The sequence below is a fragment of the Pinus tabuliformis genome, chromosome 3_1, assembly GCF_031772625.1.
Source record: "Pinus tabuliformis cultivar Carrire ecotype Pingquan chromosome 3_1, CPIR1, whole genome shotgun sequence".
Taxonomy (NCBI): Eukaryota; Viridiplantae; Streptophyta; class Pinopsida; order Pinales; family Pinaceae; genus Pinus; species Pinus tabuliformis.
This window is the reverse complement of record NC_142301.1, coordinates 566,264,230-566,336,318: the sequence shown is the minus strand read 5'-3', so window position 1 is coordinate 566,336,318 and position 72,089 is coordinate 566,264,230.

Here is a 72,089-nt window from a genome sequence, read left to right as displayed (position 1 = left end):
TGACATCTGCAATAAATGTAAAAAGTGGATTACTTGACCAAAATAAACACTTTAGTGAAAACAAAAACATAACAAGAGCATACAGGTTACCATACTGAATTATGCATAGTAACGCTTGAGGTACAACCCGTTACGAGGTTGCACTAGTGGAATTCCGTCATAATCCATTAACTTGTACGCTCCTTTTGCTAACACTCGCTTAACAATATAGGGGCCCATCCATAAAGACTTAAATTTACCTGCTCCCAATTTATTGGATTCTTGGTCATAAAGCAAGACCAAGTCACCTTCTGAGAAGACACGGGGTTTGACATTTTTGTCGAACTGCGCTTTGACTCGTTTCTTATGGGCTTCGTTAGCCAAAGTGGCATCACGATGGGTTTCATCCAATTGGATTAGTTCCAAGAAACGAGCTTCTTCTTTTGAAGTTCCAGGGAGGAGATCAATTGCGAGTTTGAGAGACGAGACTTCGCACTGGATTGGTAAGACTGCTTCTAGGCCATATACCAGTTGGAAAGGTGTAAACCCGATTGCATTCCTTACCGATGTTCGGTAAGCCCACAAAGCTGAGTACAAGATTAGGTGCCATCTTCTTTTGTGAACTCCAATCATCCTTTGCAGCATGCGTTTCAGGACCTTGTTGATTGCTTCAACTTATCCGTTGGCTTGCGGATAATATGGAGTAGAGCTGTCGTGAGACAACCCTAGTTTGGCAGCTAATTCGATCATCATGTGGTTGCGAAAATGCAATCCATGATCTGTGACTATAGCTTGTGGTATGCCGAATCTGGTGACTACATGATTGAAAAAGAAGAGGGCAACTGTTTCACCAGTATTATCTAATGTAGGCATCGCCTCGACCCATTTGGTAAAATAGTCAACTGCGACTATGATATACCCATGCCCCCCGGTCAAGGTGGGGTTATATGTCATGAAATCGATGCCCCATTTGGTGAATAGCTTGACAAAAACTATTGGCTGCAGAGGTGTGGGTGGTCTTCTGGTTTTGCTATCGAAAATTTGACAAGCATGGCAACTTCTGACTGCGTTTATGAAATCTTTAAACATTGTTGGCCAGAAGTATCCTGCTCGTAAGATTTTTTGCGCTGTAGCATAACCAGATTGATGCCCCCCCACACGTGCCTGAATGGAAATCATTCAGGACTTTTTCGGCCTCCTCATGCGTGAGGCACCTTCTCAGAACTGTATCGATACCGCGACGATAAAGCGTATCACTGACGATCATGTAGTCTTTTGCTTGATATCGAATACGTTTTTGTTCGGAGCGGGAGGTATTTGGCCTATATTTTTGGGTTTGGAGATAAATTATTATATCTCCATACCACTCATTGCTTGAAGATATCAGAAACAAACTTTCGTCCACGATTGTTTCTTTGGATGTTTCATCGTTGGACGACGATGGGAGATCGCATAATAATTCTGCGAAAACCAGAGCTTTCTTTGACTTGGATTTTACAAATTCCAGATCAAACTCTTGTAGGATTGCTATCCATTTTGAATATTTTCCCCCCAGCAACTGTCGCGACAATATATAAGTCATGGGGTTGCAATCTAACAGAATGGTAGTTTTTCGAAAGAGGACATAGTGTCGAAATCTCTGTATCGCTTGAACAGCTGCAGGTGCTAGCTTTTCAACATAAGAATATTTTCTTTCTGTATCATTTAAGTTTTTACTTAAATAATATATAGGATGTTCGATTCCGTCGTCTTCTTGAACTAAAACCATTGCGATGGTCTTATCCGCTGCAGCCAGATACAGGTTAAATTATTTTTGATAATCAGGAGCGTACATTAATGATGCTTTCATTAGGGATTCTTTTAAAGCATCAAAGGAAGCTTGCGCAACCTGATCCCAGACAAAGGGTACTTCCTTTTTCAAAAGATGCGTATAACCTTTAGCAAGTTCAGCAAACCTCCTTAGAAAGTTTTCTTTCCCTTGGAGTTTCTGAATCTGAAGAAAATTCGAAGGTGGAGACAAATTTATGATTGCCTGAACCTTACATGGGTCGAGACGAATCCCGTCCTTTGAGACTACGAAGCCAAGTAAACGACCAGAACTGACGCAAAATACACATTTGTGTGGATTGAGTCATATCTTGTAGTGTCGACAACGTAGAAATATCGCTCTTAAATGTTGCGGATGATCAGTCCGCTTTCGTGAATGAGCTGGAAGGTCGTCGAGGTATGGTTGAACGATGTTTTTGATGTCATGGAAGGCATAATTTATTGCCCTCTGAAACGTCGCCCTTGCGTTCTTTAAACCAAAGGGTAATTTTCGATATGCGAATGTGCCCCATGGACAAATAAATGTAGTTTTTGACTGGTCCTGTGGGCGGATATTTATTTGATTATACCCGGAGAATCCATCCATGAATGAAAAGATTTCGCATCTGGCGCATTCATCAATTATCTGGTCGATGAAGGGTGTAGGGTAGTTGTCTTTTGGACAAGCTTGATTTACATCCCTATAATCAACACACACTCTAATTGTTCCTTGTTTTTTCATAACATGGACAATATTCGATACCCAATTGGTTAGAGGAACCGGGTAAATGAAACCAGCATGGAGAAGTTTCTCAACTTCTGCCTTAATGGCAGCGGCTTTCTTGGGGTGCACTTGCCGTAGCCGTTGTCGTACTGATTTGACATCTGGATACATCTTAATTTCATGTTCAACGATACTCGAGTCAATGCCTGGCATTTCACTATATGACCAGGCAAAGACATCTCTGAATTCGCGAAAAAGAGCGTCACATATTTCCAGTTCTGAAGGAGAACAACATTTGCCAACATAAATATTCTCTACAACATCTGTTTTGGTCGAGATATTTATGGCGATAGTCTCTTCAATGTTGGACAAGTTTCGCTCGGAATCCACCGTGTTTACAGTATTTGATAGAAAATCAAAAACTGAAGGATGATAAAGGTCATCAAGAATATCTTCTCCACAATCTGGATGAAGGGAACTATGGTGGGAATCATTCCATGGTGCTCCTTCAATTACCATTGATTGAACAATTCCTTCGTTGGTGTCATGCACTCTCGACCAAGGATCTGAAGGGGTGCCATATTCCTTAGACCTATCTATCCAAACACTCGATGAGTGTTGATTTGGGTTCGCCATCCAGGCTAGGAACATTGATTGCTACAATATTTCCGTTGGGCTCGGAGGCAAAACCATTGCATGATCCATGTCGATATCGTTTTCTGAGATCTTTTTAGAAGATATCATATTGCAGGTTCCTACCGACGCTACTTCCGCCAGATGGATTGGAGGTGGAAGGGTGAAAGTTCCCATTAATATAGGATCTTTTAGTAGGCCTACTCCGCTATTTTGAAGCGAATGGGGGCTTCCATGGATCATAGGAATGCTTCCTATAACTTGAGAACCATTGGGGAGGAAGTTTTGTTGATCGACGATTGTAATCCCTCCTTGGAAGGGAAATGAAATCTTCCTAAAATAGGTCGACACAACGGCAGCCATAGCATATATCCATGGTCTTCCTAGTAGGATGTTGTAATCGAGATTTCCATCGATTACTTCAACATCTATTTCTACTGTTTTCCCTCCTAGTTCAACCTTTAAGTTACTTAGAATACCATATGGGGTATATGTCCTTCCGTCGAATGCTTTTAATGTCGTCGAAGATCGCGACAAGGTTGGAGATCCTAAAGTTTTCCAGCAACCCATCGACATAATTCATGTAGATGCCCCCTCATCAATAATTGTTCGATGAACAGTTTTGTTGAGGGCTTTCACTTGAACAAGGAAAGCTAGTTGAGCTGGTAATTGAGGATCGTATCCTTTATGATCGAAGGATACAAGATTGGAATCCTTTGGGTCTATCCCACCAATGGCTGATAATAAAGCCTGCTTTTGGGATGGGCAATTTTGTAGTACTTCAAGAGTCGACATAGCGGATGGCGATTGGGCCAAATCTTCCACTATATTATAATGCTGTGCTACTCTAGCGCCGGGATTAAAAGTTGACTTGTGTACTACTCCCTTTGGCGGTTTTATTGTCAATTCAGAAATGATGGGCGGCGCAACTTCTGTCGAAGTTGTTGTCGAACTACTAGGCTGATCTTTATCCTTGTTGTTTAACAGCTATGGATTCCCATAATCTTTGTTCCGTGTCGATATCAAAGCATCATCTTGCTATTTTGAAACCGACAACATTAGCACTTGATACCGGGAAGCATCTTCACTCTCAACCAGATTTGTTCCTAGATTTGGAAACGGATCAGTTAACACTGAGGAGGTTTTTGAATTCTTGAAGAATTTTTTAAGCTCAGCTCTGTGTGGACAATCTGCGGTTCAATGATCCTCATCACATATAAAGCATGGATTTTTTGGTTTCCTATTTCCAGGAGGGTTTGCAGAAGATTTTTCAGGTGATGATTCTTCCTGTTTCTTCTTCTTCCCTTTGCCTTTCTTCTTGCCCCCTGGTTGATTGGCTTCTTTGCCTTTATCTGTCGATACGGCATTTACTTCCGAGGCAAGAAGTTCATCTTTTGCATTTTGACCTGAAATCTTACGGGCCTTTTTGGATGTAGCCTTTGTCGATTTCGTGTCTGTTGCGCCAATCACGCCATCGCCGGCATGAGAGTCATTGTTTGATTTAGGAGGAGGAGGAACTGAGAATTCTGGTCTAGGGGCGTCAGGTATTTTATCGTAGAGTGTGTGAGACTGAGTGTAAATCAAGTCCAAATATTGCACACAAGCGATAACTTGCTCTTCTGTTACGACTCCCCCCTTTGCCACATCTTCCGTGATGGAAGGTAGTAATGACTTGATAAACCATTTAGCTAAGAGCTGATCGGGAACATACATTTTTACCATTCTACGATGACGTCGCCACTCATGTATATGATCAGATATGTGAGTGGCCGTCGTCTGTTTGAAGTTGGTAAGGAGTTCCATTCCCATTTCGTACCTTATTGGTAATTGAAAATGGGTTAAAAAGGTTGTGGCTAAGGTACTGAAGTTGTCGAATGAAGCTCTAGGCAATTCGATGTACCATTTTTCCGCCAGACCAGTTAACGTCCTCTAAAAAAGGCGAAGCCTTATCGAATCATCATTTAGGGTGTTTGATGAACACCACAGATGAAAGGTCATCACATGATTCGACGGATCTTCACCCAAATTTCCATTAAATTTAGGAATATCTGATGGAAGTTTATGCGGAATCGCTGGCCACCAAGGGGCGTAAGCGATTGGATCGTTTGTTAACCGATTTAAATCAGGTAACTCTAAAGTTGCCACAAAGGGTAACTGCTGATTCAGGTTAGGTGAAGCATACCCAGGATAAAATGGGATTGCCTGAGCAGTTGGTCTTTGCATACCGGCATAATGCATTTGATGCTGGTAACTTTGGTATGGTTGGTGGGCATGACCATTGTAAAATGGTTGATTTTGACCGTTTTGAATATACGGCTGTCCACTATTTGGAAAGATTTGTTGCTCAGAACCTTGGTATACTTGTTGGAATTGTGGTTGTTGGTATTGTACTAGCCATGGTTGTGAATCCATGTGCTGTTGCCCGATACTAACAGTTTGACCAAGATGAGGGGTAATTGTACCCATCTGAACCTCTGTCATTCCACCAGTTGGCGATTGTGGTTGAGTCGCAGGGTCAAGGGGCTGTTGCATTACAACCTGAGAAACCTGAGGTTGGCATACAACAGGCAGCGCTTGAACTTGTGACACCGTCACAGTAGCTGGCGTAGTTGGTATATTTGACATAGGTAAGCATTGTTGCATCGAGTATACAACTCTTGGTTGTTAAGGTAGTATTGGTACCCAACCGTTAGAAGTAATTCCAACATAAATCGAATTTTGTTGTGAACTCCCGTATGGTTGTCCCCCTGGAGGGGATAACGAAAGGGTATACTGGCCCCCATACGGTGGTAATCCAGAACTCAAGGGAATGGTTTGCCCTTGAGGGCCGGACTGCCTAAATTGACCTCCAAATGGATCGATTTGTTGAGACTCAACATAAGAGTTTCCTGATATTATTCCGGATGAACAAACAGGAACAGACCATACTGTCGAAATGGCCCCTGAGTGGCCTCCTTCTAGCGATTGAGAGCTAGTTGGGACAGATGGTATACCGGCGAACATTGTTGGAGTGATAGTAGGGGGTTCTGCCGTCGCTGTGTCAGACGACATAGTCCTAGATGTTGACGGTTGTTCAGACATTTCTAGTCTATCCAAAAGATTACCTAGCGATTCTACAGGAGCTTCCACTGGTGGTAGACTAACTTCTGATGAAGAAGGATACAGAGTGATCCCGACTCCAAATTGCGATGGAGTACTAGTTGGAGGATCTTCCACAATCTCTTCTATGGCAATCGGACCAGGTGGAAGGGGTAGACCGTCAGGTCTGTAGAATATTTCTGGTGCCGAAGAAGGTATGGAATCGGCAGCGACAGATGTTTGAGGAGCAAGACTCTTCGAACCGGTTGTAAATGGAACTGGTTCGGTAACACAAGTGTTTACCCTCAGACTAGGATCAATACTACTGTCCTTCTGTGGCTGCTGAACTTCTTCTGTAGAGGCAGGGATTCCAGAAATGTTTGGAGTAACCGGAGTCTCTGATGTTGTTGGAACACTTGTTCTAACTTTAACAGGAGATTTGGAACCGGTTAAATGAGTTTGCTTTGTCCATACTAGCTTCGATTCCAGAGACAAAGACGGTTGACTCGTAAGCCTCTGCGAACGACGGGGTTTCAATTGACTTTATTCCATGATTGCGGATTACTCGATCAACTAAAAATAAAGGGGAAGTATGTTTCTGAATTAAATGAATTTTAGACACTTTGACACAACTTGTTTTTTCAATTTTTAAGAGTCAAGAAAAAACAAAAGATGACTCTAGTCTCCTTCGATTTTTAAAGAGTCTGAAGTGACAAGTGCTCAGATGGACCTTTTCCGTTAAAGAGTCTGAAAAGGAACGAAAGGGACTACTCTGGAAATCTAGGTAGAGGGATTACCAAACCAATCGCAAAACTGCAGAATACTTTTTATGGTACGACAGTCAATCTTCCCGAATGTTGTGTTCAGTGCATTGCGATCGATAGGGCGGCAGACACGGCTTCCTATGGATAAAGGATTAAGCCTATTGGGGTCTCCCAAAATATACTCGACGGTACATGGGAGCACAAGTCCGTACTGGCACTTATCGTCTCAAAGTGGAGGAATCACCCAACCATCAGTGAGAACAACAGTTACCAGGCTTTACGACGCCGGAATATGTCTCTAGCCTAGACTTCTAAATGTTGTGCATTAAGTTCCAATGCGTTGTTAGATTCATTGAATTTATTTTATAGTTGATCTTGTTTATGAAGTTTTCCTTTCAGGTTCACCGCGAGATGTAGATGTAATTCCTAAAATGCAATCTGAGATGATAAACAATCTTTTTATCTTCTTTGTGCGATGAAAATCCTAGCTACTAAGGAAAGAAAGACAGAATCTTTTCACAAAGAGCAAAGAGCACACTCTAAATGCACTTTCCTAAATCAAACCAATCAGACTGTCTATATGCAAATGCACATGCATGTATTTGTTTTCGACTTTCTTAGTATATGAATGATAAGAAGAAAGTTGATGCACAAATATAAATTTCTTTTCAAGCGACAAATATTAACAAGTTTCTTTTCGAAATCAAAAATGGAGACGATCACAACACCTTACGATTTTGAAATGAATACTTGTTTTCGACACTAGAAAAATTACAAATTCAGACCAAAAACAATAGTAACAGGATAATCGACCATCAACAACAATCAAACTCTTTCCTATGATTGAAATCGACACTTGCGACAGTTTCAAATCAAAGGACGACAGTACGATTATGCTACTTTTGCAAAGGAGAACTGAAAATGACTCAACAAACACACAAAAACATTTACAGTTATTTTGTACAAAGGAGGTGGAATAACAGCAAGGAAAAGGGGTTTCAAACAGACATATACTTATCACAGGTAGCAAAATTTAGGAATAGAACTGGAAAGAATGAATCACAGAAACCAACACTGCTCAAAGCTTAGTCTGATCAGCGCACCTGTAACACAGGGAATTTGAAATGCAGCGCACCTTCTCCACTCGGGAAGTGCGCTGAAGTTTAGATTCTCAGAATAGTACCTACGCTGGGCTAGAAACGAGACTTTGCTTGGGTTCCGAGTCACAGTTTGCAATTCAGTTCATGGGTTTTGGCCGAGCAAAAGGTAATCAGTAATGCAACAATCAGGGGTAGATCTAAGGAGGATCTAAGAGCTATCACAAGGGAAATCAGAGAGTTTGTTAATTAGTTGTTTAAATCATAAAAAGATCCCGTAGATGGACTGAAGTAGCATTTATCTACTTTGCATTTGCTCTGGCAAATGCAGTTCGAATGCTACCTCTAAGTTTATGAAATAGACAACAAGGAAGATAAACAAACAAACTAATTCGTCCCCAGTGGAGTCGCCATTTTGTTACAGGGTAAAGTGTCTACTCAGAACTGCTTATCCCACTAAGGTGTGACAGCTGCCTTAGAAACAAATAGAGTAAAGCTACTTTCATTTTTCCTTTATGAATTATAGATAGAGAGGAACAAAAAGACCAACCTCTGTCTTGCGCTAATCTCCTGATTTGATTCCTCTCTTCCTTGATAGTCTTTCGCTATTTGTTCCTTTGCACGCCCAATTTCACAAAGTACCTGTAAGATCACAGTAGCATAGCACTATACAAAGACATGGATCTATAATCATAAACAATCTAGGATCAGATGTAAATTGACCATACAAATGCAGCAAACATCAATGATACAAGAGTATGGAGGAAAACTTGAATAGCTTTTATTGATAAACAAGAAAGAGCCAAGAGGAGTTACAAACAGTTGTTCTGACCCAGCATCATCCTCTCAGCGAGGAAGCCCCTCTTCACCTCATACAAAGCTTATATCACCCAACAATCTGATGTTTGTCTCAAGAAACCAACAACAATTCCTTACAATATGCAAAATTCCAGCCTCCGGATCTCTGGGATGAGGGATCCATATATATATATCTGTAATGGAGATGAGTCAGCTTATGATTTGATTAGTTTCTTCCCTCTGATAGTTCTTGCTTCCACTTGGAGATTGATGATCTCTTACTCATCCTTGGTCGAATTTAGAGAGGCAAGTGTCACAGGAGAAGTTCCTGGAAGCTTCCATTGCCTCTCCACCTCGCGGAATGACACTTCCATTTGTCATTTCTCACCCATCGCACCCCATAGAAGGGATTTTTGAAATTCAACGCACCCACACAGTGTACTTAGGTGAGATGCAACGCACTTGGCCAGTGGAGCAGCTGAAATGATCCTGTTTTGACCAATTCTGAACAGTTTTTCATGGAGAACTTCTCGAAGAAGCTGTAATCTGTTGACCTTGTTCCTTTAGGGGTTAGAACAACACTTTTAGGGACTTAGGAGCCATTGGTTTATGGACATTTCATGCTTGGTTTTGTAGTGCCAAAAAATGTCTATAACAGTCAGAAACAAAGATTCATACACGATGGTTTCTTCGGATGTTTCATCGTTGGACGACGATGGGAGATCGCATAGTAATTCCACGAAAACGAGGGATTTCTTTGATTTGGATTTTACAAATTCCATATCAAACTTTTGAAGAATTGCTATCCATTTTGAATATTTTCCGCCCAGCAACTGTTGCGACAATATATAATTCATGGGTTGCAATCTGATAAAATGGTAGTTTTTCGAAAGAGGACATAGTGTCGAAATCTCTGTATCGCTTGAACAGCTGCGAGAGCCAGCTTTTCAAAATGGGAATACTTGCTTTATGTATCATTTAAGTTCCTACTCAAATAATATATAGGATTTTCAATTCCGTTGTTTTCATGAACTAAAACCATTGCGATGGTTGTATCTCCTGCAGCCAGATACAGGTTAAAGTCTTTTTTATAATCAACAGTGTACATTAATGATGCTTTCATTAGGGATTCTTTTAAAGAATCAAAGGAAACTTGCACGACTTGATCCCAGACTAAGGGTACTTCTTTTTTCAATAGACATGTATAACCTTTAGCAAGTTTGGCATAATTTGGAATGAACCTCCTCAGAAAGTTTGCTTTCCCTTGGAGTTTCTGAATCTGAAGCAAATTTGAAGGTGGAGGCAGATTTATGATTGCCTGAACCTTACATGGGTCGAGACGGATCCCATCCTTCGAGACTACAAAGCCAAGAAAACAACCAGAATTGACACAAAACACACATTTGTGTGGATTGAGTCATATCTTGTAGTGTCGACAATGTAGAAATATCGCTCTCAAATGCTGCGGATGATCAGTCTGCTTTCGCGAATGAGCTGGAAGGTCGTCGAGATATGGTTGAACGATGTTTTTGATGTTATGGAAGGCATAATTCATTTCCCTGGAACTGTTGCCTCTGCGTTCTCTAAACCAATGGGTAATTTGCGATATGCAAATGTGCCCCACAAACAAATAAATGCAGTCTTTGACTGGTCCTGTGGGAGGATATTTATTTGATTATACCCAGAGAATCCATCCATAAATGAAAAGACTTCACATCGAGCACATTCATAAATTATCTGGTGAATAAAGGGTGTAGGGTGGTTGTCTTTTGGACAAGCTTGATTTACATCCCTATAATCGACGCACACTCTAATCGTTCCTTATTTTTTCATCACAAGAACAATGTTCGATACCCAATCGGTTAGAGGAACCGGGTAAATAAAACTAGCATGGAGAAGTTTCTCAACTTCTGCCTTGATGGCAGCGGCTTTCTTGGGGTGCACCTGCCGTAGCCTTTGTCGTACTGGTTTGACATCTGGATACATCTTTATTTCATGTTCAACTATACTCGAGTCAATGCCTGACATTTCATCATATGACCAAGCAAAGACATCTCTGAATTCGCGAAAAAGAGCATTATATATTTCTAGTTTTGAAGGAGAACAACATTTTCCAACATAAATATTCTCTACAACATCGGTTTTGGTCAAGATATTTATGGCGATAGTCTCTTCAATATTGGACAATTTTTGCTCGGAATCCACCATGTTTACAGTATCTGATAGGAAATCAAAAACTGAAGGATGATGAAGGTCATCAAGAGTATCTTCTTGACAATCCGGAAGATGGGAACGATGGTGGTAATCTTCCCTTGGCGCCCCTTCAATTATCATTGACTGAACAATTCCTTCGGTGGTGCAATGCACTTGCGACCAAGGATCTGAAGGGGTGCCATATTCCTTAGACCTATCTATCCAAACTCTTGATGAGCGTTGATTCGGGTCTACCTCCCATGCCGAAAACATTGATTGCTACAATATTCCTATTGGGCTTGGAGGCAATACCTGCAGATGATCCATGTTAATATCATTTTCTGAGATCTTTTGAATCGAAGATATCATATTGCAGGTTCCTACCATCACCACTTCCGCCAGATTGATTGGAGGCGGGAGGGCAAAAGTCCCCATTAATATAGGGTCTTTTAGTAGGCCTACTCCGATATTTTGAAGCGAATGGGGGCTTCCATGGATCATTGGAATGCTTCCCGTAAGTTGGGAACTATTGGGGAGAAATGTTTGTTGGTCGAGGATTGTAATTCCTCCTTGGAAAGGAAATGCAATCCTCCTAAAGTATGTCAACACGATCGCAGCCATAGCATATATCCAGGGCCTGCCCAGTAGGATGTTGTAATCGAGGTTTCCGTCGATTACTTCAATATCTATTTCTACTGTTTTTCCCCCCAAGTTCAACTTGCAAGTTACCTAGAATACCATATGGGGTATATGTTCGTCCATCAAATGCTTTTAATGTCATCGAAGATCGTGACAAGGTTGGAGATCCTAAATTTTTCCAGCAACTCATCGACATAATACATCTAGATTCTCCCTCATCAATAATCGTTCGATGAATGGTTTTGTTGAGGGCTTTCACCTGAATTAGGAAAGCTAGTTGAGCTGGTAACTGAGGATCATATCCTTTGTGATTAAAGGACACAAGATTAGAATCCTTTGGGTCTATCCCACCTATAGCTGATAATAAAGCCTGCTTTTAGAATGGGCAGTTTTGTAGTACCTCAAGTGTTGACATAGCGGATGGCGATTGTGCCAGATCTTCCACTATATTATAATGCTGTGCTGCTCTGGCACAAGGATTAAATGTCGACTTGTGTACTACTCCCTTTGGTGGTTTTATTGTTAGCTCTGGAATGATGTTACGCAACTTCTGTCAAAGTTGTTGTCGAACTACTAGGTTGATCTTTATCCTTGTTGTTCGACAGCTGTGGATTCCCATAATCTTTATTCCTTGTCGATATCAAAGCATCATTTTGCTATTTCGAAACCGACAACATCAGTACTTGGGACGGGGAAGCATTTTCACTAGCAACCAGATTTGTTCCTGGATTTGGAAATGGATCAGTCAATACCACCGAGGTTTTTGAATTCTTGAAGATTTTTCTAAGCTCAGCTTTATATGGACAATCTCTTATCCAATGATCCTCATCACATATAAGACATGGACGATTTGGTTTCTTATCTCCAGAAGGGTTTGCAGAAGATTTTTCAGGTTATGATTCCTCCTGTTTCTTCTTCTTCCCTTTGGTTTTCTTCTTGCCTCCTGGTTGCTTGGTTTCTTTGCCTTTGTCCGTTGAGATGGCATTTACTTCCCAAGCGAGAAGTTCTTCTTTTGAATTTTGACTAGAAATCCTACGAGCCTTTTTAGATGTAGCCTTTGTCGTTTTCGTGTCTGTCGTACCAATCATGCCATCGCCAGCATGAGAGTCATTGTTCGATTTAGGAGGAGGAGGGACAGAAAATTTCGATCTGGGAGCGTCAGGGATTTTATCGTAGAGTGTGCCAGACTGAGTATAAATCAAGTCTAAATATTGTGCACGAGCAATAACTTGCTCTTCAGTGACGACTCCACCTTTTGCCACATCTTCTATAATGGAAGGTAATAATGACTTAATAAACCATTCAGCTAAAAGTTGATCAGGAACATACATTTTTACCATTCTACGACGATGTCACCACTCATGAATATGATCGGATATGTGAGTGGCCATTGTTTGCTTGAAATTGGTAAGAAGTTTTGTTCCCGTTTCGTACCTTATTGGTAACTGAAAATGGGTTAAAATGGTTGTGGCTAGGGTACTGAAGTTGTCAAACGAAGCTCTAGGTAACTCGATATACCATTTTGCTGCCGGACCAGTTAACTTCCTTTGAAAAAGGCAAAGCCTAATCGAATCATCGTTTAGGGTGTTTGATGAACACCACAGATGAAATGTCATCACATGATTCGACGGGTCTTCACCCAGATTTCCATTAAATTTAGGAATATCTGACGGACGTTTATGCGGAATCGCTGACCACCAAGGGGTGTAAGCAATTGGATCATTTGTTAGCCGATTTAGATCTGGTAACTCTAAAGTTACCATGAAGGGTAACTGTTGATTTAGGTTTGGCGAAGCATACCCAGGATAGGATGGAATTGCCTGAGCAGTTGGTCTTTGCATACTAGCATAATGCATTTGATGCTGGTAACTTTGGTAAGGTTGATGGGCATAACCATTGTAGAATGGTTGATTTTGACCATTTTGAATATACAACTGCCCATTATTTGCAAAGATTTGTTGCTCAGATCCTTGGTATACTTGTTGGAATTGCGGTTGTTGGTATTGCACCAGCCATGGTTGTGAAGCCATGTGCTGTTGTCCAATACTGGCCGTTTGACCAAGATGAGGGGTAATTGTACCTGTTTGGGCCTATGTCGTTCCACTAGTTAGTGATTGTGGTTGAGTTGCAGGGACAAGAGGCTGTTGCATTATAACCTGAGAAACCTGAGGTTGGCATACAATAGGCAACACTTGTACTTGCGACACCGTCACAATAGCCGGCGTAGTTGGTATATTAGACATAGGTAAACATTGTTGCATCGAATATAAAACTCTTGGTTTTTGAGGCAGTATTGGCACCCAACCGCTAGATGTAATTCCAGCATAACCTGAATTTTGTTGTGAACTCTCGTATGGTTGTCCTCCTGGAGGAGACAATGAAAGAGTATATTTCCCCCCATACGACGGTAATCTGGTACTCAAAGGAATTGTTTGTCCTTGAAGACGAGACTGCCAAAATTGACACCCTGAAGGATCAATTTGCTAAGACTCAGCATAAGAGTTCCCGGATACTATTCCGGATGAACAAACAGGAACGGACCATACTATCAAAATAGCCCCTGAGTGGGCCCCTTCTAGCGATTTAGAGCTAGTTGGGACAGATGGTATGCCGTCGAACATTGTTGGATTGATAGTAGGAAGTTCTGCCATTGCTATGTCAGATGACACAGTCCTAGATGTCGACGGTTATTCAGAAATTTCTAGTCTATCCAAAAGATTTCCTAGCGATTCAACAGGAGCTTCCGATAATGGTAGACTAATTTCTAATGAAGAAGGATATAGGGTGATCCCAACTCCAAATTGCGATGGAGTACTGGATGGAGGATCCTCCACAATCTCTTCTATATCAATCAGACCAGGTGGAAGAGGTAGACCGTCAGGTCCGTAAAATATTTCTGGTGCCGAAGAAGGTATAGAATCTGCAGTGATAGATGTTTGGGGAATAACACCTTCCAAATCAGTTGTAGATGGAGTTGGTTCAGTAATAAAAGTGTTTACTTTCACATTAGGATCAGTTCTACTGTCCTTTGGTGGCTGCTGAACTTCTTTTGTAAAGGCAGGGATACCAGAAATGTTTGGAGTAACTGAAGTTTCTGATGGTGTTGGAAGACTTGTTCTAACTTTACCAGGGGATTTGGACACGGTTAAACGAGTTCTCTTTGTCTGTAACAGTTTGGATTCTAGAGATAAAGACGGTTGACTCGTAAGCCTCTGCGAATGACGGGGTTTCAATTGACTTTCTTCCATGATTGCGGATTACTCGATCAACTAAAAATCAAGGGGAAATATGTTTCTGAATTAAATGAATTTTTGGCGCTTTGACACAACTTGTTTTTTCAATTTTTAAGAGTCGAGAAAAAAAAAGATGACTCTAGTCGCCTTCAATTTTTAATGAGCTTGAAGTGACAAGTGCTCAGATGGACCTTTTCCTTTAAGGAGTCTGAAAAGGAATGAAAGAGACTGCTCTGGGAATCTAGACAGAGGGATTACCAAACCAATCGCAAAACTGCAGAATACTTTTTATGGTATGGCAGTCAATCCTCCCGAAGGCTGTGTTCAGTGCATTATGATCGATAGGGCGGCAGACACGGCTTCCTACGGATAAAGGATAAAGCCTATTGTGGTCTCCCAATATATACTCGACGGTACGTGGGAACACAAGTCCGTACTCGCACTTATTGTCTCAAAGTGGAGGAATCACCCAACCATCAATGAAAACAACAGTTACCAGGCTTTACGATGCCAGAATACGTCTCTAGCCTAGACTTCTAAATGTTGTGCGTTAGGTTCCAAAGCGTTTTTAGATTCATTAAATTTATTTTACAGTTGATCTTGCTTAAGAAATTTGCCTTTCAGGTTCACCACGTGATGTAGATGTACAATTCCTAAAATTCAATCCAAGATGATAAACCATCGTTTAATCTCCCTTTTGCAATGAAAATCCTAGCTACTAAGGAAAGAGAGATGATATTCTTTCAACATAGAGCAGAGAGCACACACTATATGCACTGTCCTAATTCAAACCAACAAACAGTCTAAATGCAAATGCACATGCATGTATTTGTTGTCAGCCTTCTTAACGTGTGAATGATAAAAACAAAGCTAAGTGCAAATTTGAATTATTTTTCAAAGCGACATTACTAATAAGTTTCTTTTCAAGACAAAATGAAGACAATGACGACACTTTGCGATTTGGAATTTGAAAACTTGCCTTTGACACTTGAAAAACTACTAATTCAAATCAAATACAAGAGTAATAGTGTAATCGACTATCAAGAACAATCGGATTCTCTTCTATGACTGAAAACGACACTTGCGACACTTTCAAATCAAGAAATGACAGTTCAATTACGCTACTTCTTTGTAAAGAGAACTGAAAATGGATCACAATACATAAAAAAATTTACAGTTCATTGCACAATGGAGGCAAAATAATGGCAAGGAAGGGGGTTTCAACAGAGGTATACTGACTACAGACAGCAAAACTCCTGAATAGAGCTGAAAAGAGTGAACACAAAAACCAAAATCTAAGAGCAGAAGAGGCCTTGTCTGATCAGCACACTTGTAACACAGGGAAAGTGAGATGCAGCGCACCTACTACACTCGGGAAGTGCGATGCATCCAGAATCCAAAGAAGAGACAGTGCGATGGTCTAGGGACGAGACTTCAACTGGGTTCTAGGTCACAGTTTGCAGCTCAGTTCAGGGATTTAGGCCGAGCAAGTGTTAATCAGTAAATAAATCACAGGGGTAGATCTAACGAGGTTACTAGAGCCACCACAAGGGAAATTAGAGAGCTTGTAAATCGATTGTTCAGTTCATAAAAAAAACTCGGAGATAGACTGAAGCAGCATTGATCTACTTTGCACTTGCATAGAAAATGCAGTTCGAAGGCTAGCTGGCTTGACTTCAGGCTCCGTCTGTAAGTTTATAAAGTAAACAAATGTAGACAAACAAACAATATATTTTCTCCCCAGCGGAGTCGCCATTTTTTTATCGGGAAATATAGTGTCTATGCAGAACTGCTCGTCCCACTAAGGCTGGTAGCTACCTTAGAAACAAACAAACTAAAACTACTTTCGTTTTCCTTTATGAGAAATAGATAAGATGGGAATAAAGGAGACCAACCTCTGTCTTGCGCTTGGTTCCTTTCTTGATTCCTCTCCCTTTTGATAGATCTTTTCCACTCGCTTCCTCGTCTACCCAGCTTCAAAGAGCACCTGTAGCATCAAAGCAGCATAACACTATCCAAGAACATAGATCTATTATCATAAGAAATATAGGACCAGATATATATTGACCACACAAATGCATATATCATCAATCATATAAGAATGTGGAGGAAAACTTGAATAGCTTTATTAATAATCAAGAATAGCAAAGAGGATTACAACCAATTGTTCTGACCCAGCATAATCCTCTCAGCAAGAAAGCCCTTCTTCACCTCATGAAAAGCTTAGATCACCCAACACTATGATGTTGCACCAAGAAACCAGCAACACTTCCTTACAAGATACAAAATTCCATCCCCCTGGATCTCTGGGATGAGGGATCCATATATAGATGTTTGCAAGGGGGGTGAGGCAGCTTTTGAGATTTGATTAGTGTCCTCTCTCTGATAGTTCTTGATTCCACTTGGAGATTGATGATCTCTTACTCATCCCTAGGCGAATGCAGAGAGGCAAGCGTCACAGGAGAAGTTTCTGGAAGATTCCATGATCCTCCACCTTGTAGATTGACCCTGCCATTTGTCCACTCTCGCCCATCGCACCCCATAGAAGGGATTTTCAGTATGCATCGCACCTCCTGTGTGTATTTAGGTGGGATGCAGTGAACTTTGACCATGGAGCAGGTGAGATGGTCCAGTTTTGACCAGTTCTGAGTAGTTTTTCATGGAGAACTTCTGGGAGAAGATGTAATCAGTTGACCTTGTTCTTTTAGAGGTTGGAACAACAATTTTAGGGAATTAAGAGCCCTTGGTTTATGGACATTTATCATTGGGGTTTCAGTGCCCAAAAATGTCTATAACAATAAGGAGGGATAGCACTTCCGGTTCCTTTAACGAGCTGGAGAGGCCAATTGCTCGGAAATCTTTTCATATTTTATGAGTCAGTTGAAAAGAGCTTAAAGGAGACTCATTTTTTGAGGAACGAGTGATAAATTCGGGTAGCAGCTGATTCCAGGTAAGGTTTGGCATTTTCCAATCATGGCAGTGTCACAAGTATGGCTAACAGGATCACTCTTCGTAGCTGTTCCTCAAAAAGGGTAAACAATCAAATGGAGATGAATGATCGGCCAATAAAGAGTGGAGGTGATTATGAGAACATGACCAAGGCTTCAAAGCCTGATGATAATACATTCATGAGGGTTATTTACCAGAAAATGGTTCATTTTTTAATGAGCTTAAACTCTAGGGGAACATTTGCTCATTGCTTATGTTTATTTTTTAACGAGCTTGAATTTTGCGTTAAAACTGCTCGATATAATGGTCATTGATTATCTTGATTTTACCATTGACGACTTTGTTCTTTCAAAGGTTGCACTGCATGCTCAATTGCTTCATCAAACTAGTTAGAAACGAAAAATATATGTTTGAAAAATGAGTTAAAACACTAATATTTTACTTGAATTACGTGAAAAGTAATTTAAAAGTGATTTTTACTTCTCATTTTACCATTTCATTTGAACTTTGGTTTGTTGGAGCTTTGGAGGTGCTTTCCCCCTTGATTTTCACTAGCTGATTCCGGGAGATTCTGTGGACGATTCTCAGCGTCGTATGGACCAGGTAGGAGCTAAACCTGAGCCCTTTAGTTTCCTCCTTTCCTTTTTGAATTCTGAGCATGTTTTGTAGTTTTTCTGAGCCCCTGGGGTTTGAAAAACTTGCCCTGGCTACATCGCACATCTTCTATATCGAAAGGTACGATGCATGCTGGCTTGGCCATTGGCCAGTCAACATGCATCCCACCTAGAACACTGCTGGGGGTGCGATGGGCGCAAATAGGGAAATTTATGCACAGTTTTTCATGGAAATTTTTGCATGTTTTTCACCAAATCACGATCTTGACTCTTCTCTTGTTTTTTTTAGAGATTGATTGGAGAAAAATTCCTATTACATGGTGATAACGTGAGCATGAAGAAGAGGACATGCTTTCTTTACATGATCCGGTTACGGTAAATGCATTGCGGAACTGTGGCATGTTCAAGTTTTTTCGCATCTCTTGCATGAGGCAACAAATCAACCTGTTGCAATATTTTCTCGATGCATGGGATCCTACCACCCAGGTGTTCCAGATTAGGAGTAAGTCCATCCCCTTAACTGTCGTGGACATCTATTTTTTGACCATCTTATCGAGGTGGGGTGCCCCTATCTCATTATCAAGTTTGGTATGTGGGGGTGAATCTATGAGAGATTACATTCACAGGTATTGCAGAGAGGGATCTCAGCTGAGTAAGGACAGCAAGATCAATATTTGAGATGTCACTGACAGGTCCCTAAGGACCATTCTTTTCACTTTTGCTAGACTGGCTGGTAGTGCGGCACTTCATGTGGCCAACAGGTCTTATATGCAGTACGCCTTGGGATGCCTTGAACCAAAGGTGTTCAATTGGTGTGATGCAGTACTCTTTGTGATGAAAGAACAACTGACCAAGGTGAAAAATGGAATATTGAAGAACTTCGGATATGGTTCTATCTTGACATCTTTCGCCTTGGAAAAGATCCCCCTGATGCAGCCGCAGTATGTTTCACTTGGTTTACGTCCACCGACTGAGCCACGGATGTAGAGATCGGTCGACCTTATGGCCAGACATGCTGGTCAGTCCCAGGTTTGATTTTCTGATACCTTTTTTGATTGGTTCAATCATCAGGAGATTGTTTTTTCCGAGTATCCATATGCTGGTATGGATTTCTGGGGTGATCTGGATTTGGTACTGCTAGCTGGTGAGCAGTGGGGTGTCATCGGTAAATTCTTTGACCATATCTCTGTTTATCATTTCTCTTTATAATGTTATTTTGCTTTTTTCTATTAGGACTAATCAAAACTCATGTGCCCATGCAGATGTTGGACCAGTTCGGCCAATAGTACGCCTGAGAGTGCCAGTTGCCGCTCCAGCAAGAAAGCCCTTCTTCACCCATAGACGTTTGTAAGGTACTTTATGCCCATCAACCTTACCAAAGTTACCAGCATCAAATGCATTATGCATGTATGCAAAGACCAACTTCTCAGGCCATTCCATCCTATCTTGGGTATGCTTCGCCAAACCTGAATCAACAGTTACCCTTCATGGCAACTTTAGAGTTACCAGATCTAAATCGGCTAACGAACGATCCAATTTCTTACGCCCCTTGGTGGCCAGTGATTCCACATAAATTTCCGTCAGATATTCCTATATTTAATGGCAATTTGGGTGAAGACCCATCGAATCATGTGATGATATTTCATCTGTGTTGTTCATCAAACACCCTGAATGATGATTCGATTAGGCTTCGCCTTTTTTAGAGGACGTTAACTAGTCTGACAACAAAATGGTATATCGAGTTACACAGAGCTTCGTTTGACAACTTCAGTACCCTAGCCACAACCTTTTTAACCCATTTTCAGTTACCGATAAGGTACGAAATGGGAACAAAACTTCTTACCAATTTCAAGCAAACAAGGACCAGTCACATATCCGATCATATTCATGAGTGGCGACATCGTCATAGAATGGTAAAAACGTATGTTCCTGATCAACTTTTAGCTGAATGGTTTATTAAGTCATTATTACCTTCCATTACGGAAGATGTGGCAAAAGGAGGAGTCATCACTGAAGAGAAAGTTATTGCTCGTGCACAATATTTAGACTTGATTTATACTCAGTCTGGCATGCTCTACGATAAAATCCCTGACGCTCCCAGACCGGAATTTTACGTCCCTCCTCTTCCTAAATTGAACAATGACTCTCATGCTGGCGATGGCGTGATTGGTACGATGGACACGAAATCGACAAAGGCTACATCTAAAAAGGCTCATAATATTTCTAGTCAAAATGCAAAAGAAGAACTTCTCACCTCGGAAGTAAATGTTGTCTCAATGAATAAAGGCAAAGAAACCAATCAACCAGGAGGCAAGAAGAAAAACAAAGGGAAGAATAAGAAACAGGAGGAATCATCACTTGAAAAATCTTCTCCAAACCCTTTTGGAGATAAGAAACCAAATCGTCCATGTCTTATTTGTGATGAGGATCATTGGACAAGAGATTGTCCATACAAAGCTGAGCTTAGAAAATTCTTCAAGAATTCAAAAACCTCGGCGGTATTGACTGATCTGTTTCCAAATCCAGGAACAAATTTGGTTGCTAGTGAAAATGCTTCCCCGTCCCAAGTGTTGATGTTTTCGGTTTCGAAACAACAAAATGATGCTTTGATATCGACAAGGAATAACGATTACGGGAATCCACAGTTGTCGAACAACAAGGATAAAGATCAACCTAGTAGTTCGACAACAACTTCGACAGAAGTTGCGCCACCCATAATTTTAGAGCTAACAATAAAACCGCTAAAGGGAGTAGTACAAAAGTCGACATTTAATCCCCATGCCAGAGCAGCACAGCATTATAATATAGTGGAAGATCTGGCCCAATCGCCATTTGCTATGTCAACACTTGAAGTACTGCAAAATTGCCCTTCTGGAAAGCAAGCTTTATTATCAGCAATAGGTGGGATTGACCCAAAGGATTCTAATCTTGTGTCCTTTAATCACAAAGGATATGATCCTCAGTTACCAGCTCAACTAGCTTTCCTCATTCAAGTGAAAGCCCTCAACAAAACTGTTCATAGAACAATTATTGATGAGGGGGCATCTACATGTATTATGTCGATGAGTTGCTGGAAAACTTTAGGATCTCCAACCTTGTCGCGATCTTCGACGACATTAAAAGCATTTGATGGACGAAAATATACCCCATATGGGATTATATGTAACTTTCAAGTTGAACTGGGGGGAAAAATAGTAGAAATAGATGTTGAAGTAATCGACGGAAACCTCGATTACAACATCCTACTGGGCAGGCCCTGGATATATGCTATGGCTGCGGTCGGGTCAACATACTTTAGGAAGATTGCATTTCCTTTCCAAGGAGGAATTACAATCGTCGACCAACAAACATTTCTCCCCAATAGTTCCCAAGTTACGGGAAGCATTCCAATGATACATGGAAGCCCCCATTCGCTTCAAAATATCGGAGTAGGCCTACTAAAAGACCCTATATTAATGGGGACTTTTGCCCTCCCGCCTCCAATGAATCTGGCGGAAGTGGCGACGGTAGGAACCTGCAATGTGATATCTTCGATTCAAGAGATCTCAGAAAATGATATTAACATGGATCATCTGTAGGTATTTCCTCCAAGCCCAATAGAAATATTGTAGCAATCAATGTTTTCGGCATGGGAGGCAAACCCGAATCAACGCTCATCAAGCGTTTGGATAGATAGGTCTAAGGAATATGGCACCCCTTCAGATCCTTGGTTGCAAGTGCATTACACCGACGAAGGAATTGTTCAGTCAATGATAATTGAAGGGGCGCCATGGGAAGATTACCACCATCATTCCCATCTTCCGTATTGTCAAGAAGATACTCCTGATGACCTTCATCATCCTTAAATTTTTTATTTCCTATCAAATACTGTAAACACGATGGATTCCGAGCGAAACTTGTCCAATATTGAAGAGACTATCGCCGTAAATATCTCGACCAAAACGGATGTTGTAGAGAATATTTATGTTGGCAAATGTTGTTCTCCTTCAGAACTTGAAATATATAACGCTCTTTTACGCAAATTCAGAGATGTCTTTGCTTGGTCATATGAAGAAATGCCAGGCATTGACTCGAGTATAGTTGAACACGAAATAAAGATGTATCTAGATGTCAAACCAATACGACAACGGCTACGGCAGGTGCACCCCAAGAAATTCGCTGCCATCAAGGCAGAAGTTGAGAAACTTCTCCATGCTGGTTTTATTTACCCGGTTCCTCTAACCGACTGGATATCAAACATTGTTCGTGTGATGAAAAAACAAGGAACGATTACAGTGTGTGTCGATTATAGGGATGTAAATCAAGCTTGTCCAAAAGACAACTACCCTACACCCTTTATTGACCAGATAATTGATGAATGCGCTAGATGTGAAATCTTTTCATTTATGGATGGATTCTCCAGGTATAATCAAATAAATATCCACCCACAGGACCAGTCAAAGATTGCATTTATTTGTCCGTGGGGCACATTTGCATATCACAAATTACCCTTTGGTTTAAAGAACGTGGGGGAAACATTTCAAAGGGAAATGAATTATGCCTTCCATGACATCAAAAACATCGTTCAACCATATCTCGATGACCTTCCAGCTCATTCGCGAAAGCGGACTGATCATCTGCAGCATTTGAGAGCGATATTTCTACGTTGCCGACACTACAAGATATGACTCAATCCACACAAATGTGTGTTCTGTGTCAGTTCTGGTCATTTTCTTGGCTTTGTAGTCTCGAAGGACAAGATCTGTCTCGACCCATGTAAGGTTCAGGCAATCATAAATCTGCCTCCACCTTCAAATTTGCTTCAGATTCAGAAACTCCAAGGGAAAGCAAACTTTTTGAGGAGGTTCATTCCAAATTATGCCGAACTTGCTAAAGGTTATACACGTCTATTGAAAAAAGAAGTACCCTTCATCTGGGATCAGGTCGTGTAAGCTTCCTTTGATGCTTTAAAAGAATCCTAATGAAAGAATCATTAATGTACGCTCCTGATTATCAAAAAGAATTTAACCTGTATTTGGCTGCATCTGATACAACCATCGCAATGGTTTTAGTTCAAGAAGACAATGGAATTGAACATCCTATATATTATCTAAGTAGGAACTTAAATGATACAGAAAGCAAGTATTCTTATGTTGAAAAGCTAGCTCTCGCAGCTGTTCAAGCAATATAGATATTTCGACACTATGTCCTCTTTCGAAAAACTACCATTTTATCAGATTGCAACCCCATGACTTATATATTGTCACGATAGTTGCTGGGGGGCAAATATTCAAAATGGATAGCAATTCTTCAAGAGATTGATCTAGAATTCGTAAAATCCAAATCAAAGAAATCCCTAGTTTTTGCGGAATTACTATGCGATCTCCCATCGTCGTCCAACAATGAAACATCTGAAGAAACCATCGTGGATGAATCTTTGTTTCTGATATCTTCAAGAAATCCGTGGTGTGGAGATATAATCATCTATCTCCAAACCCAAAAATATAGGTCTAATACCTCTCGCTTGGAACAAAAACGTATTTGATACCAATCAAAAGACTACATGATCGTCGGTGACACACTTTACCGTCGTGCTGTCGATACAGTTCTGAGGAGGTGCCTCACCCATGAGGAGGCTGAAAAGGTCCTGAATGATTGCCATTCAGGCGCGTGTGGGGGGCATCAATCTGGTTATGCTAAGGTGCAAAAATTTTACGAGTAGGATACTTGTGGCCAACAATGTTCAAAGATTGCATAACCACAATCAGAATTGCATAACCGATAGTTGTTGTCGAGCCATTTGCCAAATGGTGCATTGGTTTCATGACATGTAACCCCACTTCGACCGAGGGGCATGGGTATATCATGGTCATAGTAGACTATTTTACCAAATGGGCTGAGGCGATGCCTACATTAGATAACACTGGTGAAACAACTGCCCTTTTCTTTTTCAATCATGTAGTCGCCAGATTCGACGTTCCACAGGCTATAGTCACAGATCATGAAATGCATCTTCGCAATCACATGACGGTCGAATTGGCTACCAAATTAGGGTTTTCCCACCACAGCTCTACTCTGTATTACCTGCAGGCCAATGGACAAGTTGAAGCAATCAACAAAGTCCTGAAGCAGATGCTGCAAAGGATGATTGGAGTCCACAAAAGGAGTTGGCACCTGATCCTATACTCAGCCTTGTGGGCATACCGAACATCAGTAAGTAATGCAACCAGGTTTACACCCTTTCAACTGGTGTATGGCCCAGAAGCAATCCTACCAGTTCAGTGTGAAATCTCTTCTCTCAAACTCGCAGTTGACCTTCTCCCCGGAACTTCAGAAGAGGAGGCTCGTTTCTTGGAACTAATCCAATTGGATGAAACCTGTCGTGATGCCACTTTGGCTAACGAAGCCCATAAGAAACGAGTCAAGGCGCAGTTCGACAAGATTGTCAAACCCCGTGTCTTCTCAGAAGGTGACTTGGTCTTACTTTACGACCAGGAATCCGATAAATTGGGAGCAGGTAAGTTCAAGTCTTTGTGGATAGGCCCCTATATTGTTAAGCGTGTGTTAGCAAAAGGAACCTATGAGTTAATGGATTATGATGGGATTCCACTAGCGCAACCCCGTAACAGGTTGTAGCTTAAGCGTTACTATGCATGATTCAGTGTGGTAACCCATATGCTTTTGTTACATTTTTATTTTTGCTAAGAGTAATTGTTTTGGTCAAGTAATCCACTTTTTACATTTGTCGCAGATTTCGAACCTATTGGAATCTTTTGTTGGATATGTCGACAGAGTGAGTCGTAGTTCGTGGGACCTATCTTCTTCGGCCTGGGCCATTTTTGATCCAAGCAGCGAGTTAGTAAGTTTCAGAGGGGTATGTATTGGTCGATCAACAAATAACATCACTGAATATAACGCGTTGATAGAACTTCTCTCTGATGCCATCACACATGGCATAAGCCAACTTTTCGTCAGGCTAGACTCACAGCTCGTCATACTACAACTCACTGGTATCTACTCCGTCCGAAATCCAGCTATCTATTGCATGTTCCTAAGGGTCAAGATTTTGGAAAGGCAATTTGATTTTATTCAATATCAACATATTTCCAGAAACTTAAACACATTAACAGACTCATTTGCAAATTATGTGTTAGATAGACATTTGCAACATTTATAAAAAGAAGCATTTCATCAGTATTTGAATCAGGATCATGTAGCTTAACCAAAATAAAACTCCGAAAATAAAAAATATATATATATATATATATATAACTGTTTATGGTTTACACATAATGTTCTGTAACCAAGACAAAATTGGTCAAATGACCCAAAAATCAAAACGGTAGGGGGCACCCTAGTCTAATGATGCTGGTGATAACAAGTCATTGCCTGCAATCATGCGTAAAAGCCTAGTCCACTGACTCGGCATGCCAGTAGTATGTCGCTACAACCTCAGGGGCAGCTCGTCAGTCCTCACATCTGGAATACCAAGAGTGAGGCCTTTCACCTGATCCTGCAATGCTGAAAGAGTCTTGGCCAAATCAAAGTCTCGAAGGATAGCCCTTCCCACACCGTCTCCTACTGGAGCGGCAGCTGGCACTCTCAGGCGTACTACTGGCCGAACTGGTCCAACATCTACATGAACACATGAGTTTTGACTAGTCCTGATAGAAGAAAGCACAAGAACATTATAAAAGAAACGATAAACATAGATATGGTCAGAGAATTTACCGATGAAACCCCACTGCTCGCTAGCCGGCAGTACCAAATCCGGATCACCCCCGAAATCCATACCAGCATATGGATACTCGGAAAAAACCATCTCCTAACGGTTGAAGCACTTGAAACAGGTATCAGAAAAGGAAACCTGGGACTGACCAGCATGTCTGGCCATAAGGTCGACCCATCTCTGCATCTGTGGCTCAGTCAGTGGAAGTAAACCAAGTGAAACATACTGCGGCTGCATCAGTGGGATCTTTTCAAAGGCGAAATCTGTCAAGATAGAACCATATCCGAAGTTCTTCAATCTTCCATTTTTCACCTTGGCCAGTTTTTCTTTCATCATAGAGAGTACTGCATCACACCAGTTGAACACCTTTGGTTCAGGGCATTCCAAGGCGTACTGCATATAACACCTGTTGGCCACGTGAAGTGCCACACTACCAGCCAGTCTAGCAAAAGTGAACCGAATGGTCCTCAGGGACCTATCAGTGACATCTCGGATATTGATCTTTCTGTCCTTACTCGGCTGATATCCCTCTCTGCAATACCTGTGAATGTAATCTCTCACAGATTCACCCCCACGGGTCGAACCTGATAATGAGATAGGGGCACCCCGCCTCGATAAGTCGGTCAAAAAATAGATGTCCATGACAGTCAAGGGGATAGACTTGCCCCTAATCTGGAACACCTGGGTGGTAGGATCCCATGCATCGAGAAAATATTGGAACAGGTTGATTTGTTGCCTCATGCAAGAGATGCGGAAAAACTTGAACAGGCCACAGTTCCGCAGTGCATTTACTGTAACTGGATCATGTAAAGCAAGCATGTCCTCTTCCTCATGCTCACATTCTCACCATGTAACAGGCATTTTGCTCCAATCAATCTCTGAAACAAACAAGGGAAGAGTCAAGACCCTGATTTGGTGAAAAAAAGGCAAAAATTTCCATGAAAAATTGTGCATAAATTGCCCTCTTTGCGCCCATCGCACCCCCAGCAGTGTTCTAGGTGGGATGCATGTTGACTGGCCAATGGCCAAGCCAGCATGCATTGCACCTTTCAATATAGAAGAGGTGCGATGGAGCCAGGGCGAGTTTTTCAAACCCCAGAGGCTCAGAAAAACTACAAAACATGGTCAGAATTCAAAAAAGGAAAGGATGAAAATAAAGAGCTCAGGTTTAGCTCCTACCTGGTCCAGACGGCGCCGAGAATCGTCCACAGAATCTCCCGGAATCAGCTAGTGAAAATCAAGGGGGAAGCACCTCCAAAGCTCCAACAAACCAAAGTTCAAATGAAATGGTAAAATGAGAGGTAAAAAGCACCTTTAAATTACTTTTCACGTAATCCAAGTAAAATATTAGTGTTTTAACTCATTTTCCAAACATATATTGTTCGTTTCTAACTAGTTTGATGAAGTAATTGAGCAGGCAGTACAACCTTTGAAAGAACAAAGTTGTCAATGGTAAAATCAAGATAATCAACGACCACTAGATCGAGCAGTTTTAACATGGAATTCAAGCTCGTTAAAAAATAAACATAAGAAATGAGAAAATGTTCCCCCAGAGTTTAAGCTCATTAAAAAATGAACCATTTTCCGGTAAATAACCTTCGTGAATGTATTATCATAAGCATTTGAAGCCTTGGTCATGTTCGCATCATCACCGCCACTCTGTATTGGCCGATCATTCAACTCCATTTGATTGTTTACCCTTTTTGAGGAACAACTGCGAAGAGTGATCCTGTTAGCCATCCTTGTGACACTGCCATGATTGGAAAATTCCAAACCTTACCTGGAATCAGCTGCTACCCAAATTTATCAATCGTTCCTAAAAAAATGAGTCTCCTTTAAGCTCTTTTCAACTAACTCATAAAATATGAAAAGATTGCCGAGCAATTGGCCTCTCCAGCTTGTTAAAGGGACCGGAAGTGCTATCCCTCCTTTAGATTTTAATCTTTTTGGACTTGAGGGATCATTACGCAAAAAGATCGAGTGCTTGTTTTGTTCGGCTCGTTAAAAGTACCGAAAATTCATCCCTTTTGTATTGTTTTATACTTTTTCGGACTCAAGGGATTATATGATGAAAAAGGATTATTGGAGTTTCCTTTACGTCCCTTTTTCAGAGTCTCTAAAATTGAAAAGGACCAAGTTATCCTTGTCGTTAAACTCGTTAAAAACTGAATAGTGACAAACTTGTCCATATAGACAAGAACGAGTTTCACTATCGCTAGGCTCGTTAAAACATAGCGATGGGTTTGCCCGAAGGGAAAATTATAGAACAAGCATATGTTATCCTCCTCAAGCTTGACAAAAATAAAGAGGTACTAGTCAGCAATGAGTGGGGAAAAATTGGGAAGAAAACTTGAAGAAACTTTATTGGTAGCAAGTAGCTCTTGAACATGACACTTTCACTCCACATCCGAGTCAGGTTGGGTTGTTCCGTTCACTGGTCATATCACCATGGGTCCATCACACCATCCATATTTGGGGTTAACGCTACCAATCCATCATGTTAGTGTCGCCGATATGTTCAAGAGAAGTCGCTGAGAGAATTCATCTGTGTCTCATCCACTGCAATACATTTATGCTCCATTCTTTCATGACCACCACCCTAAACCTTATATCGCCAGATCGTTTTCACCTCCATTAAAATCATTTGCTCCGTTCCGTGTCATTGATGTGGGATTCACTAAGGCCCTCCTATGATGGATCGCTTCTTGTTGACATCAACTCATTATCCAAGAAGTCGATCTAGGAACAACCCTTTCAGTACTTTGAAACTTGCATGCCTCAATGGCAAGTTTCTCACTTCTAGTGACAGGTTTACATCAATGGCCTTCGACCGAAAGACTTTGCATGGTGTTCGATGCCAAGTCCATTATTCACACCATGTAAATTTTACTGTAGTACCTTGATGGTCATCATCATTATCGGTGATTCCTCTCGCGCCTGTTAACAGCTTACATCATCGGCTGGTAATCAGGCGATGTCTTTCCATGTTCGACACGAAAACATCTCTCACATGGATCGACTTGTACTTTGAGTGAAGAACGAATGAGATTGAAGACCCCGGATCTAGTTTCATCCATCTAGGCTGTGATATATATTCAAGAAAATAAAGACATCAAATGTACATCATTACTGCACAGATAATCATCCAGTCCAAGGGATGATGGCTCTACCAGGATCATCAGTCTACACTCAGACGATTGTCTGTCTTATGTACATGAAAATGAATTTATAAAGCTAAGCATGGGAATGCCTGCCTTAGCTAGATCATGAAAATATTATCAAGATAATGTATTGTATTGTATCTTATTACAGGTCGCCTTCCAGTGCGAAAAAACTTCAGATCCTCATGATAAAGCATTTCACCTGACATCAACATATTAACGACCTCATGCTTTAGGGGGAAACTGTTATAGACACTTTTGGGCACTGCAACCCCAATCATAAATGTCCATAAACCAAGGGCTCTTAAGTCCTTAAAAGTTTTGTTCCAACCTCTGAAAGAACAAGGTCAACTGATTACATCTTCTCCCAGAAGTTCTCCATGAAAAACTACTCAGAACTGGTCAAAACTGGACCATCTCACCTGCTCCATGGTCAAAGTGCGCTAAATCCCACCTAAATACACACGGGAGGTGCGATGCATACTAAAAGGCCCTTCTATGGGGTGTGATGGGCGAGAGTGGACAAATGGCAGGGTCAATTTGTGAGATGGAAGATCATGGAATCTTCCAGAAACTTCTCCTGTGACACTTGCCTCTCTGCATTCGCCCAGGGATGAGTAAGAGATCATCAATCTCCAAGTGAAATCAAGAACTATCAGAGAGAGAACACTAATCAGATCTCAAAATTTGACTCACCCCCTTGCAAACATCTATATGTGGATCCCTCATCCAAGAGATCCGGAGGCTGGAATTTTGTATCTTGTAAGGAAGTGTTGTTGGTTTCTCGGTGTAACATCATAGTGTTGGGTGATATAAGCTTTTCATGAGGTGAAGAAGGGCTTTATTGCTGAGAGGATGATGCTGGGTCAGAACAATTGGTTGTAATCCTCTTTGCTATTCTTGAATATTAATAAAGATATTCAAGTTTTCCTCCACATTCTTGTATGATTGATGATATATGCATATGTGTGGTCAATATATATCTGGTCCTATATTGTTTATGATAATAGAACTATGTTCTTGGATAATGTTATGCTGCTTTGATTCTAAAGGTGTTCTTTGAAGCTGGGTAGATGAGGAAGCGAGTGGCAAAGATCTATCAGAAGGGAGAGGAATCAAGTAAGGAACCAAGCGCAAGACAGAGGTTGGTCTCCTTTATTCCCCTCTTATCTATTTCTCATAAAGGAAAACGAAAGTGGTTTTAGTTTGTTTGTTTCTAAGGTAGCTACCAGCCTTAGTGGGACTAGCAGCTCTGCATAGACACTAGATTTCCCGATAACAAAATGGCGACTCCACTAGGGAATAAAAAGCACTTTTAAATTAATTTTCACGTAATTCAAGTAAAATATTAGTGTTTTAACTCATTTTCAAACATATATTTTTCGTTTCTAACTAGTTTGATGAAGCAATTGAGTAGGCAGGACAACCTTTGAAAGAAAAAAGATGTCAATGGTAAAATCAAGATAATCAATGGCCATTATATCGAGCAGTTTTAACGTGGAATTCAAGCTCGTTAAAAAATAAACATAAGAAATGAGCAAATGTTCCCCCAGAGTTTAAGCTCATTAAAAAATGAACAATTTTCCTGTAAATAACCTTCGTGAATGTATTATCATCAGCCTTTAAAGCCTTGGTCATGTTCTCATCATCACCTCCACTCTGTATTGGCCGATCTTTCACCTCCATTTGATTGTTTACCCTTTTTGAGGAACAACTGCAAAGAGTGATCCTGTTAGCCATCCTTGTGACGCTGCCGTGATTGGAAAATTCCAAACCTTACCTAGAATCAGATTCTACCCGAATTTATCACTGGTTCCTCAAAAAACGAGTCTCCTTTAAGCTCTTTTCAACTGACTCGTAAAATGTGAAAAGATTGTCGAGCAATTGGCCTCTCCAGCTCGTTAAACGGACCAGAAGTGCTATCCCTCCTTGAGATTTTAATCTTTTTGGACTTGAGGGATAATTACACAAAAAGATCGAGCGGTTGTTTTGTTCCGCTCGTTAAAATTACCGAAAATTCATCCCTTTTGTATTGTTTTATACTTTTTCGGACTTAAGGGATTATATGATGAAAAAAGATTATTGGAGTTTTCTTTACGTCCCTTTTTCAGACTCTCTAAAATTGAAAAGGACCGAGTTATCTTTATCGTTAAACTCATTAAAACCGAATAGCGACAAATTTGTCCATACAGATAAGAACGAGTTTCACTATCACTAGGCTCGTTAAAACATAGTGATGGGTTTGCCTGAAGGGCAAATTATAGAACAAGCATATGTTATCCTCCTCAAGCTTGACAAAAATAAAGAGTGATGCAGGAGTATCTAGACCCAGCTAGCAATGTGATGGAATGGTCACATGTTGTGGTGAAATTCATTGACTGTTTGGACGAATTCGATTCTATTGAGGAGGATAAACTTCTCAAGTAGTTTGTTATTGTAATAAATGAGAATTGTATTATTTTAGATTAGTGATAAGATTGTTTGTATAGGTGTGTTGAGAAGCTAGGAAATAGCAGATTTCTATTACTATTCCTAGAAATAGAAGATTGCATTGATGGAAGAATGAGTTAACAAAAAAAGATGTTGATAAGAGCGAGAGAGGTGTGTGAGGTTTTTTTGGGTAGAATGAGTAGAGATTAGGATAGTTTTGGTGTGGAGCGAAAGCTCATATTAGAGGAAGACTGTATAGGTTAAAAATAAAACAGAGTTATTCTACGTACGACCAGAAAAGGCGGAACTCTGTTTGTTACTCTGATATGAATAAAATTAGTGTTTGTATATATGATGAATTCGTGAGAATGGATGTATTTGCTTTCCTGTGTGTAAAAATCACTTGAAGTGCGCTTGATCCGTGGTTTTAGTTAACCTTTCAGAAATCAGTGTTTAATGCAACCTGTTATTGTCGAAGTTTGTAATTGAAAGAAGTCTTAACACAACGTAATGACATAAATATTAGCAATATGTTAGTTGTGATGGCAAATTGATTTGAATTATATCGGGTCGGTGCTGTGGCGAAATCGACAGTTTGTCATTCTACCACTCCGACTTCTGATTTGTGAATCGTGTTGAATGTCCGATTTTGGAGCGGAGTTAAATTAATCCACAATTCAGTTCAGAATTGCATCGGGTCCAGAAGTCCAAATTGGCATTGTAGATTAGTGATGAATCAATTAACATTCATTTTTGGCAATCTCCGATTCCAATTTGGATCGGATCGAAACTTTGGAGTGGAGGAAAGGGCGAGACTTTGTTTCATTCTTTGAATGCAATTATGGTTTGCATGCATCGAATGAAAAATGGTGGAATATGAGTATTGTATGATTGTGAAATCGAAGGAATGGGGAAACCCTGTGTTTTCATTTCAACAGTAAGAATTCTGGGTTTAAATAAATTCTGGCATTGTTGAATTTGCGTGTTGCGACAGTCATTAACACAGAGAATCGGTGTAATCATCTGTTGGAGATTTGAAACAAATTTAAGAGTTATATCAATCGACTTTGTTGATGTATCGGTCTTGTGTATAGCCACCGGTTCGGATTAGAGAGATATTGTCATATCGCAACGTATGACAATAGAATACGGAAGGAAGATGTTATGAAATTTGGTCATCGGTAAGATCGGGTCCATATAATTCTTTGCATCGGATCGGAATTATTCCGTATCACAATTCATTACAATGGGAGCTGGACGCGATATGTATTAAATTTGTTTGAATTAAGATCGGATCTGAGGTGGTATCATATCACTGATGGGAAGGCGACTTTGAATCGCAACGAATTTCTGATTTCTGATTGAATATCACATCGGAATTGTGGGTTCTGTTGGTTCATTTGTGGGTTTCATTATGGTCCAGTGCAGCTACTACATCAAATCCTGAAGGTGATTAAAGCATTTGAAAGAAAATGTGATGAATTCAAAAAGTCTGCAGAATCCGACAATTAGCGTGGGAAATTCCATTTACCTCGACAGTTTTTGTTAGATCTGAATAAGGTGGAAAGCGCATTATAAATTTGCAGAGATCATAAGGTATGTTAGATTCTGGGTATTGATTAAGAGAAATTTTCATATTACTATGATTTGCCCAGATGGAAATTTTAATGGAGTTAGAAAGTGTGGAGTTGCAGTGCTCAACGCAGAGTTGTATGTTAAAGCCATGGAAATTTGCCAGGTACTGAAAATTTTATTTGGGCATTTACTGAGATGCACTCTATATGCATTAGATCCTTGTGATTCTGGTATCGCAGGGGTGGATCTGCGTCATTTTTTGTATCAGAACTTGGCTCTATTGAAATTGAATAAGTTTGTTTTTCTGAATGAAGTTTAGTACCAGATTATAGCAGTGAAGAAATCCATTCAAAACACAGGTGACAGCATAAGAAAGAATGAAGACTGCAGCAATCTAGACTAAGAGAAGTTGTGAGAAAAGAACCAAATGCGTTCTTAAAAGGTAGAATAAGGAAAGTCCTTAGAATTGGTAGTGAATCTGTAGAATTCAACAAGAGATTGGATAGAGGGCAATTGAAGTGTTCTCGAAAGAGAAAGTGAGAGATTGCAGAAGCCTAGAGGGAGAAAAGGTGTTGCTCAAGAGAAGATTCCAGGTAGGGGATCCTGCTTACCAAAAGACTGAGTGAGGAGAGCTTAGTGAGGTAAGAATGTAGCAAGAAGGACTTACTCTTGCAAAGGCTTGTTGCAGAGGAGTGAGAAGCTCATGGAAAGGGAGGAGCAAAAAATGACTACAGATAGTCATAGCAGAAGTTCACAAAGAAGCCACAGCAGAAAGGAAGGTGCCAAGGCAAAAAGCATGAGGATGAGTCAAGAAGAGATTGACCGAGAGAAAGCTGAGATAAATTTCCATATTGGAATATTGATGAAGATGTTGCAGAGAAATATTAAAGATCATGAGGAAAAGAGTAAAATGGCAAAGGCTACAAGAAAGGAGAAATTAGCAAGTGAAGTTAGAGATAGAAGAAGAATGGAGAAAGATTGAGCAGATATTGAGTGGTCAAGAGGAATCAGAGAAACTCAGAGAAGCAGAGGAAGAATTGGAAGTTTCCATTTGTAGACCTGAACAAGGTGAAATGTTGGGGGAAGAGGATAATGAGAGGTTAGCTGAAGATTGCATGGACTATTGGCAGAGTTCAGAACAATTGGAAGATTGTTGAAAAAGGAAGCAGATGAGGCACTGAAGCCTTGTGATTTTGATTCTTATAGTTTGTTTATGGTTGCAGGATATGCAGAGGATGATGGACGTCAGATGAAATTGTCACAAACAGGAATGAAGCTCTTGAGGTGAAGTATGATGGTGAATACCTTTTAGAGGAAGAAGGCATTAATCTATTGCAACATAATAAGTTCATAGATGAAATTCTGTTTGGGGTGAAATAGTCAGATGAGGTTGATATAGGTCAGCAATCTAATGACAATTCCATAGTGGTACTACAAGAAGGTAAACCAATGAATTTGTTTAATGGAATTGATGAAAGATGCTTGCAATATGATGATGTGGAAAATAGGTCAACTCAGGAGGATTGCCAGGAAAAGAATGAAGCTGAGAGTGGAAATTGTGATGAACTGCTGGAAAGATTTCATAAGGAATTAGAAATCTTGGAAAGATTACTCAAGGAACCTGATGAAGGAAAAGGTGTAGAAGATAGCATTAATAAATATGATGCTGAAGTTAGAGAAATTGAGGAAGGCATTAAATTGCAGAAGTATAGAAGCTGGCAGTGGAATGAAGAACCAGAAATTGATCTGGAAGTACAAAGAAAGATAAGTGAAGACCGAAATTACAGATGGAGACTGAAGAAGAGGGTGAAGTGGAAGCTATTACAATAGAAGTTGAATGGCAAGTTGATGAAAGAGTTCAGGGAACTTGAACAAATTCATATTGATTTGTTAAAGAAGGAAAGATTCAGAGAAATGGAATCACAACAGGAAGGATCCGCTGAAATCCAAAAGATCTATGATGGAGAACTGGTGCTTGAAGCATCAAAAGAAAATGGAAGGTATTGTATTTTGAAAACTGAAGGTTGTTGTGTGTTTGCAGGTCACATTGACTTGAGGAAAGACAAACAGTTATTGAAGCTTGTTGAAGAAATGACTACTCATAGTCACATGCAGAACAAGGAGGATGGTAAAAGAATTTTTGAATTCAAAGGATACACTGAGTCATTGAAGATCCTTGATCTTGAAGAAAGCCAGAGTGAAGGAGGATTAAAGACAGATATTGCGGACAATGCAGTTAGTAAAGATGGGGCAGAACTTTTGAGAGAACTTCTAGATGAGATGGCGGATTTGTACAAGTCGAATCTTTTGATGAGGAAGCCAGGTAAAGCATTTGTGTTTATTGAGTTGATTAATTTTGATGAAGATTTATATGCAGGAAAAGGGCAGTGTGAAGTCGATCTGAACCAAGAAGAACAGATTGGATTAATGGAAGGTATGCTGGAATTTGAAGCAAGGAATGATGAAGTCATGAATGACAAACCAGAAGAAGAACCTGGGAAAAGGCATTGGTACATTTTAGAAATGTATATGGAAGGATATTGGCATTGAAATTATGAGATTCTAATTCAAGAAAACAATCAGTTGCAAGAGAATAGTATTCAGCACATGAGAAGTAATATGGACAAAGAATTGGATGAGTTATGGAAACTCATACTACAGCATTCCAGTAAAACAAACATAGGACAAAAGAAGAAAGGAAGATTGGCTGGAAGAAATGGTACAGGTGAAGGAAATGGAAAACTGCAAATTAGAAGGAGCAGAACAACAGCGAAATATGTGAAGAGGACAACAACAAATAATGAGGCATTACAACATAAAGGTTGGAGACTTGAGGGACAAACAACAGCAGCAGTAACCAAGGACAAACTATCAAACCAAGCATGGGATCCAGGAGGACACAGGCATGAAGTGCATGATCAGGAGATCATGGTTAATTTAAACTTTGGGAGTCTGATGTAGGAGCATCTAGACCGAGCCAGCAATGTGATGGAATGGTCACATGTTGTGGCGAAATTCGTTGAATGTTTGGACAAATTCGATTTTACTGAGGAGGATAAACTTCTCAAACAATTTGTTATTGTAATAAATGAGAATTGTCTTATTTTAGATTAGTGATAAGATTGTTTGCATAGGTGTGTTGAGAAGCTAGCAAATAGCAGATTTCTGTTACTATTCCTAGAAATAGAAGATTGTGTTGATGGAAGAATGAGTTAACAAAAAAAGATGTTGATAAGAGCGAGAGAGGTGTGTGAGGTTTTTTTGGTTAGAATGAGTAGAGATTAGGATAGTTTTGGTGTGGAGCGAAAGCTCATATTAGAGGAGGACTGTATAGGTTAAAAAGAAAACAGAGTTATTCTATGTACGTCCAGAAAAGGTGGAACTCTGTTTGTTACTCTGATATGAATAAAATTAGTGTTTGTATATATGATGAATTCGTGAGAATGGATGTATTTGCTTTCATGTGTGTAAAAATCGCTTGAAGTGTGCTCGATCCGTGGTTCTAGTTAACCTTTAAGAAATCTGTGTTTAATGCAACCTGTTATTGTCGAAGTTTGTAATTGAAAGAAGTCTTAACACAGCGTAATGACATAAATATTAGCAATATGTTAGTTGTGATGGCAAATTGGTTTGAATTATATCGGATCGGCGCTGTGGCGAAATCGACAGTTTGGCATTCAACCACTCCGACTTCCGATTTGTGAATCGTGTTGAATGTCCGATTTTGGAGCGGAGTTAAATTAATCCACAATTCAATCCAGAATTGCATCAAGTCTGGAAGTCCAAATTGGCGTTGTAGATCGGTGATGAATCACTTAAAATTCAGCTTTGGCAATCTCTGATTCCAATTTGGATAGGATCGGAACTTTGGAGTGGAGGAAAGGGCGAGACTTTGTTTCATTCTTTGAATGCAATTATGGTTTGCGCGCATCGAATGAAAAATGGTGGAATATGAGTATTATATGATTGTGAAATCGAAGGAATGGGGAAACCCTGTGTTTGCATTTCAACAGTAAGAATTCTGTGTTTAAATAAATTCTGGCATTATTGAATTTGCGTGTTGCGACAACTATTAACACAGAGAATTAGCGTAATCATCTGTTGGAGATTTGAAACAAATTTAAGAGTTATATCAGTCGACTTTGTTGATGTATCGGTCCTGTGGATAGCCACCGATTCGGATCGGAGAGATATTGTCATATCGCAACGTATGACAATAGAATACAGAAAGAAGATGTTATGAAATTTGGTCATCAGTAAGATCGGGTCCATATAATTCTTTGCATCGGATCGAAATCATTCCGTATCAAAATTCATTACAATGGGAGCTGGATGCGATATGTATTAAATTTTTTGAATTAAGATCGAATCTGAGGCAGTATCATATCACTGATGGGAGGCGACTTTGAATCGCAACGAATTTCCGATTTCTGATTGAATATCACATCGGAATTGTGGCTTTTGTTGGCTCATTTGTGGGTTTCATTATGGTCTAGTGCAGCTACTGCATCAAATCCTGAAGGTGATTCAAGCATTTGAAAGAAAATGTGATGAATTCAAAAAGTCTACAGAATCTAGCAATTAGCGTGTGAAATTCCATTTACCTCGTCATTTTTTGTTAGATCTGAATAAGGTGGAAAGCACATTATAAGTTTGCAGAGATCATAAGGTATGTTAGATTCTGGGTATTGATTAAGAGAAATTTTCATATTATTATGATTTGCCCAGATGGAAATTTTAATGGAGTTAGAAAGTGTGGAGTTGCAGCACTCAACGCAGAGTTGTATGTTAAAGCCGTGGAAATTTGCCAGGTACTGAAAATTTGATTTGGGCATTTACTGAGATGCATTCTATATGCATTGGATCCTTGTGATTCTGGTATCGCAGGGGTGGATCTGCGTCAAAGAGGTACTGGTCAACAATGACTGGGGAAACTTGGGAAGAAAACTTGAAGAAACTTTATTGGTAGCAAGTCGCTCTTGAACATGACACTTTCACTCCGCATTCGAGTCAGGTTGGGTTGTTCCGTTCACTGGTCATATCACCATGGGTCCATTAGACCATCCATATTTGGGGTTAACGCTACCAATCCATCATGTTAGTGTTGCCGAGATGTTCAAGAGAAGTCGCTCAGAGAATTCACCTATGTCTCATCCACTGCAATACATTTACGCTCCATTCTTTCATGACCGCCACCCTGAACCTTATATCACCAAATCGTTTTCACCTCCATTAAAATCATTTGCTCCGTTCCGTGTCATTGATGTGGGATTCACTAAGGCCCTCCTATGATGGATCGCTTCTTGTCAACATCAGCCCATTATCCAAGAAGTCAATCTAGGAACAAACCTTTCAGTAGTTTGAAGCTTGCATGCCTCAATGGCAAGTTTCTCACTTCCGGCGACAGGTTTACATCAATGGCCTTCGACCGAATGATTTTGCATGGTGTTCGACACCAAGTCCCTTATTCACACCACGCGAATTGTAATGTAATACCTTGAGGGTCATCATCATTATCGGTGATTCCTATCACGCCTGTTAACAACTTACATCATTGGCTAGTAATTAGGCGATGTCTTTCCATGTTCGACTCCAGAACATCTCTCACATGGATCGACTTGTACATGAGTGAAGATCGAACGAGATTTAAGACCCCGGATCTAGTTTTATCCATCCGGACTGTGATATTTATTTAGGAAAATAAACACATCAAATGTACATCATTACTGCACAGATAATCATCCAACCTAAGGGATGATGGCTCTACCAGAATCATCAGTCGACACTCAAATGATTGTCTGTCTTATGTACATGAAAATGAATTTATAAAGCTGAGCATGGGAATGCCCGCCTCAGCTAGATCATGAAAATATTATGAAGATAATGTATTGTATTGTATCTTATTACAGGTCGCCTTCCAGCTTGAAAAAACTTCAGATTAACGACCTCATGCTTTAGGGGGCAACTGTTATAGACATTTTTGCGCACTGCAACCTCAATCATAAATGTCCATAAACCAAGGGCTCTTAAGTCCCTAAATGTGTTGTTCCAACCTCTAAAATAACAAGGTCAACTGATTACATCTACTCCTAGAAGTTCTCTGTGAAAAACTACTCAGAACTGGTCAAAACTGGACCATCTCACTTGCTCCATGGTCAAAGTGCACTGCATCGCACCTAAATACACACGGGAGGTGCGATGCATACTGAAAAGCAATTCTATGGTGTGTGATGGGTGAGAGTGGACAAATGGCAGGGTCAATCTGCAAGGTGGAGGATCATGGAATCTTCCAGAAACTTCTCCTGTGACACTTGCCTCTCTGCATTCGCCCAAGGATGAGTAAGAGATCATCAATCTCCAAGTGGAATCAAGAACTATCAGAGAGAGGACACTAATCAAATCTCAGAAGCTGACTCACCCCCCTTTCAAACATCTATATATGGATCCCTCATCCCGGAGATCCAGAGGCTGGAATTTTGTATCTTGTAAGGAAGTGTTGCTGGTTTCTTGGTGCAACATCATAGTGTTGGGTGATCTAAGCTTTTCATGAGGTGAAGAAGGGCTTTCTTGCTGAGAGGATGATTCTGGGTCAGAACAATTGGTTGTAATCCTCTTTGCTATTCTTGATTATTAATAAATATATTCAAGTTTTCCTCCACTTCTTGCATGATTGATGATATATGCATTTGTGTGGTCAATATATATCTGGTCCTATATTGTTTATGATAGTAGATCTATGTTCTTGGATAGTGTTATGCTACTTTGATTCCACAGGTGCTCTTTGAAGCTGGGTAGATGAGGAAGCGAGTGGCAGAGATCTATCAGAAGGGAGAGGAATCAAGCAAGGAACCAAGCGCAAGACAGAGGTTGGTCTACTTTATTCCCCTCTCATCTACTTCTCATAAAGGAAAACGAAAGTAGTTTTAGTTTGTTTGTTTCTAAGGTAGCTACAAACCTTAGTGGGACTAGTAGCTCTGCATAGAAACTAGATTTCTTGATAACACTAGGGACAAGAAAAAAAGCTCTGCTGGTGGTGAAAGCTTGTGAAGAAGGGGCGAAAGCAAAGTCTCTTTTCTTTGTTTTTTTTCATAAAAAAGGGTGGAATCTTGAGAAGAAGTTGGTTAAATGGAGTGGATGAGAGGTGAAGGAGGTTTAATGAACATATTTTGACATTTCCCAAGGGAAAACATGAATTTTAACTCATTTTCCTAAGCAGATCTTACTCCTATAGCAAATATCGACGCTCTTGTAGCAATTTTGGAACACTCCTGTAGCAGAACTGGTTTATCAATATCTCTCAAACAGTTGATTGGATTGACCTAAAATTTTTGGATTATGTTTTAATAATTTGTATGCATCTCCCCATAAAACATCTTTGCCAATGGATGCATAAATATTGAGAAAAAATAAAAATGGTGGTAGATGATGGTGACCAAATTCTCAAAAAGTGTGCACTCGAATTTGTTAAAATTTATTGAGTGTGTTACCATCATCCATATGCATCTCCTGATGAAATAGATAGACACAAATATACATATTTTTTGAGATATGGTAAAAATAATTATCTGCCCTGTGTATTTTGGCCTCCTGTAGCAAAACATAACCTTCTTGTAGCATTTTTGGACGGCGATGGAAATGAATGGGAAAGGCTTGGAAACGATGGGTGGATGATGGAAATAGATGAGGGTGGTGGATTGACATGGCCTTATTCCTATTGGAGCATCTAATCAAAAGAGGATAAAGTCCATGTTTGGCTTCCTTTGACTAGGTTTTTGATCAACATTTTGCTTTTTGGTGCTAACTTGTTCTTGTTGCTTGCAAAGGTTAGAGAGCACCTACATTAATCACATGTGCACACACACACACGCACACACACAGACACACACACAGATATATATATATATATATATATATATATATATATATATATGTATATATATGGGGAAAATAAAATTTTCATTTTTCATTTTTTATTAATCCTACTAGCTCCCTTAATGATGTTTTCAACTGGTAGGTTTGCCTAGGCACCTCAAAGGAGGTTTTCACCTAGGATCTTTTCTTTTTCTTTTTTTTTCTCTTTTTTCCAACCCATTGAATGCCTCATGGAGGTTTTCAATCAATGAGCCAATCTTAGGCGCCTCAAAAGAGGTTTTTACCTAAGACCTTATTCTTTTCCTCTTATGTTTTTCTCTTTTTGCATTTTTTTTCTATCCTACTCTACTTGAAAAAACAAAATCTCTTTCAAGTGTAGGAATACTTCTAATGGAGGCATGTGCATAACAGGATGAAAAATAAACTCATGTGTAAGATCAAGATATATGCTTTGTCATGTACCTGAATATCAGAGACCAAATGCTTTGATTTTCATGATATCAAACATTGTTGAAGAAGAGAGTGATGCTCCATCTTGTTGATTTTATGAAACCAAACTTCAATATAGCTTTGATTCCCTTGGTTCGATTTCTTATCTGGATCATCCTTCATGTCTTATTTTTCTATTCCATTCAAATACTCTACTGTGTGTTGATTATTCCCTTGAACACATAAAGGATCTTATGATAAGAATATAAGAAACTCTTCAATATCAGGCTCCAATGGCTGCTCTTTGTAAAATGTGATACACGATTCTTTTGGATCTTCATCTTATATATGTTGTTCTTCAATGACATCAGGAAAATCCATTTTTTGGAATACCCTTATTGAAATAAGATGAATATAATTTATATAAAGAGAAGTTGTTTGGAAGTACATACCTCAGCATCGTCAGTGGGTTGAGCTACTTCCTTGTGTGGATTTGGAAATGGTGGTATAGGTAGTTGAGTGGGAGTGGATATTTGAGATGGATGTGGTTGAGATTATGGTTGTGGTGGAGGTATATGGTAGGTACAACGAGGAGTTGGGTATGGAGGATATTGAGGAAAATATTGAGGATATTATGGATTTCTCCCATAAGTTCATTTCCAACCTTGTTGCCAGGATTGGTTGCTGGGGTTGAGATGGCCAAGGTTTCCAATGAAAGAGTATGTTCCAATTAATTTGAGATGGATGCACATAACCTTGAAATTGAGAATTAGGTTCTTGCATCATATCAAGTTGACTAGGACATTGTCCTCTTGGTAAAATTCCTTCAACCTCGGTAATGATGGGAAATAGTTAGTAACATGTGATTTTGCATGGATAACAAAAATATCAACATCCTCTTTTTGTTCATTTTGCATTCTTAACATTTATACTTGTTCACTTAGATTGCCAAGATTTTTTTTTAAAGTTATCAAGTAAATTTCCAAGTCCATCTTGACTTACCGATCTTGATGTTGATTTACTTACCCTTTCCCTTCCTCTTGAGATGCGCTTGCATGTTTCACAATTTTTTTCAAATGATAATTGCTATACATCACCTCTACTCATGAGATCAAGGATATCAATCCACTCATCCACAATTGTTCTAAGTAAGATGGTTTTTAGTGTGTTAGATCCTAAATGCTGTAATTTTTCCCTCTTAACATTTTACATAAATCTATCCATTAGTTCCTCAAGGCTCTAATCTTTTATTTGATTCATTCTAAATATTTCTTCTTTAAGATCATGATATTTATATTTTTCTAAAAAAATATTTTGCATATGATTCCATGATATTATTGAATTATTCCCTATACTCATGAAACATTTAAGAGTTCTATCCTTCAATGTTGTTGAAATCAATCTCAATTTTTGAGTGTCTAATAAGTAACCATAAGATCCACAAAGTATTTCAAATTCAAAGAGAAGGTTTACGGATCCTCTTACCTTATACCATGGAATTTGGGAAGGAAATATTGAGGGATTCTCTTCATATGGACATTGATATCAGTATCTTGAATGTGAAATCCAAGAGGATCTTCCTCATTGTCATCATCTCCATCAATTTGTTCTACCTTATTTGCCACCTATTCTTCTTCTAGTTGCAAAAGTTGATGGTGATGTGATTTTTATTGCATCACATGATCAAATGGGAAGGTTTTGTGTTGGAGAAGAAATTTTTATGATTTTATAAAAAAGTTGAATAAGAATTCTAATGCAATGAAATTTTCTGAAATGAAATTTTCCTCATGCAATTTTTTTTGTTTTTCGAGAAATGGATCAACTAGGGAAGAAAAATGCAAACTTTGACACCTCCCTAGCAATGACACCAGAAAGGGATGAGTGAAAATATTGCTACAAGAATCCTACAAATATCAAGGCTACCAACTTAAATTATCAACCAAGGGTTCGTACATACTTTAGAGTTGTTGGCACTATATGTGCAACGTGCGATGTGTCATTATTTCATTGACTTCATGCAATGAATTGAATGTCATGAAACCCAAGTGTTAGAAAATTATATATTACGGAGAAATGGAACACATAAAATATTGCAGAAATATAAACACAGAAAACGTATAAAACAAGAGAGACAGATATACGTGGTTCACCCAGTTTGGGCTATGTTCATGGAGAAATAGCCAATCCTCTTTTTATATTATCCAGCAAACTAAAGAGATACAACCTATAGCAGATTCGCTGTAACACCCTCTTCACTCTCAATCTCCTCTCTCTTCCTCACTCTAAATATAGATCTACATAGACACAATACAATTCCCTCATATATAGTGAGGGGTTGCCTTCTAGGGCAAAAAACACTAAATTAAACATAACTTCTACCGTCAGATAGTCTGCCTAATGAACGACCCAGATTGACTAGAAATTACTAGACTTTTACAAGGCAATTTTACATCTATTTTTAGCTTCGGGGGCACTACCCACGAACCCTCGCCAGGGGACCACTGGCACCTGGACCCCCCAGCCAGGGGGGATCAGCCCCCACAAATCCCCACAGGGGGGACAAGTCCCCCCCACACCCCCCCGTGTGGAGGGGTGTACAGTCTTCCTGGGGCATACATCTGGCTGAGACCTTTGAATACAGAAGATAATCAGGCTCCACACCCAATAATCTCCCACTTGGAGACTGATTATAGCAACTCCACCGCTGCTTTATTTGCTAGAAAATGACTCCACTTTGGACCTGGTTTTTTCTCATCTTCTTCATCATACTTGAAGACCAATTGAAACTGAGCAGATTCTCAGTTTCACCCTGGTTACAACTTTTGTTAGCATACTTGTAGGATTCTGGCTAGTGTGAATCTTTTCCAGTTTCAACTGTCCATCTTCCAATGTTGACCGTATGAAATGGTACTTGAGTTGTATATGCTTAGTCTTGGAATTAAATGCAAAGTTCTTTGCAAGATGTATGGCACTCTGGCTGTCACTATATAAACTACCCAACTCCTGTTTCTTACCCAATTCATCTAGAAACCTTTGTAACCAAATCATTTCTTTACTAGCCTCTGTAGTAGCAACATACTCTGCTTCTGTTGTTGAGAGTACAACAACACTTTGAAATTTTGAGACCCAACTAACAGTTGTTCCACCTATAGTAAACACATACCCTGTTGTGCTGCTCTTGTTATCTCTATCACCCACCATCTCTGCATCAACATATCCCTATAGAGAAATGTTTGAACCACCAAAGCATAATGCTTGATTTGTGGTACCTCTCAAATACCTGAGAATCCACTTCACCGCCATCCAATGTTCTTTTCTTAGATTGTTCATGTACCTGCTTACAACTCCCACTTCATGTGCAATATCAGGCCTTGTGCAGACCATTTCATACATTAAGCTTCCAATTACTGATGCATATGGAAATTTAGATGTATGAGCCATTTATTCCCGAGTCTTGGGACACGCCTCCTTAGTTAATTTGAAATGGCTAGCCAAAGGTATACTAACTGGTTTTGCATTCTGCATATTAAACCTTTTCAACACCTTTTCTATGTACTCACTTTGAGACAATGTTAATTTGCGATTCTTCCTATCTCTAGTTATTCTCATACCAAGGATTTGTTTTGTAGCACGCAAATCCTTCATTGCAAATGAGTTTTCCAATTTCCTTTTGAGCACATTTATTTCCTGCATGTTAGAACCTACAACAAGCATGTCATCTACATATAATAACAATATAATATAGCTGCCATCATTTTGCCTTTTGAGATAAACACAATGATCAGAGTGACACCTAGTATAACCTTGTTCAGATATAAACCTGTCAAATTTTAGATACCACTAGCTTGGAGCCTGTTTTAAGCCATACAAGCTCTTCTTCAACCTGGACACTAGTTTCCCCTTCCCTTTTATCTCATATCCTTGTGGTTGCTACATATATACCTCTTCCTCCAAATCCCCATGGAGAAAGGTTGTCTTTACATCTAACTGCTCAAGATGCAAATCTTCAATTGCTACTAGACTTAAAATAGTTCTGATTGAAGTGATTTTAACAACAGGAGAAAATATTTCATCAAAATCAATACCTTTCTTCTGTGCAAACCCCTTCACCACAAGTCTAGCTTTGTACCTTTTTCTACCTCCATCTTCTTCCTTCAACTTGTAAACCCATTTATTCTGCAATGCTGTTTTACCTACAGGCAACCTGACTAAGTCCCAAGTCTGGTTATGTGCTAAGGAGTCCATCTCTTCTTTCATCGCTTGCTCCCACTTCTTCCTGGTTTCTACCTACACTTCTTGTTCATAACATTCCGGTTCACTAGAATTAGTCAACAATACATAATATAATGAAGGAGAGTATCATTCAGGGGGTCTAGTTATCCTGGTAGATCTTCTAACACCACTTTCACGTGTTTGAAGTGCTTGTTTCTATTGTGGTTGTTGTTCTGGCTATTGATCATTATGATTTTCAGGCACCATCACTTTTCTTGTGATATCGTCAAGAACTCTGTATTCTCTATTTTCTTTTTCTTGTTTCTTTTCCTGCAATTGATTCTTATAAAAGACCTTTTCATTGAATATTACATCTCTGCTCCTAATGATTTTGTGATGTTCATAATCATATAAGCGATAACCAAAATCATTAACACCATATCCAATAAAGGTACATTTCTTTAATTTTTCCTCAAGCTTTGTTCTATTTTCTTTGTTAATGTGGACAAAGGCTTCACAACCAAAAGTCATTAAAAAGGAGTACTTTACCTTTTTACCTGTCCATGCCTCCTTTAGAATACCACCATCCAAGGAACTTGAAGGCCCTCTGTTTATTAGATAAACAATAGTATCTACAACATCTGCCCAAAATTGTAAAGACAATTTTGCATGCAATCTCATGCACCTTGCACGCTCCATGATTTTCCTGTTCATCCTTTCTGACACGCCATTTTCTTGTGGTGTTCCTGGAACTGTCTTCTCTCTATGAATTCCATTCTCTGAACAATATCTATCAAACTCTTTACTGCAATATTCACCTCCATTATCTGATCTGAGACACTTCAACCTTTTTCCTGACTCATTTTCAACCAAAGCTTTCCATTTCTTGAAAGTATCAAATACATCATATTTATTTCAAATACAATAAATCCAGTTTTTTCTGGTTGCATCATCAATAAAAGTAACATAATAACGAGAGCCACCAAGAGATGATACCTGAGCAGGTCCCCATACATCTGTATGCACAAGCTCTAATTTTTCACTCTTCTTTTCTTTCCCAACTCTAAGCAATCTGACTTTCTTTTCTTTTCCATAAACACAATTCTCATAGAATTTTAAATCAACATGCTTCAAACCTGGCAACAAATTTCTTGAGTGAAGAATCTGCATCCCCTTCTCACTCATGTGCCCAAGCCTATGATGACACAATGTCGTATCTTCTCCTGTAGAGGTTAAAGAATTAACAGAATTAGAAATACCATTGTATAAATACAATGTACCAACCTTTCCTCCTTTCGCTATTACCAGGGATCCTTTAGTGACCTTCCAGGTTTTATCTGTGAAAGTAGTTACACAACCTTTACCTCCCAACTGCCCTATTAAAATCAAATTTTTCTTCAGATCTGGAACATGCCTTACCTCCTTCAATAACCACTGATTTCGATTTTTTTGTTTTATGAAAACTGTACCCATTCCAACAATTTTATAGGGTTTATCATCACTCAATCGAACCTGTCCAAAATCTCCTTGAAAATAATCATGAAAATGTTTCCTATTAGGTGTGGCATGGAATGAGGCCCCTGAATCTACCACCTAGGGATCAATAATATTTTCTAATGAAAGAATCAAAGCATCTTGAAACACATAACCTATTACATTGGCTTCATGATTGTTTTCTTGTTGCGCATCTCCTTCTTTTCCCTTCCGAGACTTGTAGTCTTTCTTTAGGTGTCCTTTCTTCCCGCATTTATAGCACACTATCCCTGATCTGGAAGTGGATTTTTCTTTTCTTGACTTACTGCGATATCCTGAGCTCTTTCCTCTTTCCATTTTTCTTCCCCTAGTCTCTACAGTCAAAGCATTACTTGATGTCTCACCGGAGCTTTTCCATCGCATTTCCTCGCTAAGGATTGCACCGACAACACCATCAAAATTTAAAGTACTAGATTGAGAAACATAGTTACTAATGGCCATAACTAAACCATTCCAACTTTCTGGCAATGAGCACAGAAATAACATAGCCCTAAATTCATCATCAAAATTTACCCCTACATAAATTAACTGACTTGTAACTGTATTAAAATCATTTAAATGGTCCGCAACAGATCTGCCTTCTGACATCTTCATATTAAATTAACACTTCTTAAGAAATACCTTATTTGAGGCCTAGGGTTTTTCATATAGTTTGGCCAGTGCCGACATTAAACCCTTTGTTGTCATTTCCTTTGAAATATTAAATGCTATCGACGCCGCTAGGCATAGCCGCATTGTTCCAAGTGCCTTTCAGTTGAGAACATCCCATTCTGTGTCTGTCATACTCGTCGGCTTCTTTGTATTTCCTCTCAATGGTAGGTATAGATCTCTCTGATACAGATAATCTTCCAACTGCATCTTCCACAGCTTGTAGTTTTGGCCGTTGAACTTTTTTACCCTAAACCTACCATCTTCCACCATTGATCCCGCTCAAACCAGGAACCCTTCTCTCCTGCGAGTTTATCCGCCAAATAGACCTTCGGCTTCGATACCAGTTGTTAGAAAATTATATATTACGGAGCAATGGAACACATAAAATATTTTAGAAATATAAACACATAAAACACATAAAAAAAGAGAGACACAAATATACGTAGTTCACCCAGTTTGGGCTACGTCCACGGAGAAATAGCTAATCCTTCTTTCTATATTGTCCAGAAAAGTGAAGAGATACAACCTACAGTAGATCCACTGTAACACCCTCTTTGTTGTCAATCTCCTCTCTCTTCCTCACTCAGAATACAGATCTACATAGATGCAATACAATTCCCTCATATATAGTGAGGGGTTGCATTCTAGGGAAAAAAACCCTAAATTAAACATAACTTCTACCATCAGATCATTCGCCTAATGAACGACCTAGATTGACTAGAAATTACTAGACTTTTACAAGGCAATTTTACATCTATTTTTAGCTTCAGGGGGCTGTTGGCCCCTGGACCCCCCAGCCGGGGGGATCGGCCCCCCCGAACCCCCACGGGGGGACAAGTCCCCCCGAATGGAGGGGTGTATAGTCTTCCTGGGTATACATCTGGCTGAGACCTTTGAATACAGAAGATAATCAAGCTCCACACCCAACACCAAGCCTAAACTAATAGCATAAATGGAAATGTTACTTTGTTTGTAGGAATGAAACCTAATTACTTTTGTAGAGAGGAAATCCTCATTAATTTTTCTGAAAGGAAAGATTATTCTACTTTTGATGAATGTAAATGATAATATTACTTGTAGAAATGTAAACATTATCGTATTTGGAGAGTGTAAATCGTACATCAAAAGGAAGCCTAGTCTATGCAATAGAAATAGAAATGTTAGGAATGGAAAACATAGTTTAATATGTATAAAATGAAAACATCCTTCAATCACCGAATTCAAGAGATATGTTTTCAACAAATTTCATAAGGTGCTTCATAAAGTAATCAACATTATGCTCTTCAAGTCATGACTCTATGCACTAACCATAACTATAGATGTGAACTGCAATGGAGGATAGACAAGGCTTAAGAGGTTTTTGGTCTTACTCAATCATGGTTTATAGCCTAGGGGTCATTATTCAAGCCTAAGAAGTAAAAACTAAGCATTTGGAGCAAATCTAGTCAAGTTTACATGTGCTACAAGAGTGCTACAGGAGGTGCTATAGGAGGCCTTTTTTTGCTACAAGAGTGAGATAAATTGTCGAATGCCAAAGTAAATGAAATTAAAATTACATGGGAATATTTTTGTTATTAATTAGGATTTCCTAGGACTCTGTTCCAATTGGAATGACTGTTAGGCCCCTATACTACTAGTGTAACCCCTTATTGTTATTAGTACAACCCCCTTATTATATTGTTGTACCCATGTAGTCCCCAAATTGTTACTATTGTGCCCCATAGAAGCCGACTATTGTTATTATTGTGCCCTTACATTATTATTGTTATGTCGGTTATGATTATATTATGACCCCTTAGACTCCTATATGTAGAAAGGAGGTCTTGTCATTTGTATCATCCGAGAAGTGTTCATTTGTGTAATGTAAAGGAGGTTACCCCCTCATAGAGGCTGAATTCTAAGGCGTTCATCTATCTTTTCTATATTTTTGTGAGTTGGTTTCATAACAATGACCTCAAAATAACCTGCTAACACATTCTAAAAAATAGCATAAAATTACTACTCTAAAAACCAACAAGTCAAGAACTAGTGAGCTAGTTAACCTATAAAATGCATAACCTAATCAAGTGAAAATTCTATGTGGTAATTTCTTCTATTAACTTGAATTTTTTTATGACCTAATACAAGTGGAATCAACTCAAATTAAGTTCGTTAACACGTTCTAAAAAATAGCATAAAATTACTACTAGTTTTCTACAAGGGACTTCCAAAAATTCTAGATTTGTGAACTAGTAAACCGATCCAAGTAGCTGAATGATGAATATGGCCTTTCAAAGTTGTTCTAAGGATGAATCATGCTTGAGACTCTATCAATAACCAGGAAAATATCTCACTTCTATCATTTAACCAATATGACCTACAACAAAAGAAACATGAACAATAAATGTGCAAATAAGAGATGCAAGTGAAAAAGACATTCAAAGGAAATAAAGAAATTGTACAAGAGAGTTTTGAGGCTCATTGGATGTCAAAAACCAAGGAAACGCAGAGGCTTATGAAGGAAGCAAAGCTTTAGAAGCTACAAATGGCACCAAACTTCATTATTTGAATCAATCCAAGTACATTCGTGCTAGAAATGAAAGTGGAGCTGATAAATAACAAGTTTTCTCCGCAAGAAGACTAAGAATGCATGTATCTAGAGAAAAATTTGAATTGGTACTTATACAAAGTGACGAGGAAGCATTATTTTTTAAAGGAGGCAACTTTTCCCTCCAAAATCCCTCAAAAAGTGTATCTAGTTCCCAACACTAGGAATTTTCATTAAATGACAAGGAACACATTCCTAGATTTTGTCAATCACTAGAGCTCTAGAATTTATGAAATAATTTCATAATATATTTTTCATTTATTATCCAATATTGATCCTCATATAGCATGGAGCAAGTTCCTATATTATCTCCTCCTCCAAATCTTCATAATTTTACCAATATTCTCAAAATATCCTACAAAAATAAATAATATTAGGCACAAATATGAAATTATCTCTAAACCTTCCTAATGAACATATTACAGCTACAAATATGTCATCTATTACAATAAGAGAGGTTTAATGTGCTAAAGTATGGTCATATGGGCCTTAATTTATGTCAAATTTGGAGGCCCATCACTAAGCCATCAAAATCAGCTAGGGATTGCACCCATACTTGGCCACACAAGCACTTAGCATGACTAGATTTTTTCCAACAGAGTTTTGAATCATTGACCTTTATACCACAAAGTGCATTAACATAACAACTTGTCACCATCTAATCTATGTTCCATGGGATACATAATTTAAATTTAAATAATGTAAAAGTATTTAACTTATTTTTTTATTAAGCATGATATATGATATCAACCACTTTAATAATATTTATTATTATTTAAATTATCTTATTATATTAAATAACTTCAATATTAATATTATATATATTAACATATTTCATTAAATTTGAAACTAAATAATGGATCTAGAATTTCAAGATAACTAAAAAACTCAATTCTAGTGATGTTCTTATATAAAAATTTTCCAATTATAATGAAAGATGTGTTTGACATTCAAAATTATAAATAATTGTATGTATATAAATATTTAAGTATATTAATTTAAGGATTTCTAATGGTTCATTTTAGGTAGTTTGTGCTATCAACCTATTTTCCCACATTTGAGCCAATTCTAGCCATTCCTACATTGTTAACCCTTTTGCACACCCTTGTTTCTAAGCCTCTTAGTGCATAGACATTGGTTAGCATATGTTAATCAAGGTTGTCATTGATTTCAATATGACATTGGCCGAGATGGAAAGTATTCTTGAGATTCCTGTTTCCAGATGATGATGAGGTACATGTTCAACAAACTCTTGCTTGATAAATATGCCATCAATGAAGATGCCAACCTATTAATATGTCAAGCCACTAATGAAGTCCTTGAACTAACTATGATGTTACCAAGTTTCAATCATGTGCCTTAATTGATGATCTAGACCTTAAGTTCCAATATACAAGTCTTTCATGTGGAGGACTATACTTGATGAAGTCATACACGTGATGATGTCATACTCTTGAATGACCACACTTGATAATGGTCTTGATGACATGGTTGGAAGACTACTTTGGAACTTTCCTAATGATGTTGCACTATAACATATCAGTGCACTAGTATATAATGATATTGTCGGATACATGATGACATGGATACTGCACTCCTATATGATTCTATAATGAGGAAGAATCCAAACAATGGAGAAGTTATACTATCCCAAACATTTTATGCACACAATTTGAGGACAGTTTCAAAGAAAAATAAAATTGGGCAACTTGGAGGAAATCTTTCAATATGGAATCTATACCATCTTAAAGAGGATTTTTTCCTCTTTCTAATGAGCCCTTACTTTCCTTGAAATTCCAAATAATTTGTGAGATATTGAATTTTCAAGTTAAAAAATATATTTTTGATAGTGAGCCAACCTACACCTTGTCTTTCAAGTCAGCCTCCATACAGTGACATGTCTCTTCACTTTGGTTTGCAAAAAACACTATATATAAAGTTCGGACTACATTTCTCCTCAACAATTTCAATGACCATTTTAGAGAAGGAGCACATAATTGTACAAAAGGCCGAGAAGACATAATAATCTACTATTTGGGCTGATATTTTTGTTGAGTTGACATTCAAAGCTAAAAATATATAGCTTGGATCATAAAATTGTGGACCAAACTTTGTTTTTTTGGAAGATCACTATAGTAGAGACTTGTGAATGCGGTAAACTCTTGGACAACCACCTGTGAAAAGACACAGAACTCACGTAAAATTGAATTCTAGTTCTGTCTATGATATTTTGGACCTATGGTCTATAGACTAGTGCATATCTTAGAACAATTACACCGTGGAGAAGTGATTGGACAATATTTTGTGAAGAATACGATCTACAAGTTTGTTAAGTTCTCAGACTATGAGAAAAATCTCTTAAAGAAGCTCGATCTTCAATTGCAGAAGACTATTACTAGTGCAACAAGCTGTGGGAGCCACTTGTGATTAGTCTGACCTGGGAACAATTTTCTGCATAACTAAAGAGCATACCTTCACACCATATTGAAGCAGTTTTTCTTAAACTTAAAAGGAAGTTTGGGAGAGATCTTTATAGCAATTTATTGACGTATTTCTGGAGTGCCTTTTAAGGCTGTTAGAAGCTAGTTTTCGACTAGATGTTGCTATAGGGATTAATGCACGAGTGCTTGGTGATGTAGAAACCCTCAAGGATCTTCCCAAGATCCTTGGAAGACAATCAGATTATGTTAGGGTCCCACCCTAACCCCCTTATTTATGTCTTGGGATCACGTCATAGTCAAAGAGTCAATAAAGCCCATATATTTTGTAAGTGGTTCACCCCAAATTAATGACGGGACCACAGTTAGTTGCAAATGGGCCGTAGCCGTAGTATTAGATAGATGGTATTAATAAAACTCACGGTATTAACCCGTGGTATTGCATGTATGAGTCATATATAAAGGATAGAGACTCCCTGCGAGGAGCATTGTGTCTTATTTTGTAATCGAGCTCTGCTCTATTGGAGGTTGCCCCCTCGAAGAGGCATGTGAACATTTCTCTTTGAATAATAAAATCATTGCTATTCTGTGTTCTGGGTATAATTTCTTCGCATATTCTGTTTTCTAGGTATCTTTTCTTCGCATATTCTGTATCTGGGTATTATTTTGTAGGTTAAGAGCATAACATGTGGTATCAGAGCACTTTCCAGGGCTCGGTGGGATCTCCAATTTTTAGAAAAAAAAAAATTGGCTAGAGACGTGTTCCGGCGTCTTTAAACCACGGGATCTGTCGTTGAGCGCATAAACCTGCGGATTTGGGGAGGCATGCACGCAGGAAATACAAGAGGTGGTCACGTCTGTTGGACTCCCTTGTAACCCCTGTGGGTACCCCTTCGAGTAGTAGCTCATTAGACAGAACCGCGCACAGACTGTCTTCCACGTACCCTTTGGGTATATAGGAAGCCCCCTAGGCTCCCTTGAAACCTCGCCATAGATAAACCTTCGGCTGTCCTGTGGCTACAGTACACCGAGAACAGCACTCAGAGAGATTACTCGCCCATACGATAGGGTAGTCGGGTTGTACGGCTAAGGGTATGGTCGATCCTCCTTAGTTAGAGCCCTGAAACATTGGGCCGAGTACTACTGTAAGACCCTTATGTATATTGCGATCTGTAGCACCTGACACTCCTCAAGACCATAGTTCCCTTTCTATCGGGGGATCACACATCATCTATTCCAGATCAGCAAGTGCAGCAACAACAGACATGAGTCCCACAGCTCCCTCAGATCAGCAGCAACAGTTGTTCCACCAATCAGATCTCTCAGATCCACCAAATCGGAGTAGTTGTGAAGGGTTCCTGTACTTGGATATACTTTTCGTAGGACTTTTGGTGGCATTGACATTTTGAGGATTTGGCGACTGCAGTATTGATCAAGAAGGAGTAAAACTCCGTTAGGAGTTTTCCAAAAAAAAAAAAAAGAGTCTGAGATCTCCTGAGGCGCTTATTGGTGATCTAGCCCATCAGCATCAGGACGACGAGAGGAGCAAGGTGATACCATTCAATTTATTAGTACAAATTTTTTGGCGGTCCCAATTTTTCATCCAGTTGGTGTATGGTAGAAACTAGAGCTCAAGCGATGGCCAATGAAAGGATAGACAAAATTGAAGCAAATCTGAAATCCCTCCAAAGTATGATTGAAGGCCTATCTAACCAGGTACAGCACGTACTCGATAAGGGCAAGGAGCCAGCCCACGAGGAAGCGTATGAGGGCCATGAACACCATGAGGGTGAGTCTAGCCACTCTCCTCGCGTCTGGCACACCAATCCACCACCCAGTCAGCGACCTCCCAAGTTGGATATGCATAAATTTGACGGTTCTCACCCGTCCGCATGGCTAGCACAAATGGAGCAGTATTTCAGACTGAATCATATCCTAGATGATTGGACTAAGCTTACGGTAGGGACCATGTACTTGGACAATGAACGATGGCAATGGGCGGAATGGCATCAGCGTTGCAATGCACCTTTTCAATCTTGGGCCCAATTTACCAAAGCTCTTCGAGCTCGCTTTGAACAGGAAGACTCTTTTTTGGGGCGTCTCACTAAGCTTAGACAGACGGGTACAGTGGATGAATATATTACCGCTTTTGAAGCCTTAGCCTTCTGCACTAAGAGTCTCACAGATGAGTTCTACACGGAATGTTTTATCAGCGGTCTTAAAGAAGCCATCAAAGCTCAAGTCCTACTCCACCACCCTCCCATGTGGACGGAAGCTTGCCAGGTAGCTCGTAAGGTGGAACGTGCATTAGCAGCCCAATACAGCCGCCCCAGTTTCCCCACTAAAGGTCGTCCCCCACAAGCTCACAATACGACTCAGACACTTAAGATCCAAAAGGTGTCACCTGCGGAAATGGTCGAAAGAAGGAAGCAAGGACTATGTTACTACTGTGATGAAAAATATTCCCCTGGTCATAAATGCAAGGAGCCCAAGTTTTTTCAAATAGACGCCACTGACTACAGCTCAACAGAGGAAGATCCCCCACTCGAGGAACCTGAGGCGAGAGAAGAAGACAACCAAAAGGAGATTGAATCTGATGAACCAGTTATTTCGCTAAATGCATTGGCCGGAATTTCTTCCCCTCAAACTCTCAAAATCCGGGGTTTTATTAAACATCGCCCAGTAGTAGTCTTGATTGATAGTGGAAGTACCCATAATTTCATCCATCAAAAATTCACCGACGGAGTGCATTATTTTGTACACGCAGTTTCTAACTTCCAAGTCCAAATCGCGGATGGGGGCACAATGAAATGTGAAGGCCGCTGTGAAAATGTCAAACTTCAAATGGGGGATTATCAGTTGAAAACACACATGTTTGCCATCCATATGGGGGGATGCGACATTGTCCTAGGCGCTGAATGGCTCCGCACTCTTGGGCCAATCACAATGGATTTCTAGGAGTTATATATGAGTTTTAAGCAAAACAACTACACACATACCCTCCGCAGACTCCAGGCGGGACCCCCCTCGATCATCAGCTCGCATAGGATGGAAAAATTGTTAAAAAAGGGCAATCATGGAGTGGTAGCTCAATTTAATGCCATCCAGGTCGTTGAAACCCAGTCCCTGCAAATTCATCCTGAGATGCAACAAATTTTAAATAAACATAGGCAGGTCTTTGACAAGCCTAAGGAGCTTCCGCCATCACGAGGGGAACATGATCATAGCATCACATTGGTTCCAGGGGCCCAACCCCCAAATGTGCGGCCATACAGATATCCATTCACCCAAAAGAATGAAATAGAAAAGATAATCAAGGAACTTCTGGAAGTAGGTGTCATTCATCCCAACATTAGTCCTTATTCATCCCCAGTGGTCATGGTGCTCAAGAAAGACGAAGAGTGGCAGATGTGTCTAGACTTCAGGGCCCTCAATAAGTTGACAGTCAAAGATAAATTTCCCATCCCGGTGGTTGACGATTTGCTAGACGAACTCAATGGGGCTCAATTCTTCACTAAGTTAGATCTTCGCTCAGGCTACCACCAAATTCGCATGAAGGAAGTTGACATTCCCAAGACGGCGTTCCGAACTCATGAAGGCCATTATGAGTTCCTGGTCATGCCCTTTGGTCTTTGTAATGCCCTTCTACTTTTCAGAGCCTTATGAATCACCTTCTTAAACCATATCTCAGGAAATTTGTCCTGGTCTTCTTCGATGACATCCTCATCTATAGTGGCACTTGGGCTGCACATCTTCACCATGTAGATCTACTCTTGCAACTGCTCCGCCAACATCAATTATTTGTCAAATTGTCCAAGTGTTCATTTGGCATGGAAGAAGTTGAGTATTTGGGCCACATTGTGGGGCGGGAAGGTGTCAAGGTGGACCCCAAAAAGATCCAGGCAATGCAAGAATGGCCTCAACCTAAGACCTTGAAGAGCTTGAGAGGATTTTTGGGACTCACTGGCTATTATCGCAAATTTGTCCGCAACTATGGCCGCATAGCGAAGCCCCTCACTCAACTCCTAAAGAAAAATTCCTTCTTCTGGAATGAGGAAGCCCAACAGGCATTTACAGCACTCAAACATGCCATGTGTTCCACTCCAGTCTTAGCACTACCGGACTTCAACAAATCTTTTGTCATTGAATGTGATGCTTCAGGGACAGGTATTGGGGCAGTCTTAATACAGGAAGGGCGACCCTTGGCTTTCACAAGCCAACAACTAAGTGGGAAGAATCTGGGCCAATCTACCTATGAAAAAGAAATGATGGCCATCTTACATGCAGTTGACACCTGGCGCCCTTACTTATTGGGGCGACGTTTCCAAATCCGCACAGATCATCACAGTCTTAAATATTTTCTGGAGCAGCGCCTATCTTCCCCACAACAAAATAAATGGCTAGCTAAAATGCTGGGATATGATTATGAGATCATTTACAAGAAAGGGAAAGACAATAGGGTCGCAGATGCATTATCTCGCCAATTTGAGGAAGAAAGTACTCTGCTAGCAATTTCCCTCCCCATTCCAGAATGGATTGAAGAAGCTCGCAGAGAATGGTTTTTACACCCAGGGCTATCCCAACTCATTTCTCAATTGCAGGTTGATCCAAATTCCATCAAGGGCTACTCCTGGCAGGATGATATTCTTCGCTACCGGGATAGAGTAGTAATATCACCAACATCAACCCTCAAAAGTCGCATATTGGCCGAATTGCACTCATCCCTGATTGCAGGACATTCGGGCTTTCAGAAAACTTATGCTCGCACCAGAAGATCATTTTTTTGGACCGGCATGAAAAAGGACATCCTTACTTTTGTCACAGAAAGTGATGTCTGTCAACGCCACAAAGGAGAAACCGTCAACACACCAAGCACATTACAACCATTGCCCATTCTGACATCAATTTGGACAGAGGTTTCCATGGATTTCACTACAGGTCTTCCAAAATCAAGGAACAAGTCAGTCATCATGGTGGTGGTGGACCGCTTGTCAAAGTATGCTCATTTTTGTGCCCTACCCCACCCGTTTACACCAACTTTGGTTGCGCAAACTTTCCTGGATCAGATATTCAAACTACATGGCATGCCCACTTCTATTGTGTCTGATCGCGACCCGATCTTCACCAGTAATTTTTGGCAAGAACTCTTCAGGCTACAGGGCACTCAACTAAAACTCAACACTTCCTATCATCTGCAAACGGATGGTCAAACTGAAGCAGTCAACAAATGTCTAGAAACCTACCTAAGGTGTTTCACTTCAGAAAAGAAACACCTTTGGGTACAGTGGTTACCTCTGGCAGAATGGTGGTATAACACCAACTATCATGCCTCTACTAAAATAACTCCTTATGAAGCAGTATATGGTCAACTTCCGCCTTCCCCTATTTCTTATCTCCAGGGATGCTCCTGATCCAGGTGGATGTTGGTGGCCAACCACCAACCCATTTGGACCCTCACAACTGTCTCTTTCAGTCTTTTCAGTTTCCTTAATTGTAGCACAGTTTACTATTTTTAGCAGTTTTTCGGGTCCTGAACTTCGGAGCCGTTTTGAGGCCCTAAACGACGTTTTTTTTGGGATTCTGGGGCAACATGGGTCGTAGACCAATGTTGCCTCCCAAAGTGGTAGTACTCGGATAGATCTTTCTAACGAGCTATCGTGCGCGTCAAACGGAGATCGTATGCCAAAGTTACGACCCCGGGAAATTGATGTACCAATTTACCCAAACGGGGCCCACAATTTGGCGTTTCATCTTCTAGGGTTAGGTTTCGGGATGTGAAGGGTTTTCCATTGTTTCTCAACAATAAATAGGCCTTCGAGCCTCATTGTAATACAGTTCGGAACAGTTCAGAGGCATGTAGCCGCACATCTCTTCTCAGAGATAAGCTACCATCGCCCTAGCTGGTTTATTTCCATTTCTGGTTGTAAGCATATTTCGGTATTTTCCATTAATGAAATGAAGTATTTCCGCTGCATCTCTGTATTATGGTTATCGCATCTCTGTATTTATGGTTATCTCTGTAATCTATTGCGTTCCTGTTTAAATCCGGATCAGTGGTATCGGAGCGGTCTGCTTTTTCTCTGTTTTTCTTTGCATGTCCCCAACAAGGTCGGATATAAGGAGTTAGGGCTTGAACTGGTCGAACCTTTGCAAGACCAGCCTCGAAATCCCGACGGCCTCCCATGGCGGATGAAAAGAAAGACGAGGGGGCAGGAGATCCTATCAAAATCTTGCTCGAAGAAGCGCTGAGCGGCAAAGGAACGCGATGATGGATAGCTTTGCGCAGATCCTTCAGCGGCTACCTAGGGGCGACGCATCGGCTTCCAACAGCAACTCTGGAAACGCCACGCCGTTTAAGGTACAAGTTAATTTTGAAATCCCCATCTTCGAGGGTCAAATAGACGCAGATGCCGTAGATAAATGGTTAAATCTGCTAGATGGGTATTTTTCTGTTCATGATTTTCAAGTCGGGAAAAGATTGTTTTCGCTCTTCTCAAAGCAGCACCCCACGTCAAGGACTGGTGGGAAACCTACTGCGAGCAGAAGGATGAAAGTACAGGCTCACTATTTTCAGCCGCACCCACTTGGAATGACTTCCGGGATGCCATCAAGGAGCAGTATTACCCTGTCGGAAGCTATGAGGACAAATACATCAAATGGACCACATTGCGGCAGGGACGAGACCAAGATGTGCCGAGTTCACAAACATTTTTCATACCCTTCGCACACAGTTGGGTATCAAAGATTCTGAGTTGCATCTGGTACTCAAATACCGCGGGTGCCTACACAGATACATCCAGGAAGAGATGGTCTTCTTGAACATCTCCTCACTCGGCACAGCATACCGATACGCTGTCAAAATCGAGCAAAAGTTCAAACAGAAGAAGCGAGACTTTGGAGCTGCAAATCCGAAGCCCAAAGGACAAAGCCAAGGCGGGGTGACCCAAGACAACCCATCGAAGCCGCAAGAAAAGAACAACACCGCGAAGCCGAAGAAGGACACAGAAAGTGGTGTGAGTTCCACAAGAGTCCCACTCATAACACAAGTGAGTGTCGGACCAAGCAATCGCTGGTGGCCGAATTGAAGGCTTCCGAATCAGATGCATGTTCTGACCCTGAGCCAGAACCCGACAAGGGGAATGGAAAAGGGAAGCAGATCATTGATGCGGATCCCAGCGCCACTTTGCCACTGCCAAGATCAAGAAAAATGAGCCCGAAGATCCAGAGGAGGGGGAGCGTCTTTTCCACTCACAGATGTGGGTGAAGGGTCACCGCTGCGATTCATTGTCGACAGTGGTAGCCAAAAGAACTTGGTTTCAGCAGAGGTCGTGAAGCGGTTGGGCCTACCGACTACACCTCACCCCACAGCCATACAGTATCGGGTGGCTTCACGAAGGACGAGATCTGAAAGTTCGCCAGCAGTGCCGCCTTCCCTACAGCATCAAACCCTTCACAGACGAGGTATTGTGTGATGTTACACCTCTGGATGTTTGCGATGTATATTAGGCAACCATACTTGTGGAGGCGACATGCTGTGTATGAGTCAAGGCCTCGTGCTGTCATTATTTCTTTGAATAATTCATTATACAGGATACCGAGGTAGCCCCACCTACCGCCACATCTTTGATTACTACCAAGAAAGGCAGCAAGCTCATATCACAGACCAGGAAATTCATCTGTCTGGTTCACTCCAAAAATAAGGGAAGATCGTTGCTACATCCGTGACCCCTGCAAAGGGTTCCTACACGCAGCAGCAGCAGCAAAGGGATACGGTCATGACAGAACACAGGAACAACTTCTCCTCATCCACAGGGGTACCACACAAGTTTCATGTGGGCGACAAAGTTTGGTTACATCTGCAGAGAGACGCCTTACCAGAACCCATCAGAAACTCAGGCAACTCCGACATGATCCGTACACCAATACCAAGGCTACGGGCAACAATGCTTCGAAGCACAACGTTCCTCCATTCCTTGGCTTGCACCGAGTGTTCAATGTGGACCGTCGTCGACCATGCTTCCCACCATCACTGGACACATCAGAGATTGCAGTACAAGTTCAGCAGATGGAGGAACTCAACGCAATGGGGACCATTGCTTCCTAAGGGGGGAGGAATGATCCAGGTGGATGTTGGTGGCCAACCACCAACCCATTTGGACCCTCACACACTGTCTCTTTCAGTCTTTTCAGTTTCCTTAATTGTAGCACAGTTTACTATTTTTAGCAGTTTTTTCGGGTCCTGAACTTCCGGAGCCGTTTTGAGGCCCTAAACGACGTTTTTTTGGATTCTGGGCAACATGGGTCGTAGACCAATGTTGCCTCCCAAAGTGGTAGTACTCGGATAGATCTTTCTAACGAGCTATCGTGCGCGTCAAACGGAGATCGTATGCCAAAGTTACGACCCCGGGAAATTGATGTACCAATTTACCCAAACGGGGCCCACAATTTGGCGTTTCATCTTCTAGGGTTAGGTTTCGGGATGTGAAGGGTTTTCCATTGTTTCTCAACAATAAATAGGCCTTCGAGCCTCATTGTAATACAGTTCGGAACAGTTCAGAGGCATGTAGCCGCACATCTCTTCTCAGAGATAAGCTACCATCGCCCTAGCTGGTTTATTTCCATTTCTGGTTGTAAGCATATTTCGGTATTTTCCATTAATGAAATGAAGTATTTCCGCTGCATCTCTGTATTTATGGTTATCGCATCTCTGTATTTATGGTTATCTCTGTAATCTATTGCGTTCCTGTTTAAATCCGATCAGCTCCAAAGTACAAGCAGTGGATCAACTCCTACAACACCGCGCCACCATGCTTGCCCATCTTAGAGAGAATCTTCATCAAGCTCAGAACCGCATGAAGCAACAGGTTGACCAGCATCGCTCAGAGCGCCAGTTTCAAGAAGGGGACCAAGTCTTTTTGAAGCTACAACCATATAAGCAAACATCACTCAAAGACAAGGGGTGTCAGAAGCTATCTCCAAAATTCTACGGACCCTACCAAGTACTTCAGCGCATTGGAGAAGTGGCTTACAAGTTGGCTTTGCCACCTACTACAAAAATCCATCCAGTTTTCCATGTATCATGCCTCAAAAAAGTAATTGGGAACAATTGCCGAGTTCAAACCAGTCTACCTGAACTGGACGATGAAGGGTCAATCTGGCTTCAACCCGAACAGGTCCTCGCCACAAGAGACAAGCACCTGCGCGGCCGCATGATTAAGGAAGTCCTCGTCAAATGGAAAGACACCTCTCTAGAAGATGCAACTTGGGAACCAGCCACTATTCTTCAGCAGTTTCCGCAGCTTCAGCCTTGAGGACAAGGCTAGTCTTAAGGGGAGGGCATGTTAGGGTCCCACCCTAACCCCCTTATTTATGTCATGGGATCACGTCATAGTCAAAGAGTCAATAAAGCCCATATTATTATTTGTAAGTGGTTAACCCGAAATTAATGACGGGACCACAGTTAGTTGCAAATGGGCCGTAGCCGTAGTATTAGATAGATGGTATTAATAAAACCCACGGTATTGATTCGTGGTATTGCATGTATGAGTCATATATAAAGGATAGAGACTCCCTGTGAGGAGCATCGTGTCTTATTTTGTAATCGAGCTCTGCTCTATTGGAGGTTGCCCCCTCGAAGAGGCATGTGAACATTGCTCTTTGAATAATAAAATCATTGCTATTCTATGTTCTGGTATCATTTCTTCGCATATTCTGTGTTCTGGGTATGTTTTCTTCACATATTCTGTATCTGGGTATTATTTTGCAGGTTAATAGCATAACAGATTAGCTACAGTTGTCACAAATATACATGCATATCTATGTTTAACAAATGAATATCAAAGCAAGAGGGAATTATTACCTCGAGTCTTACTGTGGGGTTGCTGGAGAGCACAATCCAGCTAGGCAGAAGACCCCTGAGCTGGCTCCAGATCAAAACCTGCACATAGCAAAGACACACATAATATCACAGCATAAAACCTTGATAAACAATCTGTGAACATATAAAGATATCTAGTTGCACCTAAATAAGCTACTCATGCTAATGATATTGAATAAACATACAAACAAGTCATACTATCAACATCTTGGAGTGGACAACACAATTACAGTTCTATATTGATGTAGAAAGAGTGACTACAACCATTAGTTTCATCAGCCTTCCATTACCCCTCTAGCTCCTCTCTCTATCTACCTTCTTAACCTTTTCTGATGCCTTAGTCTGAGACTCTGCTTGATAGTCAAATATGCAATCCTTTCAAATGGTTCGACCTCTTTCACAATGGCTCAAGCCTTGCATATATAGCATGTCAGGTTAGGGTTTCCAAGTCCTTCATGAGTTCCATTAGGCAAAAGGAGTGATGTTTCCATGCCTTAGTGCTCTTTCCCGTTTGCATACTCCTTTAGGAATTAGTAACTCCCCAAATAGGTCGAGTTCTGATGTTTCCCTGCTTTTATGAGATGACATAGGAGAGAATCTACGAATATTTTCTTAGTCAACTCATTCCCTTGACCCATAGAAACTCATTAGGTTTCACTAATGCTCTTCCCAAGGTAACAGAAAGAGTTACTTTGGGCACTAACACACCCTTAGCCTTGTTAGGAAGCTTTATAAAGCAGGTTGCTAGTGTTTAGGCAACGTTAGCTTGACAACTAGGCATGTGAACATGGTTAGTTCTTTAGTCATCATGTATTTATCCTCTGAGCTGATGAGGAGGTCATTTTCCTATATAATGTTGGAAATAATACTGAGAGGAGGGGGGGTGAATCAGTATTATCAAATCAAATATTTCCTTTTTCAATTCCAGATGATATACGCTACTTCTGTTAATAAAAACCACGTATATACGCAACTACAAATAAAGAAACCCACGTATGCAAAGCAAACTTATAATTTGATTTATCTTTCAGATGTCAGTTATTAATCTGTGTATCAAAAGAAAATAAACAGTACCAGAAACAGAGCAGAAGACAGTCACACACAAGAACACAAGATATAAGGAGGAAATCCAATGTGGGTGAAAACCCCCTGCTGCAATTCGTCTCTATCTTCTTTTTAATTAGAAACTTCTCTTTACAATTTTTTGTAATGGTGAAGTCTTTACTAGTACGCAGGCTGCAACCTGCAGAGAGCTACAACTCTCTCTCTCGTTCTCCAGCTTTCCTGGAAGGGAGCTCCAACCCCCTAAGTTCTTGTACTAGCTTGAGATACTAGTACACAGGCTCATACCTGCAGAAGGCTGCAACCTTCTCTTTGCTTTCAGGGATTCTCGTTTCATTAATTTTCAGACTGGATCCACAAGTAACATCAATCAAACATTAGGAATTTCTGCATAACCCAAACTCCTTTTCACCAATCAAAAGCTGAACCAAATAAACACTTCTCTGATCGCTGTACCCAGAACACAATAACTGTAATCAAACACCAATTTTGAACCCAGAACACTGCACAGAAGTAGCTAGAACATAAATCAAGATATATACGCTACTTCACTGTTCATCAACCTGCGAGTATACGCCTCTGTACCACAACCAACCTGTGTATACGCTTCTTTCACTCATAGAAAAAGCGTGTATATGCACCTGCAATTCACTGAACCTGCATACAGATCTATAAAGGATAATTTATTCTTTTAAGCATTCAGACATCAGTTAACCCATATTTATAGATCAAGAGTGCGCCACATATAACAGATCAAAATCATACAGAGATACCAATGTTCAAGCCTTGAGATTTTTATCCATCAATAGTCCTTATCCTTCTTGCGCACAGGTTCCTCCTTCATTCAGATCTAGATCTACACCATAACCCAATCACTAGTATTCCAGATCTCATACATTATCAGATATTCAATCATAATTCAGACGATCCCTTGTCACATGATCTCCTTCCTCTTTTATAGTTTTAGGCCTTCCACAATACCACGGTCCAAAACCATAATAAACCAATACCAAGGGCCCAAAACCTGGGGTCAACACTTCTTACGAGATACCATGGTCCAAAACCATAGGTTCAAATTCCAAGGACTAACAACCATGGACCAAAAATAAGTTTCCCACCATGTACGCACTTTTCTGTGCATAAAAGTGCGTGTATACGCATATGCGACTTCTGAACGTATAACCCACGTGTATACGTGTGTTTGGCAAGGTGAACCTGCATATACAAGATTTCCTTCATTCTGAGTGCCTGAACTGAGATCTGTCACCAAAGAGAGTTGCCATCAAGGACAACACCTGTACCATAGCACCACTCTTGTGCCAAAATGCCAACAATCTCCCCCTTTGGACTTGATGGCAACCCCAAGATCCTCAAAGTCATTCTCCCCCTTTGTCATCAAGGGAAAAGGGTTGTGCTCCCCCTGAGTACATGCAGATATCTCTGCTCTGCTGTGCTAAACATGCTCCCGCTGTCTGTAGGCAAGATCTGCAAAGGATGTTCTTCAAGAAGAACCAAGACATATACATTATGAAAGACCTTCCTATCACCAAAAGACTCAATACATACATCCATCACCAAACCAAGTGGGGATCATCTACCCAACCAAGTGGGGATACATCAGAAATTTACATATGACAACCAATCACATTGCATCAATCATCCCAGGCATAGTGGGGAAACCAAAATAGGCCGTTACATGACCTTGATAAGAAAGATATACATGACATAGAAACGAAATATCAAGACTATGCAAACTACTATCAGCAACATCTGACAATCACTGTATATATCAGCAACCATGTTGTTCTTCTATTCTCCTTTCTGCAGTTGATCCACCTGAAACAAAAACAGCTTGAGTACTAGAACCAAGAGCTTCTAAGGTAATGCCAACAATGCATTGTTAGAAGATTATCTGCGCCCCCTGAACCTGTGCCTGATGGTCTCTGACAGACCCATATCAGACTCTCTTCAACCAGAGTCTATTCTTGCTGATTTTCTTCAGAATTCCATATACGCGACTGCACCTGCATAAATCTGCGTATGTACGTGGATTACCCTCATCCAACTTGCGTAAACCAACTTTTCTTTGAAACAGACAAGCTTCAACAGCAGGATGAAGCATCAACTACTCCCAGCTTCTGTCTGAGATATTCAAAAGTTTCCCTCGACAGTGGTTTGGTAAGGATATCAGCAATTTGTTCCTTGGAAGGAACATACTCCAACTTGACTTTTTGCTCAAGCACTTGTTCCTGAAGAAAGTGATATTTGATAGGTATGTGCTTGGTCTTTGAATGCATGACAGGATTCTTTGAAATGCTTATTGCACTTGTATTATCACATAATATAGAGACAGGTGGAGTACAAGTGATTTGAAAATCCTGCAAGGTTTGCATCATCCAAAGAAGTTGAGTGCAACAAGATGCAGCAACCACATATTCCGCTTCAGCTGTAGATAAAGCAATCGAACTCTGTTTCTTGCTGAACCAAGATACTAATCTGGAACCCATAAAGAATGCACCACCACTTGTGCTCTTCCTGTCATCCACGCTTCCGGTCGAATCTGCATCTGTGTAAGCATGAAGTGTGAGATCTGTATCTCTAGGGTACCATAAGCCATAGTTTTGAGTTCCTTGCAGGTACTTGAAGATTCTCTTGACTGCCTCAAGATGAGTTTCCTTTGGATTTGCCTGAAATATTCCAACTATTCCCACTGTATGCATGATGTCTTGTCGGGTACCTGTCAAATAAAGTAGACTTCCAATCATGGATCTATAGGTTGGTTGATGCACTACTGCCGATTCATCATTTGCACTGAGGCTACATCCTGTAACCATGGGGGTACATACTGGTTTTGAATCTTCCATGCCATACTTCTTCAGAATCTGCTTGAGGTACTTGGTTTGAGACAAAAAGATACCGCCTTCACTTTGTTGGATTTGCAATCCAAGAAAGTATGTCAGTTCTCCGAGCAATGACATTTCGAATTCTTTCTGCATCACCAAGGCAAAGCTTTGACTCATACCTTCTTCGTTGCTGCCAAAGTTAATATCATCTACATACACAATAAGTATTACAATTTTTCATTTTCAATTTTTTATATAAAGATTGCTATCTGCTGATCCTTTTGAAAAACCTTGTTGATGAAGGTATTTGTCCAAGTGGTAGTACCAAGCCCTTGAGCTTGTTTAAGTTTTTAAGTCTGCATACAAGATTTGGATCATTCCCAAGGATAAAGCCATATGGTTGCTCTATGTACACTTCTTCTTCTAAGTCTCCATTCAGAAAGGCTGATTTTACATCCATTTGAAATACTTTGAACTTCTGGAAGATAGAGAGAGCAAGGAACATTCTGATGGCCTCAAGTCTAGCAACGGGAGCAAAAGTTTCTTCAAAGTCTATTCCTTCCTATTGAGCATACCCTTTACAAACAAGTCTAGTCTTGTTTCTAATCACTTCCCCATTTTCATTCAACTTATTTTTGAAGATCCATTTTTTTCCTATGACATTTTTGTCTTTTGGTCTAGGAACCAACTCCCAAGTGTTATTCTTTTTCGATCTTCTCAAGCTCTTCATCCATTGCCTTAACCCAACACTCATCTTTGCATGCTTCTTTTACATTTTTCGGTTCAGTGGAAGAGAGCAATGCCAAATAGCTTGAAGCTTCTACTATTGTTCTTCTTGTTTATATTGCTTCTTTCTGCCCCAAAATTTGAGATTCTGGATGATTCTTCTGAACGTACCTGGATGGAGTCTTCTCTTCTATCCTTATCTGTTCCTCTGGTGCCTCTTGGGGTTCTTCTTCATCATCTGTCTGATTTGGAGAGTAGTCTTCATCCTCATTGATATTTTCATGATTCACTTCCCTAGGGATGTATCCTTTTTCATCAACCACTACATCAATGTTGTCAACAATTCTTCCAAGTCTTTTATTGTAACACTTATATGCTTTTCTGTAGGGAGAATAACCAAGGAGAATGCCTTCATCTGCTCTAGGTTCAAGTTTTCCAAGCTGCTCATCAGTATTCTTAATATAGCATTTGCTCCCAAAAATTTTGAAATGCTTTACCGAAGGAGTCTCACCATACCAGAGCTCATGAGGAGTTTGAGTGCTGTTCACTCGACATTTTTTTTGTTGAGAATAACAACCGTAGCATATGTAGCTTCACCTCAGAAGGTTGCGGGAGTTCCAGACTCATCAAGCATAGCATGAGCCATTTGTTGGACTGTTCTGTTCATCCTTTCCGCCACTCCTTTTTGCTGAGGAGTCCTAGCTGTAGAGAATTCCATTCTTATTCCATGCTCTTCACAGAAATCAAAAAATTCATTTGAGGTAAATTCCCCACCTCTGTCGGACCCAAGGCACTTAATTTTGTAATCTGATTCATTTTCAGCCAAGGATTTGAAGGGTTTGAATTTTTCGAATGCTTCGTCTTTGTGCTTCATAAGTCCTAACCAAACAAACCTGGAGAAGTCGTCAATGAATAATATAAGGTATTCTTCTCCTTGAGGTGACCTTGTCCTAAATGGACCACATACATCTGTATGGACTAGCTCAAGAGGCCTGCTAGCTGATCCTTCCTTCTCAGGAAAGTTAGTTCTGGTTTGCTTACCAAACTGACATGATTTGCATATGGTGTTGTCTGGAATTTTGATATCTGGAAGACCACGAATTGCCTGGTATTTGCATGCTTTCCTTATTTGTGAAAAGCTTAGATGCCCCAACCTCCGGTGCCATAACCAGTGTTCATCATCCTTGCTTAAATAACATTGTTGTTGTCCTTCTTCAAATATGTATAGATTATTTGGAGTTCTTCTGCCTTTGATCATTGTTTCTCCTGTATCAAGATCATGAACACTACATCCATTTGATCGAAGTATTACTTCGGTTCCTTGATCGCACATCTGACTAACACTTAGTAGATTATGCTTCAAGCCATCAACATACAAAACATTTCTAGCTTTGACCTGTTCTTTCAACTGAGCACTGCCTTTTCCTTTTATGGCTGCAGGGGTATCATGTCCAAAAGACACCTTCTTTCCCTTTTCTAATGCAGTATACGATTCAAGTTTTTCTTTATCCCCTGTCATATGCTTCGAACATCTGCTGTCGATATACCATATATTTTCCTGTCCTTCTGCATAGAAGGCTATCCCACATCTTTCTGGTTGTGGTTCCTTCATTCTCCATGTTCTGGCACTTGAGGTATGTTCCTTCTGAGTTGTCTTCCAAAACCTGCTCCTGCATTCAGAATCTTCATGACCAAAGTTATTACAAATAGAACATTCAACTTCATTTTCAAGGGCCGAAAAGTTGTTATAAGTCCTTTTCGTGATTCCAGTCATATTCCTTTGTTTTTGAGCTTCTCTAGTCATGATTGTCTTATAGGCAACACATTGAGCTGCTTTGTGACCAAAATTATGGCAAGAGAAACATTGGCCATTGAAGAAACTCCTGCGATTATCAAATCTATCATCCAACTGATTGTAGTTTCTATTGACATCCATTCTTGAGGCAAATTGGGAAGCTACACGTGTGGCTGATTGAAGCTTCTGTTTTTCCTTAAGGTAGCTTGTCCCCGATTTTCTTGATAGTCTTTATTCGTTCTTGAGGTAAACTGTCCCTGATTTACCTGATGATTTCTATTAGGCCTTTGCTCGCTCTTCTTTGCTGCATCAAGATAACTTTTGGAGGTAGAAGCTTGAGATGTTTCTCCATTATATCCCAGACCTGTCTTGATTAGTGGAGAACGCTGCACATTGATAATCTCATCCAGAGTTTCAGATCCTTTAACAAATTTAAGATTAATATCTTTTGTTTTCTCAATCTCCTTTCTAAGACAAACAATTTCACATTCCAATTTTTCAAGATGTTTTTCCCTTTCAGCCAATTGACATTGTAGAGAATCAATAATTGCACTTTTCTCTTCTAAGCAAATTTTGAGATTAGTCATCTCTTCGCAAAAGCCTTTTACATCTATAGCATCCATGTAGTCATCATCTTCAAAAGCCATTAAATTTTATACTTATTACCTCGTTCATCTTCGTCACTATTTGAAAGTCCATCACTATCTTCATGAGTTTAATAGCTTTTCTTATTTGCATTCTATTTCTTGTTCCATCTAACAGGTTCCTTCCCTCTGTCAATCTTATCCTTGTGTGGACATTTGGCAGCGTAGTGACCGACTCTTCCACAAGCAAGGCATTTGAAAGGTAACTTACCTCGGAACCGTCCAGTACCTCGTTGAAGATTTCTGACAAAATTTGATTCTTCTTCTTCTTCTGACACGTGTCCTGACTCGTAGTACTTTCCTTCGCCTAAAGCCTTGAAGGCAGCTTCTCTCCTATCTGATGGACCTCCTTTCCTCATTTCATAAGCAGTTAGAATTCGTGCAGCATTGACATTTTAAGGCTTTGTAGATTCTCTTTTTCTTCTATTGCAGAAACTTTAGATTCAAACCTAGGGGACAAAGATCTTAGAACTTTTTCAACCACAACAGCCTCTTTTATTTCTTCACCCAAATTTTTCATACAATTAATAATATCATCTACATGAAGAAAATAGTTAGCCACACTTTCATCATTATACATCTTGAGATTTTCATACTGAATCCTAAGGGTTTGAAGTTTTTCTCATTTTACCTGATCATCTCCTTCATAGCTTAGGACAATCTTGTCCCATATTTCTTTTGCTGATTTTAACTGTGTAACTTTCACGAATTCTGATTGAGATAGACATCCCAATAGAGTATTGACCGCCTTTGCATTTGTTTCATATTTCTTCTTCTCAGCCAGATCTGTAGGAGTTGCTGCTGGAAAAGTATATCCTATATCTATGATATCCCAGACTTATGTACCCAAAGATTGAAGATAGGCAATAACTCTTACCTTCCAATATACGAAGTTTGTCCCATCAAAAACCGGTGGCCTGATAGATGCTTCCCTCTCGTAGTTTCTCATGATGAAAGATCTTTCTTCAAGCGATCAAGATTCTTCAGAAGGACCTGCTCTGATACCAATTGTTGGAAATAATACTGAGAGGGGGGGGGGGGCTGAATCAGTATTATCAAGTCAAATATTTCCTTTTTCAATTCCAGATGATATACGCTACTTCTGTTAATAAAAACCGCGTATATACGCAACTACAATTAAAGAAACCTGCGTATACAAAGCAGACTTATAATTTGATTTATCTTTCAGATGTCAGTTATTAATCAGTGTATCAAAAGCAAATAAACAGTACCAGAAATAGAGCAGAAGACAGTCACACACAAGAACATAAGATATAAGGAGGAAACCCAATGTGGGTGAAAACCCCCTGCTGCAATTCGTCTCTATCTTCTTTTTAATTAGAAACTTCTCTTTACAATGTTTTGTACTGGTGTAGTCTTTACCAGTACGCAGGCTGCAACTTGCAAAGAGCTACAACTCTCTCTCGTTCTCCAGCTTTCCTGGAAGGGAGCTCCAACCCCCTAAGTTCTTGTACTAGCTTGAGATACTAGTACACAGGCTCCTACCTGCAAAAGGCTGCAACATTCTCTTTGCTTTCAGGGACCTCGTTTCATTAATTTTCAGACTGGAGCCACAAGTAACATCAATCAAACATCAGAATTTTTGCATAACCCAAACTCCTTTTCACCAATCAAAAGCTGAACCAAATAAACACTTCTCTGATCATTGTACCTAGAACACAGTAACTGTAATCAAACACCAATTCTGAACCCAGAACATTGCACAGAAGCAGCTAGAACATAAATCAAGATATATACGCTACTTCACTGTTCAGCAACCTGTGAGTATACGCCTCTGTACCACAACCAACCTACGTATACGCTTCTTTCACTCACAGAAAAAGTGTGTATACACACCTGCAATTCACTGAACCTGCATACAGATCTATAAATGATAATTTATTCTTTTAAGCATTCAGACATCAGTTAACCCAGATTTATAGATCAAGAGTGCGCCACATATAACAGATCAAAATCATATAGAGATACCAATGTTCAAGCCTTGAGATTTTGATCCATCAATAGTCCTTATCCTTCTT